Raw genomic sequence first — 72,089 nt, forward strand, 5'->3', positions numbered from 1 at the left:
GCAAATCCATTCAGCCGTTCGAGCTAAAAGTGAGGCCAACCGCCCTATGGAAATTAACATGGGAAAAACGCGTTTTGGGACCCCCCTTTTTTCTCGGCCCCCCCTTGATGAAACCCCCCCAAATTGTCAGGGGCTGCTCAGAAACAAAATGTTCCATTTTCCTGAAAATTTCAGCCAATTCCGTGCACAAACGCCAAAGTTATTAGACATAGAATTTTCAAAAATCCCATAGAGAAAAAATCCTAACTATATATACCTACTGGCGACCGCCAGTAGGTAATATATATATATATATATATATATATATATATATATATATATATATATATATATATATATATATATATATATATATATATCATATATATATATATATATATATATATATATATATATATATATCATATATATATATATATACATTTATATATAAATATATATATATATACACACACACATACATATATGTGTGTGTTTATATATGTGTGTGTATATATATGTATATATGTGCATTTGTGTATATGCAACAAGAGGACGTGGAAACTGGCAACAGAAAAAGAAAAATTGGAATTAATAAGCGTTACTGGAAATACCAACCGCACCATTGTCAATCTTACAAAAATAGACTTGAATGAGGCGGAAAAACAATTACTCACGTTAGCCCTCAGCTATTGCCCTGAAAGCAACTTTGATTTTGTGAAAACTAGAGTGGACATTTATAAATTTATAAGGAAGGTGAAATTGACCAAGTACTTCACTATAAAAAACCCGGAAGGCAAAAACCCACAAAAAATGTCAACACAAAATAATGAAATAGTGGGCATGGCAGTAAAAGAAATTTGTCTGCTAAGAACATTACATAACCTGGGAAATGACACATCCACTGACACCACTCTTAATACTCAGGAACTACTACATGCGGAAAATATTGATGGAAATAGAGGGAGCACAAGTCCATTCAAAGCCCCATCCACTTTCGTCCCAATTATGCCGAGGGATGCGGTGGATGTTTTTCATGATAGAGTGGTGGAAGAACTTGAAACTCTTCATAAAAAAACATGCATGCAAAAGACTAAAAACTCAAATAAAAATAAGCAATACTTTCAATTGATGGCCAAACTAAAGAATAACGATACAGTGGTAATAAACCGAGCAGACGAAGGGGGCAATATTGTCCTATGGGATAAGAATTTATATAGAGAAGAAGCCATGAGACATCTTGATGATACTGATTGCTATGAGTTATCCAATGGTGTAGCGGTCCATAAAACGAATGAACAATACAAGAAAGAACTATACAAATGGACAGGCGAGGGATTGATAACTAAGGAGGAAAATACATTTCTAACCAACAATTTTCCAAAGTTACCAACATTCTACTTAATCCCAAAAGTTCACAAGGGGTTAAGTCCACTCCAAGGAAGACCTATTATCTCAGCGCAAAACAGTAACTTTGAAAACACATCTAAACATGTGGACTTTTACCTACTGGACTTTGTAAGAACACTGCCTTCTTTTATCCAAGACTCTAGAGACTTCCTGGCCAAATTAAATAATGTAGAATGGAATTATCTATTGATAACATTGGATATTAAATCATTGTATACGTGTATCAAGCACGAGGACGGCTTGGCAGCAGTGGAATATTTCCTTAGTTTACAAAATATTCAAAATTATGGTCATAACAAAATGCTACTCAGTATGATACACTGGTGCCTATTTAATAACAGATTCCTTTATGATGGTAAGGTGTATAGACAAAAACAGGGAGTGGCTATGGGGGCATGCTTCTCCCCCAGTTACGCATGTCTTCATGTGGGCTGGTGGGAGGAGCATGTCCTCAAGCGGGAACATCATACCCTATATGACCTGCACGTTGTACGTCTATGGCGATTTATAGACGATATGTTTATAATCTGGAATGGAACAAGAGAAGAAGCTAGTGAATTCATTAAAATTATGAACAACAACTCATTAAATCTACAATTCACTTATCAAATTGAGAAGACAAAGATCAGCTTCTTAGATGTACAGGTCAATATTAATTCAGGAAAAGTGGAAACCAGCTTGTTTGTAAAACCAACAGCTGGGAACACCCTGCTACACGCAAGCAGCTTTCACCCAAGCCACACAATAGCAAGTCTCCCCTATAGGGAATTCCTCAGAGTAAAAAGAACTTGTAGCTCAACACAAGCATGTGAGGAAGCCCTTACCCTTACTAAGTCAAAATTGTTAGAACGAGGTTATAAAGAAAAAAAATTAAAAGCTGCACTTCATAAAGTTTCTCTCATTCAAAGAGAAACTCTATTACAACCAAAAGAAGCTACCACAGATTCTAACTCAGCACCCACAAGAAATACCAATGTTGAATCAGATGAAACCAGGAAGGACTGTAGGTTTATCTCTACTTATAGTAGACAGTCTAAATTAATAAAGAAAATCGTTACTAAAGAATGGCCAATCATATTAACAGATGGGGTCCTAAATGAGATTTACATGCATAAACCTAATTTCACCTTTAGAAAGGCCCATTCAATGAAATCAGACCTTGTAAAAACCAGCCCTGAAACTTTTAATAAAGATAACTGGCTATCCGCCCGTAATGGCTTTTTTAACACCTTGGCTGCTAAGCAGATTTCCCTCCTGTGCTGAAATTTTCAGAATGCCCTTTTGCATGAAGAGCTCAGCTCGTCATGAGCACACGAGAGGTGTACCTCATGACGAGCTGAGCTCGTCATGAGCATCGAAGGGGTTAAATGTGCATCTTGCAGAGCCTGCAAATTTGGTTCCAATACTACCACATACACAACCGCATTCTCAGACCGACCCATTAAAATCAAAGGTCATTACACATGTAAGACTGAGTATGTTGTGTATATTCTAACGTGTTTGTGGTTTAAGATATGTTGAAAGCACTAAGCTTCCAGCGCAGGCTAGGATTCTGCAGCACCTACGGGCCATAGTGAATTCGGACCCTAACTACCCCGTAGCTAGACACATAAAAGCAGAACATGGTAACAATCTTAATGTTCTCACATATTTTGTAATTGATCATGTTCCTAACAGCAAAAGAGGGGGAGATAGGGAGAAAAAACACCGCAGACTGGAAACCAGTTACATTTTAGAGCTGGATAGCAAGAGTCCAAAGGGCCTGAATACATGTGATGATTTGTACCACTTCCTTTAAGTGTCCCGTAAACTTGGAACCCTGATAATAGTTGTAGTGTAGAGTACTTACTTCTTTATGTAAGAACGTAGTAGAGGAGTATGAAGCACTTTATTTCCTAAAATTTTTTTGTAATAGTTAGGAAAACCTTTTATATTTTACATTTTATATAAGGGTTTTAAATGGATCATATATTTATATAGTTTTTATATGGTGTTCCTAAAAATAGGAATTTTTTATGTTTCATATGAAATTAACAACACTATTAATAATATATACTGCTTTGTACAACGACTAGGATACAAAATGAGTGGACATTAATTGAAAGGTACTAAAATCAATCAGAAGGAGAATATTGTTTCAAATGAGACCATTCTGAATTAAAAACATCGTAACATTGTGTAGTATTGCAATAATGTATTTGTACAGATATAAAGGTAAACCCATAGTATTGTATAGAACCGCCTTTCGGTCCCTCACAAATCCCTCTTTTTAAATACAAAGAATGATTTTTATAGTATGGTAATTGAATACTTCCTGTTGGGAGGATAAATGTGTTACCATTACTGATTGTGTTTTTTAATTTGGCACTTTTGAGCACATTTGCACACAATAGGTGAAGTTATTGGTCTGAAAAGCATTAGTGAAAACCGAGACTAGTATAAACAAGAAACCTTTCAATATGCAGCATTTTCAAATGCTTAGGGTCACTCACGAAAGTAAATGGGACAATCTCCTTTATTAGAAACTCGATATGTGCAATTGCTTTGACATTATGGGGCCGATTAGGATGGAGGATTTTCCGCCTCCTCCGGGCCGGCGGAAGCCACCTCCGGCCCGGAGGAGGCGGAAAATCCTCTGCGGACTCACCAAAGACCCACCGCCGCATTACGATGGCTGGTGGGTCTTGATTTCTGTCCGCTGCTTTTCCGCCGCGGTCGGATTACAACCGCGGCGGAAAAGCTCTCATTTGGCTGGCAGTGTCTATCAGACACCGCCAGCCAAATTAGGAAGCATTAGTAAACATGCTTTTCCGCGGCGGTTTTTCCGCCGTGGAAAAGCATGTGTACTTTTGATTTTGGGGGCCCGTTGCGGGCCCCCAGGGTGTTGGCGGGTGGGGGGTGCACATGGGGGGTACCTATGGTACCCCCCAGCATTTACATGCACAATGTGGCAGGCACCGCGCGGTGCCTGCCGCTTTGTGCATGTAAATGTAAAACATGCACTTTTAACATTGCGGCGGGTGCTGCTTGAAGCAGCACCCGCCGTAATGTTAAATATCCAGGATATGACCGCCAGGGTGGCGGTCACATCCTAATCGCACATGAGGGAACGCCGCAGCCCCTGCGGACGTTCCCTCATACTCTGGGGTCGCGGACGGACTCAAGTCCGTCCGCGATCCTAATCGACCCCTATATATTTTACGGTCTGAGAATGACTAGTAATTATTTTTAAGCTTGCACTGTAAAAGAATGCAATGACAATAATAATAGTTTCAAAAGAGATGAAATGAATGCTGCTATATTGATGATGAAAATGGTTTTAATGTTGTAATACATAGTATGTTTACTATTTCCATGCAAATGCAATGACCAATCACAAAGCACTTTATAATTTAAATAATGGAGGGAACCTCACGATCACCACCAGCGAGCAAGGCGTCAGATACGCCGAAACGCGTTTGGTTAGGCACGGTAATGCACTTTATGAAATTGCAAAAATAAAGAACATCAGCGGCTGCTGAATTTGGAAAAGAGTCCGTCTCTCTCGTTTTTTGTGAACGCCTTATGGATGCTGGCGTTGAGAGTGGAATCAGGAGATGTGTATATATATATATATATATATATCTCAATGAGAAACAGCCAGCGTGAGGCATGTGGAGACTTAGAAATCACCAATATATGCATAAGTTAAGTAATAAGCATGCACGGTATGGAAGGCATGGCACACTTCAAACTGCAGACAATGCAGAGAATTTTGAGAACGAGGAAGGCTCTATTTTGGCTGTTATTTGTATGACAGAGCAACGCAAAGAAATCCATCTAATGAAGCAGTACATCGTTAAAATGTGCTCATGGCTCTTTCTTGCCAGCAGACCGCAGTATACAGTTTGAGGTCTCGGTGAAAAAAACCTAGGCTCACGCTTACTATATGTTGAGTAGATACTCGCGATGCAAAGATAGCATTGTAAGTAAATAGACACTATGGCTCATATTTATCAATAAGTCACACAAAGCAACGCAGCAAGCCATCTTGCTGCGCTACGCTGCATGAAAGGGAGAGGGCAGTAATGTGCATTATACAGGGCATTCCTACTGTCTGCCTGCGGTGGTGCACAAACTGCTGCCTAGAGCCAATACGGGCACCCTTGCACCATGGTGCTAGTGTGCCCGCATTGAAGGCAGGATTGACTTTGTGTAGGAAAGGACACCTGCCTGCACAAAAACAATCCTCAGAGGCATTATCCTCTTTCTGAATGTGCTGCAGAATTCAGCACACTTAGAAAGAGGAAACCATGAGGAGAAATAAAGATATTTCTACTTGTTGTAACTCTGCTAAAGAGTTATTTATCACAGTAAAAAGCCTAGCTAACGTGTCTGAGATGGCTAATAACAACTGTAGTCAAGCTTTCTATGATATACTTGTGAGTTTTTTCTGCCTAAGGTGGAGGATATTTTCAACACCTTTGTGCCAATAAATATAATACTCCGGCCTATCAGGTGGAAAGTGATGCATCTTCCAGTCAAGAAGTCCTGGATACTTTTCCCCCACTTAATACTGAGCAGAGTCTAAGCCTTGTTAAATCTACCAAATCAGGCTCCCTTCTAGACACCTGTCCATCGAAAATAGTACATTTTGGCCCAGAAATTGTAAGTACTCATCTTTAACGAGATAATTAAATCAGGACATTTTCCATTAGAATGGAAGAAAGCTTCTATTCTTCCTTTATTACAAAACCCCATTCTTAATCTACTAGAGCCTAGTAGTTATAGGCCCATATCTCGACTATTGTTTCCATCTAAAATTCTAGAAAAGACTCTGCATCTGGATCTTACATCTTTAATAGATCCAAACACGCTTCTAAATTTGGCACAAATTGAATTTAGAGGTGTGCACACCACCGAGATGGCTCTGATCATCAAATCGGAAGAATTAAAGTCCATTCTTGATGGCGGTGGTAAGGCTGCTCTGATTCTATTGAATCTCTCTGCGGCCTTCGATACAGTCAGTTATAACATCTTGATTGACTGGTTCTCCAAGCTCGAAATAAGAGGTTCTTCTCTCATCTGGCTGAAATCCTTCCACTTCGAGAAGGAACAACACATTGCTATGGGAGAATGTACTTCCGACATGTTTCACATGCCATGTAGGGCGCCTCAGGGGTCTTAAGTGAGCCCCACCCTTTTTAATTTGTATGTCACCCCACTGGCAAGGCTTATTACATCTTTCAGATTCTACGTTGTCCCTTATGCCGGCGACACTCAAATACTAGTCTTGGTATCTAGTAAACCAAAGTAAACAGCAACTAGATTTAACACATATAGACAACTGGATGAAGGTCAGTTCTGTAAAATATAATTCCAGGAAAACGGAGGTCCTTCTTTTTTCAATGACACCTCTTTTTGGTCACCAAGTTGGTGGTCGTAGGAACTGGCTCATTTGCCACGCCTGTGAGGAAATTCCAAAATTTGGGGATTGTCTTTGACAATACACTAGCCTTCGAAGATCAGGTCAATGCCCTTCTGTCCTGCGTATTCTTCATTTTGAGAATCATTAGGAAGATATGCCCTTTCATCCCATAAGATCTTCGGAAAACTGTGGTAACTGCACTGGACTTATCCAAGCTGTATTATGAGGAGCTAGGTGTAGAAGGACTACTGCCCACAATCACCTCCAATCAATGTATGAGGAGCTAGGTGAAGGAGGCCTACTGCCCACAATCACCACCAATCATTGTTTGACCAGCTAGGTGAAGAAGGACTACTTCCCGCAATCATCACTAATCATTTTTGACCAGCTAGGTAAAGAAGGCCTACTGCCCACAATCGCCACCAACCATTGTTTGACCAGCTAGGTGACGAAGGACTACTGCCCACAATCACTACCAATCAATGTATGAGAAGCTAGGTGAGGGAGGCCTAATGCACACGATCGCCACCAATCATTGGTTGACCGCCTAGGTGAAGAAGGACTACTGCCCACAATCACCACCAATCATTGTATGACAAGCTAGGTGAAGAAGGACTACTGCCCACAATCACAACCAATCAATGTATGAGGAGCTAGGTGAGGAAGGCCTACGTACACAATCATCACCAATCATTATTTGCTCAGCTAGGTGAAGAAGGACTACTGCCCACAATCACAACCAATCAATGTATGAGGAGCTAGGTGAGGAAGGCCTACGTACACAATCATCACCAATCATTATTTGCTCAGCTAGGTGAAGAAGGACTACTGCCCACAATCATCACCAATCATTGTTTGACCAGCTAGGTGAAGAAGGACTACTACCAACAATCACCACCAACCATTGTATGACAAGCTAGGTGAAGAAGGGCTACTTCCCACAATCATCACCAATCATTCTTTGACCAGCTAGGTGAAGAAGTACTACTGCCAACAATCACCACCAACCATTGTATGACAAGCTAGGTGAAGAAGGGCTACTTCCCATAATCATCACCAATTATTGTATGACCAGCTAGGTGAAGAAGGCCTACTGCCTACAATCACCACCAATCATTGCATGACCAGCTAGGTGAAGAAGGACTACTGCCCACAATCACCACCAAGCATTGTACTAAACATGAAAAATAGCCCAACAGGCTTGCATACCCCTCCATGCAGAATCGTTTATGAAATGACAAATATTCCTTAAGCGGATCTGGCAGAATGCATCCAAAAATAAAATATCAGGAACAAAAGAAAGGTTTTAAAAATCAATAAACTACCTGAGGCTGGAGGATAACATAAGGTGAGTCACTGCCACTTAAGAAGGACTGTAGCGGTTGATCAATAGCGCTTGAAATATTGATAACAGCATTATGGTTTCATGAGGATTTTTCCTCGGATCAAGGAATTATTACAGAAAAGGATGTTTTTGACGAGCTGATGTAACTTTCATTTGTACTAACATTTAGACGCTTTTGACTGATTAACAAGACTTAGTTAATTTAATGTATTTTGCACATTCAGGGGAGTCCCTGTACTCACCTGTGTAAATCAGTGTGCAAGATTGCAGATTTGCCACAAAGGTAGCAAAAGGGAACATTCCAAAAGCAGCCTTAAACCACACACCAACACATAATTGTGTGTCCAAGCAACCTCACTCATATTAAGGCACATATGCTGATCCAAACACATACTGGCCTTGTTCTTAGAGTTTGCCAGGCAGTTTGTGGTAAATCCATCTTTCTAGTAATTGCCTTTCCCCTATCACAAATCTTTACATTACCACAGATTTATCGTGCTATTTATGGGGAATGGGGAAGAATATTCAATCATTGTTTCCGCACTTTTTTTTAGTTTTTTTAGTTGTAAAATTAGCACCACCATTTTGTGGCACTAATGGACATGAAATTCACATTTATAATAGTACTATCACTGCATTTATAGAAAAATGCTTTCACTACAATTATAGAAAAGTGCTATCACTGCATTTATAGAAAGTGCTGTCACTGCAACTATAGAAAAGTGCTGTCACTGCATTTCTTAATACAGTAACACCATGTTAGTTAATTAAAACAAATCTTGTTAAATGTACAGAAATCCCCATTACTCACACATAGTTAGATTTCTTTACTCTCCAGGCGAACTCCAGATATGCGCCATAGTCTACGGCTTTTGATTCAACTTTTTCATCAGCACATGAACTTTTCCTTCCAAATGTCATGAGTGTGTTTTATAATATGTTGCATACAGTTATTACAGTTGAGCCCAGTTGATCACCATCATAACCATCCTCACCCTGATAGGCTATATATATATATATATATATATATATATATATATATATATATATATATATATATATATATATATATATATCCACAAACCCTCCTGTAGGAAGAGGCCCCACAGGGAAATGCCGGAAAAGCCTTTAATTGGACCAACAAGCAGGTAAGGCATAATGCATTTCTACACACTCGCATTCCTCAGATGCCCCTGTTGCTCTGCATAACAGTCCCATCTTTCCGCTATAAGTACTTCTGCAGACCTCCCACAATCAATGGGAAGCGCCTCCCCTGCCGTGTGTACGCTCACCTGCTGTAGTGTTGGTTATCCTACAGCACCCAGAATGCATCATCTCTGGGTAGGTGCTGCGAGGGAAAATGAATGGTGAAAGTCCGTGTGGCTGTGGCGTGCTGCAGAGCGGAGAGTGCTGATGCAGGTGTGAATTCAGTCCTCGGGCTTCGCTGGGTCCCTGCATACATCGTAACCTGCCACAGCACGAGTCCGTAGAGTTTAGGGCCGGCACAGTGTCCAAACCTGACCGTGTAGTCACGGGCTGCCGCTTGGCAGCAAACTCCAATTGACCTGTGCTTGGAAGGTGGGCTGTGATAATCCGATACCTCGGTGCACAAAGAAAACTGCAAAGGCAGACTCCAGTGATATCACAGCCACTTTACAGATGGGGCCTCTTGAAGCGTCTCTGGCTGACGCTGAAAATGTCCACAAACCCTCCAGGCGAACTGTAGGAAGAGGCCACACAGGGAAATGCCGGAAAAGCCTTTAATTGGACCAACAAGCAGGTAAGGCATAATGCATTTCAACACACTCGTCTTCCTCAGATGCGCCTGTTGCTCTGCATAACAGTCCTATCTCTCCGCTATAAGTACTTCTGCAGACCTCCCAAAATCAATGGGAAGCGCCTCCCCTGCCATGTGTACGCTCACCTGCTGTAGTGTTGATTATCCTACAACACCCAAAATGCATCATCTCTGGGTAGGTGCTGCGAGGGAAAATGAATGGTGAAAGTCCATGTGGCTGTGGCGCGCTGCAGAGCGGAGAGTGCTGATGCAGGTGTGAATTCAGTCCTCGGGCTTCCCTGGGTCCCTGCATACATCGTAACCTGCCACAGCACAAGTCCAAACCTGACCGTGTAGTCACGGGCTGCCGCTTGGCAGCAAACTCCAATTGACCTGTGCTTGGAAGGTGGGCTGTGATAAGCCGATACCTCGGTGCACAAAGAAAACTGCAAACGCAGACGCCAGTGATATCACAGCCACTTTACAGATGGGGCCTCTTGAAGCGTCTCTGGCTGATGCTGAAAATGTCCACAAACCCTCCAGACAAACTGTTGGAAGAGGCCACACAGGGAAATGCCGGAAAAGCCTTTAATTGGACCAACAAGCAGGTAAGGCATAATGCATTTCGACACACTTGTCTTCCTCAGATGCCCCTGTTGCTCTGCATAACAGTCCCATCTTTCCGCTATAAGTACTTCTGCAGACCTCCCACAATCAATGGGAAGCGCCTCCCCTGCCATGTGTACGCTCACCTGCTGTAGTGTTGATTATCCTACAGCACCCAGAGTGCATCATCTCTGGGTAGGTGCTGCGAGGGAAAATGAATGGTGAAAGTCCGTGTGGCTGTGGCGCGCTGCAGAGCAGAGAGTGCTGATGCAGGTGTGAATTCAGTCCTCGGGCTTCCCTGGGTCCCTGCATACATCGTAACCTGCCACAGCACGAGTCCGTAGAGTTTAGGGCCGGCACAGTGTCCAAACCTGACCGTGTAGTCACGGGCTGCTGCTTGGCAGCAAACTCCAATTGACCTGTGCTTGGAAGGTGGGCTGTGATAATCCGATACCTCGGTGCACAAAGAAAACTGCAAACGCAGACGCCAGTGATATCACAGCCACTTTACAGATGGGCCCTCTTGAAGCGTCTCTGGCTGACTCTGAAAATGTCCACAAACCCTCCAGACGAACTGTAGGAAGAGGCCACACAGAGAAATGCCGGAAAAGCCTTTAATTGGACCAACAAGCTGGCAAGGCATAATGCATTTCGACACACTCGTCTTCCTCAGATGCCCCTGTTGCTCTGCATAACAGACATTGTTTGTGAAGCACATATGAATCATTTTTAGAAGCATGTTTGTGTGTTCCAATGCTGTAATGCTAAGTTGTTTTAAGAAGTATGGTCAAGCTTCTATTCCTACGTCATGTCTTATTGATGTGTATAACGATACTACATCTATCGTGACTAGTAGATATTCCGCATTCCAGGTTATATGTATCCACGAGGGTCCTCAGAAAATCTTCTTGATGTAGGAGGGCATGCTTTGAGCAATAGGAGCAAGACATGTGTCTCAAAATGATTCATATGTGCTTGACAAACAATGTCTTTCTCTTCAATAAGGAACTTTACAAGCAGGAATGCGGAACTGCCATGGGGATATCTTTTTCCCCAAATTATGCAAATATCACCATGGGCTGGTGGGAAAAGACAATAGCATGGAACATAAATAACCAATCAGATCTGGATCGAATAATTCTATGGGTACGCTGCATAGACGATCTGTTTATAATATGGAATAGGTCAGATCTGCAATTTCAAAAATATTTCTCCAGATTAAACAATAATGATATTGGTTTGCAATTTACATGCTCTACAAGTAAAAAAACAAATTGCCTTTTTGGATACCAAGATTTACATTTCAGAAGGAAAAATTGAATCCACTCTGTTTCGCAAGAAAACATCTACTAACAGTGTGCTGCATGGCACTAGTTTCCACCCTAAAGCCCTGCTCAAAAGCATACCGTATGGAGAATTTATAAGACTCAAAAGAAACTGCTCAAAAGATGAAGATGCGGAAATCTAAATAGGAGAAAGCAAGGCCAGATTCGCTTCACGAGGATACGAAGACCGTGTTCTAAAAAAATGTAAAAATAAGGCAGATAAAAAGACAAGAGCAGAAATTTTGGTGGAAAAACCCAAAACAACCATAGAGAATGACCCGCCGAGATTTGCGACTACATACAGTAAAGAGAGTGGAATCATCTCTAACAAAATGAAAAAATACTGGCATCTCATATCAGGAGACCCTGATATAGGAGAACTTGTAGGCAAGCAACCATCAATAACATACAAAAAGAACATCTCTCTCCAAAATCTCCTAGTGAAAGTCACTTTCAAATGAAATCACAAACAAATTGGCTAACAGACCAACGTAAAGGATTCCAACCATGTTCAACTTGCAAAGCATGCAAGATTGGAACAAGCAAGAGAAGCATTGAAGAACCGGATTGTAAAATAATGCAAATTGAACAACAAATCACTTGCAGTTCTAAAAATGTGGTATACGTTATTGAATGCAGATGCAGTGTCAAATACATAGGCAGCACCACATATATGTTAAAAAAGAGAATCCTGGAACACATCAGGGCAGTGAAAAACAAAAATATGCTGTATGCCACTGCGAAACACATAAGTGCCTGTCAGAATGGAGACTGGAGAGCAATGAGATTCTATGGTTTGAAAATGTTGTCAAAAATGGAAAGAGGAGGTGACACTGTCCGCAAACTAAGACAAATTGAGTCCCGCCTCATCATCCGACTTCGAACAAAAATTCCGAGACGCATGTACTTTGGGGAGGACCTCCATATACATCTAGAGTGACTGTAATAACACCAGCTAAAACTCCAATTGCTAGGGTACTATACCCGACACAACAATCAAAGGAAATATGGAATTAATCCAATACCAAACATGAACTAAAAACTCTGCCCATGTGAATTAACATGTGACATAATGTACTAAGACATTGCAAATGTTTGAATCACACCAGTCTTTTTTTTCTTGTAATGTTAAATGATTTTTTGTTCCAAACTACATATCCCATAATGCCACCTAGGGCTAATATGGGCCAGTATTTAAATGGAAATGGAAGAAGGACTTACTGACTGTGACCAAAGCCTTATGTGGCTGAAACGCGTCTGTGGGGTGAAGCGCTGATTAAAAGGCTTCAGTAAAATATCTGGTTGTGCCGCCTCTTTTGTGATACAAAAGAAAAAAATTATATATATATATATATATATATATATACATATATATATATACTTATACATATATATATATATATATATATATATATATATATATATATTATTTATTTAATGATATTTATAGAGCGCGTACAAATACCCGTAGGCGTCTCGGCGCTGGTATGCAATGCTGTGTATCCCTGATCAGCAGATTGGTATCTGGGTTTACTGGTTAAATAACCACGTCTTCAGTTTCTTTCTGAACTGGAGGAGCGTGGAACTTATTTTAATGTGGTTCGGTAAGGAGTTCCAGATTTTAGGGGCTGCGATAGAAAAGCGGCGATCACCCCATGAGACTGTTCTACTTCGTTGAACCACAAGTTGGTTCAGTGAGGAGGACCGAAGTGTTCTAGACGGGTTATAAGGAATTAGTAGTTTTTTGAGGAAGCGCGGTCCTTGATCTTGCAGGGTCTTATAAACTATGCATAATGCTTTGAATTTAGCCCTATTTTGAATGGTTAGCCAGTGGTAATCTTTCAGGGTGTCCGAGATGGGAGTAAACTTGGGTTTTTTGGATAGCACGCGTGCCGCTGCGTTCTGCACAGTCTGAAGCTTTTTCGTGACTCTGCTTTGTGCATTAAGCAGAAGACCGTTGCAGTAATCCAACGATGTCAGGACCAAGGAGGTGACTAACGTCTTGGCTGCTGAATCTGGTAAGTAAGGAATGATCTTTTTTATTACTTTGAGCTTAAAATGGGCGTTAGCTGCCACCTTGTTTGCATGGGCCATGAAACATAGCTTGTCATCAAATGTCACTCCTAGGTTTCTAACCTTAGCGGTGGGGGTAGGAGGGACACCAAGAACCGATGGCCACCAAGCTGCCGACCAGGCTGGCTGAAGGTTACCAAAGATGACCACTTCCGTTTTATCGGAATTGAGCTTCAGGCAATTTCTTGCCATCCACTCATCGATAGCAATCATCCCCCTTTGGAATCTTTCTGCTACCTCCTGTCCATCGCCCTTTATGGCCAAGACCAGCTGGGTGTCGTCAGCGTATGAGGTGAGGCTCATCCTGTGTGCTTTGATGACACTAGCAAGGTCCGACACATAGATATTAAATAGTGTCGGACTGAGGGATGAGCCTTGAGGGACCCCACACGGCAACGACAGTTCCGCTGATTGGAAAAGGCCCATGGTGACTGCCTGGGTTCTGTTGGCCAGAAAAGAGGCAAGAAGATCCTTGGCAGTTAGCTGAATACCCATCCTTTCGACACGGTCGACCAAGATCTTATGGTCGACCGTGTCGAAGGCAGCTGAAAGATCCAGAAGGACAAGCAATGCTGTACCTCCCTGATCACGGATGGTTCTTATTTCGTCAGCTGCCTTGATGAGAGCGGTTTCCGTTCCGTGGTGTTTGCGGAAACCGAACTGTGTATCATCCAGCAGATTATGACTCTCAATGAATTCCGAGAGTTGCTGGTTCATGGCCTTTTCGGTGACTTTTGCTAGAAAAGGGAGGCTCGCAATAGGGCGATAGTTTTTTAATTCACCTTTATCTAGACCAGGCTTTTTTAGCAGGGGTTTTATCAGCGTGTTTTTTAATGAAGCAGGATAGATTCCAGATGTCAGTATAGTATTACAGACATGTGTGATAATGGGAATGACTGTGTCTGGTACGGTTGCAATTACCGAGGTTGGGCAGGGATCCAGAGCTGACCCAGCTTTGATCGATTTTACTATACCCTTAATTTGGTCGGTGGTGAGGGGTTTAAAATTGGTCATGGTGTTTTTCGGTGTGATCATTGAGGACGTGGCAGGACTGCTGGCGGGGTCTGAATTGAAAGCTTGGTAAATGTCATTGACCTTCGTGAAAAAGAACTTAGATAAGGCATCACATAGTACTTGTGATGGGGGGGGGTTGAGATCCGGGGTATTTCCAGAAAGGGTTTTAGCAATATTATATAGCTGTCTGCTGGAATTTTTCGCGGTCTCAATATTGGTGGTGAAATAGTGTTTTTTTGCAGCTACTATCATAGCTTTATAGGAAGCAAGAGCTTGTTTATATTTTTCCTTATTTTCGCTATCATAAGTTCTTCGCCAATGCCGTTCTCTATTCCTAGTTAATTGTTTTTGAATTTTCAGTTCTTTAGTATACCACTGAGCTTTAGGCAAATTTCTGTTTTTTGACAGAGATTTGGTAGGTGCCAACTGAGTGGTGGCTTCAGCCAACCATGTCTGAAATTGGTTGGTGGCAGTATTGGGATCAGTGGATAGATCCGGGATGGTGTTGTTTAACAGCATCGTAAGGTCATTGGAGTTGATGTCCTTCCATGCTTTAAAAGTGCCACTATTCATGTGAGCAGCCTTTTTTCTCGACGAGGCTTTAATAGTAAGGTGGCTAAGAATGACTGAGTGATCAGTCCATGTCATGGGGAGAACTGAGGCTATGCACAAACCCTCCACGTTAGAAAAAATTCCATCTAGCGTATGGCCTGCTTGATGGGTGGGGGTCGTGACCAATTGGCTGAGGCCCATTATTTCTAGGTCGGATATAAGGGAGATAGTGTCCTTATCGCTGCTTTGCTCCAGATAGAAGTTGAAGTCGCCTAGGATTGTGGTAGACTCTTCTGTCACTATAGACTCAGTGAAATTACTAAGATTATCAAGGAACGCAGTTCTGTTCCCAGGGGGCCTATAGAGGAGCACTCCCTTGAAGTTGTAAGTCGGGGACAGCTTTATATTAAAATGCATGGCTTCGCATGAGGTAGTGGGTATAGGCGCGAAGCGAACTTCCAAATGGTCTCGCGCAATGATGGCTAGCCCACCACCTTTCCCTTTGGGCCTGTCCTGGCGATAGGCACTAAAGCCTGAGGGAACCGCCGTAACATAGTCTGGGGCAGATGCCTCATCTGACCAGGTCTCTGTGATGTAAAGAACATCTAAATTGAGATCATTGATGAGATCGGCTATTTCCTGGCAGTGCTTGCTCAGGGAACGCGCATTAATAAGCGCCATGGTCACTTGAGTGTCTTTATCAGATCCTAGGTTTTGAACTGGGCTGGTTGGATTCGTAAACGCGAGTGTAGTATTACAATGTTGGCATTGTATTTGCATCTCTGGTGACATTATGGAGAGATCGTATTTAGTACAGAGAGGAGCGTAGGAGGGACCAATCTCCAGCAGAGTGCTCCGGTTGTATGAGAGAGGAGGGCCAGGGGTTGTGGCCCTAGGCCCAACCCCGGCGCGGACGGGCGCAGACGGGCTTGCCTCTGGCGCGCCTCCGGCGCGCCGCCGGCGCGCCCGCTGCGCCCGCCCGCTGCGCGGACGGGCAGTACTGTTGTTTTTATACATACTTTGGGCGGGGCGGGAGGAGGGTGGGAGGGGCGCCGAGCTCTCCGGCGAGCCTGCCCAATCAAAGATGGCTGCCAAAGTGGAGTTTGAAGCTTTCCTGCACCTCGCTAGAGTGACGCTGTGGAAAGGGGGTGCCTCAGCGAAGTGAGCTCGCTGTAGGGGGTATCAGGGGTATTTAAAACGCTCCCAATAAAATATAGTACAATTTTAAAAAATTCGTGAACAATTAGCAAGTCGATCGTTTTTTAAAGCGGGGGTGCAAGAGAGCACAATAGACCTCCGGCTTCCGCCTCAGAGGGAATCAACAGTCATTAAACACAGGAAACCGATTTAGATCCAGTTAAATACCCAGGGAGGGCGGGAGGGGCGCCGAGCTCTCCGGCGAGCCTGCCCAATCAAAGATGGCTGCCAAAGTGGACTTCGAAGCTTTCCTGCACCTCGCTAGAGTGACGCTGTGGAAAGGGGGTGCCTCAGCGAAGTGAGCTCGCTGTAGGGGGTATCAGGGGTATTTAAAACGCTCCCAATAAAATATAGTACAATTTTAAAAAATTCGTGAACAATTAGCAAGTCGATCGTTTTTTAAAGCGGGGGTGCAAGAGAGCACAATAGACCTCCGGCTTCCGCCTCAGAGGGAATCAACAGTCATATATATATATATATTCTTCCCAAAAGATGCCATATTGGAAGGTCGCTCACAAGGGGGTTTACACACACTTGCCGCCGGCAGCAGCACAACAGCCTGCAGCACATCCGTCCTTTGCATGCCAAACGCATTTCGGGCGTCATCCCGCCCTTGATCACTGGCTGTAACAACGAGAAGCAGAGGCTGATTATACGCACATGATTTATTGGATGACAAGTCCCACCCACATGGGTGTGGCAAAGTTGCATTCTGGTCTTAGCAGTCCATTACCTAAAGTCAATTGTGCTAAAACCCCAGTGGGCACCTCTGGATTAGCGTTGTTTTTCAATGTCTTACCCCAGTGGGTGGAAGGAAATGTCATGCAGTACCCTCCTGCTGCCAATATATACCAACGGCTCAGGCCCCCCTCGTTCTTTTCACTGTCCAAGATACTGAGCAGCGTAGATCCGCCAGTTTCAGCGGTGGGACCTTCCGCGACCAGACTAGCCGCCTTAAATTCTTCCCAAAAGATGCCATATTGGAAGGTCGCTCACGAGGGGGTTTACACACACTTGCCGCCAGCAGCAGCACAACAGCCTGCAGCACATCTGTCCTTTGCATGCCAAATGCGTTTCGGGCGTCATCCCACCCTTGATCACTGGCTGTAACAACGAGAAGCAGAGGCTGATTATACGCACATGATTTATTGGATAACAAGTCCCACCCACATGGGTGTGGCAAAGTTGCATTCTGGTCTTAGCAGTCCATTGCCTAAACTTGATTGTGCTAAAACCCCAGTGGGCACCTCTGGATTAGCGTTGTTTTTCAATGTCTTACCCCAGTGGGTGGAAGGAAATGTCATGCAGTACCCTTGTGCTGCCAATATATACCAACGGCTCAGGCCCCCCTCGTTCTGTTCACTGTCCAAGATACTGAGCAGCGTAGATCCGCCAGTTTCAGCGGTGGGACCTTCCGCGACCAGACTAGCCGCCTTAAATTCTTCCCAAAAGATGCCTTATTGGAAGGTCGCTCAAGAGGGGGTTTACACACACTTGCCGCCGGCAGCAGCACAACAGCCTGCGGCACATCCGTCCTTTGCATGCCAAATGCGTTTTCAGGTGTCATTCCGCCCTTGATCACTGGCTGTAACAACGAGAAGCAGAGGCTGATTATACGCACAGGATTTATTGGATAACAAGTCCCACCCACATGGGTGTGGCAAAGTTGCATTCTGGTCTTAGCAGTCCATTGCCTAAACTCGATTGTGCTAAAACCCCAGTGGGCACCTCTGTATTAGCGTTGTTTTTCAATGTCTTACCCCCTCGCGGCTCCCGCTCTACCATAGAAAACTGCTTTGGTTTTTGGAAGCGAGAACATGAAACCTGCTCATGATACAGATATTTACATATTTAAACATTACTCGCTAATACATGTATTCACTAAGATACACTTAATAAGTCAGTTATACAATCAATTTTACAAAAAAAATCCATTTAGACAGTTATTTACCCATTTATTCTTTCATCGACCTTTAGATATACATATATAAAAAATATTTATTTTTTAGAAAGACAGACTGGATGATGTCATCAGTGATGTCATCAGTGATGTCATGAGTGATGTCACTGACCATGTCATGAGCGATGTAATATATGTCGTCATCAGCAGTGCATTGCGGGCGCGCGAGTTATAGTTAGCTGAACTAACTATAACGAGGGAATTTTAATGGTTTTGTATGAGTGAAATGTCCAGCTAACTATAACATGTGTGAAACCTATGTTTTTTTCTGTGAATTTCTAAGGTTTTTTAAATGCTAATTCCAAACTATAACGTGTGTGAAACCTATGGTTTTTTCAGTGAATTTCAAAGGTTTTTTAAATGCTAATTCCTAACTATAACATGCCTAAAACCTAGGTTTTTTTTGCGAATATATATATATATATATATATATATATATATATATATATATATATATATATATATATATATATATATATATATATATATTACACATATATATATCTTCTCACAATGGCCTTGACATTGCCTTAGAAAAATAGGTAAGGCCAGCCCCTATTTCAGTCAGTGTTTCAGATTGTGTCTGTATATAGTCACTGAAAAAAACAAAGGTTACAGGGACATTATAGTTAGGCTCCGATTTCACTCATACAAAACCATAGAAATTCAGCAGCTTCAGTTACCTGAGCTAACTATTACTTACGCCTCTCAATCAATCAATCAATCAAACATTTATAGAGCGCGCTACTCACCTGTGAGGGTCTCAAGGAGCTGACGGGGGGGTGCTGCTAGTGCTCGAAAAACCAGGTCTTGAGGTGTTTCCTGAAGGTGAGATGATTTTGGGTCATTCGTAGGTGTGCGGGGAGGGAGTTCCAAGTTTTGGCTGGCAGGTAGGAGAATGATCTTCCTCCGGCGGTGGTTCTGCGAACGGTGGCGAGGGAGAGGCTGGTGAAGCGGAGCTGGCGGGTGGGAGCGTAGAATGAGAGGTGGTTGTTGAGGTATTCAGGGCCCATGTTGTGGAGCGCTTTGTGTGCGTGGGTGAGGAGCCTGAACGTGATCCTCTTGCTGACGGGGAGCCAGTGCAGGTTTCTCAGGTGGGCGGATATGTGGCTGCAGCGGGGGATGTCGAGGATGAGTCATGCGGAGGAGTTCTGTATGCGTTGTAGTCATTTCTGAAGTTTGGCGGTGGTTCCTGCGTATTGGGCGTTTCCGTAGTCCAATCGGCTGGTGACGAGGGCCTGGGTGACGTTTTTTCTTGTTTCGGTGGGGATCCATCTGAAGATTTTTCAGAGCATGTGCAGGGTGTTGAAGCAAGAGGACGAGACGACGTTGAATTGCTTGGTCATCGTAAGGGAGGAGTCCAGGATGAATCCCAGGTTGCATGCGTGGTCCGAGGGTGTCGGCACGGAGCCCAGTGCTGAGGGCCACCAGGAGTCGTCCCAGGCGGATGGGGTTCGTCCGAGGATGAGGACCTCCGTCTTGTCTGAGTTCAGCTTCAGGCGGCTTAGTTTCATCCATTCTGCGATGTCTTTTATTCCTCCCTGGAGGTTGGTTTTGGCGGCGACTGGGTCTTTGGTGAGGGAGAGTATAAGCTGGGTGTCGTTGGCGTAGGGATGATGTTGATGTTGTGTTTGCGTGCGATGGCGGCGAGGGGGCTCATATAGATATTGAAGAGGGTTGGGCTGAGTGAGGAGCCTTGTGGTACGCCGCAGATGATCTCGGTGGCCTCTGAGCGGAAGGGGGGAGGCGGACTCTCTGGGTTCTGTCGGAGAGGAACGAGGGGATCCAGTCCAGGGCCTTTCCTTGGATCCCGGTGTTGAAGAGGCGGGTTATTAGGGTGCGGTGGCATACGGTATCGAAGGCTGCTGAGAGGTCCAAGAGGATGAGAGCGGTTGTATTTCCGTTGTCCATCATGGTCCTGATGTCGTCGGTGGCTGCGATGAGGGCGGTCTCGGTGCTGTGGTTGGCTCGAAATCCAGACTGGGACGGGTCGAGCGAGTTGTTTGTCTCAAGGAATGCAGTCAACTGTTTATTAACGGTCTTCTCGATGACTTTGGCCGGGAAGGGAAGGAGAGAGATGGGGCGGAAGTTCTTGAGGTCTTTGGGGTCTGCTGTGGGTTTCTTCAGTAGGGCGTGATTTCTGCGTGTTTCCAGCTCTCTGGGAAGGTGGCTGATGTGAAGGAGCTGTTTATGATGTTCCGGAGATGGGGTGAGATGATGGTGTCGGCTTTGTTGAAGATATGATGAGGGCATGGGTCCGAGGGGGAGCCGGAGTGGATGGATTTCATGACGTGGGTGGTGTCTTCATTGCTGATGGGGGTCCAGGCGTCGAGGGTGGTGGTGGGGGTTGCTGGTTCGGTGGCTGGAGGCGGAGTCTGGGGTCCAAAGCTGTTGTGTATATCTGCGATCTTTCGGTGGAAGAACTTGGCGAGGGAGTTGCAGAGTTCTTGTGATGGTGTGATGTCGTTGTTGCTTGCGCTGGTGTTGGAGAGCTCTTTGACGATGTTGAAGAGTTCCTTGCTGTTGTGGGTGTTGGTGTCTAGTTGCTCTTTGAATGATGTCCTTTTGGTGGAGCGGATCAGCCGGTGGTGTTCACAGATGGCGTTCTTGAGGGCGGTCATGTTTTCTGTAGTTTGTTCATGGCGCCAGGTTTTTTCGAGGGTTCGGCAGGATTTCTTAGATTCTTTGAGGGCGTCTGTGAACCATTGGGTTTTCCTGATGTTGGTCATGCCTGGAGGGTTCTTCAGTGGTGCGAGGTTGTCGGCGCAGTTGGTGATCCACCTTGCGAGGTTGTGGGCTGTGTCGTTGGTGTCAGCGGTGTTGGCAGGCGGGTTCTGGCTCAGCGATGCGAGGAGGGATGAGCAATGCGGGTGGGGGGATGAAGCAACAAGTAGGGGGTTGGAATCTCAGAGTACGGGGTTGGGGTCGGGGAACCAACATGGAGGAAGCAGAATGGGAAGCAAACAGAGAGAGGGGAACGTGGAGAGGGGACAGAGCAATATGAGCTGGAGGCAAAGGCACATAGGCAAGAAAGCAACGCGGGAGAAGAAGGACATGAGTGTGAGAGACATCATGGAAGGGAGATGGGGAGGAGCACACATGTAAAGAAAGAGTAACAAGAGTTCATCAGAGTTGGAAAGTCAGTGCTTAGTTTGGGCCGGTGGTTTCAGGTGTTTGGCACCAGCACTTAATTGTCAACACAGGTGCTTACAGCACAAATTTGCCCTAAAGGTATTGGAGAGCTTATCATGAGCACCAGTTAAATTTGTATTAATATTTGGTTGGCACGGGGAGATAAAGTGATTTGGCCAGGATGTTGAGCCTACACTGAGACTTGAACCTGGTTCCCAAACTCCAAAGTCTGCAGCTCAGGCCATTACACCACATCCTCTCCCCTGTTGTAGGGTTTCATGGTTAGTAGTTGGTTCTATTATAAGTGGCGCTGATATAAGCAATGAGATGGTGCAAGTTGCATCTTGACGAGAGCCCCAGCACTTATTTTTCCCACAAATTAACCCCAGAGGAAAGTGCACAAGAGAGATAGCAGGAAAACCCATGCACTCTTGTGGAGTGCTTCAACAAAAAGAAAAAATAAGTAGTAGAATGACACAAGTAATGCATCCATGCTCCAGGGGAAGGAGAAATGTATAAAGAGGAAGTAAGGCCTACACAAACTAGCTAATAAGAAGCTAGCAAAACAGAGCCACAATTAATCCAAACAATAGTAAACAATGGCGTGGCTCTAAGCCCACTGCAAGCTAACAATATCTCTTACAACAGACAGCCATGCACTACCGAGTAGGCGAGACGGAAAGAGAAATGTTTTAAAGTAATTTTGCACAACCACTGAGAGGCACCTTAAGGTTGCAGCCTTAGTGTGCCATATGAAAGCACTTGTATTGACCAATGTCCCCGTTTATTTGTACTAAGGGCTTTATGTATAGAAGTTAATAAAGGTATTTCAGGATGTCCATGCATTGCAATTTCTTTTACTTTTTATTGAGTATTGCTACAAGCAGTACCAGGTGAGAGTTATGAGCATGCAAAAGACATATATGAAGAGAGAATACTATACAGTGAAATTAGATTTCAACCCAGATCTCTAGAGATACATTCCATCGCAACCTATTGTATCACCTCTGTTGTACTGATGGCTGTGTGTTGCTAGCCCATGCCTTGCATGCTAAAATGGAAATTGACTCATGCCTATGTTTATCTTAGGTAATTGTGTCTAATTGTCATATTAGATGTCTTTAATGAAAGCAGTGAGTAGAGGGCGCTACACAGGTTAAATATCTGAACACAAATGGGGTGTGCCACTGGGCAGCTGGAATCACCGATACGCTTATGGCATTTACGTCTATTAACTATAAAACACAGAGAAGGTGCAGCATTATTAGCATGTTTGAAACTGAATAATTTGATAATTAATATTGTTAAATATTCTGTTGCTGTAGGCATGTTTGTAATTAGATTTTTATAGCATATTAGAGGATGTGCATAAGATTTGTTGAGCATTCATTTTGTTCATGTTTAATCAATCATATTGTATGCATGTTAGCGTGCAACCTCCACCGAATGTTTTCAGCATTTATACTAATTCCTGTAAAGTGATGAGTGTGTTTGTTTCACTCAAAGTCCATTAGCACCTTTTACAGTAAAGACCACTGACCCAGTTCACAAAGCCTTGTTTGAGACTAATTGTGCCTGGTACCAATCTTAGAAGTGAAGTATCACACACACAAAGGGTGATGAGAGGATTGCTTGCAAATATTCTAATCACTGATAATTACTTCGGTAGCATCCCATCCCATAGTCCTTCGCCCTCTAAGCCACTCTAGACTAAGGTGCTTATGCAATCCTGTACTGATCCTGCTCCTCATAGAATAGTTCATCTCAAAGGGCCAGATTCACAGAACTAACTTAAGACAAAATCCTAAATTTACTACTTTTGATATTCACAGAAGTTAGTATTTTGTCTTAAGTTTGTCTTAAGACAGACTTAAGACAGACTTAAGTTTGGATTTTGTTTTAAGTCTGTCTTAAGACAAACTTAAGACAAAATCCTAACTTCTGTGAATACCAAAAGTAGTAAGTTTAGGATTTTGTCTTAAGTTAGTTCTGTGAATCGGGCCCAAAGTACCTCCAGACAGGACCACAAGCAACGCTAGACCAGTTTCATCCTTATTATGCTTCATCAGTGAGGTATAGCTAGGGTGCTGTGGCACAGTGAGCAAGCCACCCACATCTGGGCATAACCTTGGCCCCCTAAGGATTACATCAAACACACAAATGTAGAAGGGAGAATGTTTGCAAATAGTCTAAACCATTGATAATTGCTCTGGGTTGCATTTGCCCACTGTGCCACTCTAGGAATAAGTGTTATGCAAATACGTACTGATCCCGCTCCTCATGGGAACAGTCCCGCCAGAACTGCTAGTGGAGCTTTCAGAAGGGACCACAAGTAACCGAACACCAACTATTCTGTGCTCTTTCCTGACCCCAATTTATGAAAACGGTTGGGCAGAAGCATTAAAAAATATCTTTTGATAATATCAGGTATTTGGGTTTCAAAGTGTCATAAATATTAAACAAATCCAACCTAAACTAAAAGAAAAATAGCTATGCATTCATATAAATTTGAGTTTAACAAAATATACGAAATGCTAATTGAGCCTAAAAATATCATGCACTTTATCCCCAGACCATCATGGCATATGGTTTTATAACTCTTCACAACTTCTATTCCCAGTAATAAATATGATTTAAAGCAACTATAATCCATTATGATATTATCATGATAGAAGAAACAATGTGAGTGAGAGAAGGAAGATCTTCAGAAATCATCTGAATTCGCCTGCGATTAGAAAAAGGTCATATTGAGTGATTCCTTCTTTTTGAAGTTTACAGAATTACTTAAACAGAAGTTTATAGCGATGGATTGCTGAATCGGTTTAACTCCCTAATTGCTGCATATGGCCTTTATATGTCCTTCACAAAGAATGACCACTGAAGTACATTTCTGACATGTTTGGTGTTAACCTCCTACTTAAGTGTTTCCCAAACTGATGAAGGTGATGTGGATATGTTTATTATGTAGATTTAGGGATATCTATTCCTTCCTCCAAGTACCTAACTCAAGCCCTCGAAATCAGATCCCATCGCTTTCGTCTATTTGGCACACAAATGTAACTTAAATGGAATATTACCATTTATTGTGAATTTATGTAATGACTAAGGGACCTATTGACAAAGATTTTACTTTGTTAGGTGTGTCCTATTCCAGACACTTCATAAGTATGTCAGTGAAGTCAGGAGTAATACACAGTTACTCAAAGAAATAACTTTGTGGAACTGGCCAATAGTGTTTCTGAACTAATACTCTTGTTTCTCCTGTTGCACTTTACGACAGCATCTCTGTCCACCCGATTCTGCAACCGCCCGTGTGCATACTTTACCACCCTCAGCCGATTACACCTCTTCTGCTCATTGGTTATTGCTCACTCATTTAACAAAAACTGGGATAGAGGACATTTGTGAACTCATATATGGACCACCAGTTGAGCATCCTCTTCATTCCAGAGTCCTGGATTCATGACGCAATCAACTCCAGACCTCACCTTGGAAGCCCCTCCAACCTATAAAGCCTTTCACCTCCTCCGCGTTAACAAAGACAGTGGTGGTCAACCAGTAATTTTTAAAGTTTGTTTAGCTGCCACCAGTCTATCTCTTGATCTCTTTCCAGGTGCCAAAATTCTCAGTTTTTTAAATGTACTACTTCCCCTAACTGCGCACATACCACCATATTTGTATGCTGCAACCCCCAGCCCAGCCTCTACCCTTGGCAATCATCTGTGAATTTCTTAGACTCCTTCTCTTTAGTTCTACTTGTTGTATCTTAGGTGATTATTTACTTTTTCAGTTTAAAAATGCTTTATTGAGTAGTATAGTAAAATACATCCTAAATTAATATAGAAATGTATAACAATATGTATTTGAGTACATTAGTGAAAGAGATATGTTAAACATCATAAATATACAAAGTAATAAAACTATACATATTTCAACTATATATAGATGGGTTTGTACATAATTTTTGAAAGGGAATAAAGAGGAAGAGAGTGGGAAGGAAAGATGCTGGGGGATGGGAAAACAAAGTAAATTGCTTTTGAACTTTAGAGAATAAGCAGTAAATGCAAATCAAAAGATTAACCTGTATATATGAATATGAGGGAAATCAAGGAGATTTAAACAATACATTTGCATCAATAGGTTTCGCACAATGGTCAGATGAGAAATTAGAAAATGCCAACCAGAAAATATCTCTTTTAATAAGTTGTTGGGTGGAATGCACATTTTCTCTATCTCAACAATGTGTATGACATATCATATTCCACCATCTAATGAAGGTGATTTTGCTAGTGTCTTTCAACTAGGCGAAAAAAATGTGTAATGCAACAACAATCAATAAATCAACAAATTTTCCAATCATGACATTGTTGTGCCAAATCTCATGCACCTTCTAAAAAAATATGGGGCATATTTACAAGGAGTTAACACCACCAGAACGTCACTTTTTACTATGTTCTGGTGGCGTTATCTCCTTCGCCTAATTTACATAGTGACGTTAAGCCACTCAACGTGGCTTAACGCCGTCTTGTAAATAATGGCACTATTCACACAGCACTTAGAGTGAGAAGGGCATGCAATTGGTGTTGCAGTGGGCGTTCCACCGCAACACCCATTGCTTTTTTACACCGCTCCATATTTACAGGTTATGGGGCAGGGGCAAAAATACCTGGTCTTAAGCAGGCAATACGAGGAGAAATGTTTTATTTCTCCACATATTTTGCTCTTTCCACATGTGCTGCATTATGCAGCACAAATAGAAATAGCAAATCGCTGGTAAAGATTGTTTATGTGCAGCAAGGTACCCCTTCCTGCTCATAAGCAATTGCCCCTGCAGGGTAGGCATCCTTGCAACATGGCGCAAGGGTGCCTGAGCTGGCGCTAGGCAGGTTTTAAGCGCTAACGCTAGGGAAATGCAGGGTGCACCGTATTCTTGTAAATATGGCACATCCATGTGTTTTGAAACTGTTGTTACCAATTTTGGTGTTTTTACAATAAACTGCTCAAACTGTTTCTTGTAAAAATGCCCCTATGTTTCTTATTGAATGGAGATGTGGCAGAACAGATATTCACAATCTTGTCCCAAATCTGTAGCCAAAATAAATTAACTGTAGGACATAGAAAAAACCAAATGAAAGACGTCACTGTTCTCAACATTAGAGGACCAACATTTTGTATCAACTACCACTTTAGATTTAAAAAGTAAAGTTGGGATAAGGAACCATCTATTATAATAAAAGAAATATAAAGTGTGGGTGTTACTTGCAGAAGTGGATGTAGAGTGAGTTTGTGACCATATCTTTTTCCAAATATTTAGTGAAAATGCATGATACAAATCAGTTTCCTACTGCAACTCAACTTTTGTTTTTAATCTATCAACAGGACATGAGTCCTGGAACTTGCATATATAGGAAGGTGCCGCTTCTTTGGAGTAATTAAGCAAAGACGTAGTGTCTTGATGGAGTTGACTAGTAGACTGGAGAGAATATGCAGATTGTGTTATTATGTCACTTGAAATGATCAAGGCGTTCACTTATTTGGGCATCCATTTGGCAAAAGATATTAAGTGAGACCAGCATATAGATATAGCTGCCCTACAACACCGGCAATACGCAGGAGCTTTAAACTTGGAGCACAAAAAAATCATTCACAAAACCAATCTAGTCTGTTCTCAAAGTCTATGAAGCTAAAGCTCTCAGTTCAGCGCTCTATGGCGCAGAATTATGGGGTTTCGAGAAACTGATGCCACTAACTATATCAGAAAACAAGTTTTTTTGTACCATCACTGGTCTTAACCCAGAGTACCCTGTTAAAGCCACTTAGATACGATCTGGGTAGGAAGGCAATCGCAGATGTAGCAAAGCTTTGCCCGATTTTATATTGGCGCAGGCTTTGGACTACGCCGAAGCTCTCCCCTTCTGCTGAAGGGTTCATTGATATTATAAAATCCGATGAATTCCATAAGATAAGTTGGCTAAGGGAACTCAAAAATCATCTGGTTGCATTGGGCATGCAAATGCTGTTGGAAAATCCTGTGACAGCTTCGTTCCCATCTAAAGGTGTTCTAAAGGAGAAGTATTGGGAGCTGGTTGCATATCGCATTTGGAGCGGTACGGACTCTACCACTATGGCGGGGGTATTTTTAGAGGCAAAGCTTACCCCCAGGTTAGAATCATACTGGGATGTTATTACTAAGCCGGGAGATAGGAAGCTCTATTTCCAGCTTAGAGTTGGTTCTTTGCCTCTTAAGTCATTGACTGCTGGATGGTCTAGCGCTAGTAGTAATATTTGCCCTGCTTGTGGGAATCACACACAAGGAAACTATTGCTCATCTTTTGCTTGTTTGTCCTGTATATGTAACACCTAGGCGTGTTTGGCTCACCCCAATGTGTAAATTACTGGGCACAAATAGTAGTGCTGAAGCGCTAAGACTTATAGGCACCAGCACTTTGCCATTCGTCTCAATAGCAGTTGCTAAATATTTGGGATGGGCGTGGGCGCTAATGCAGAACCCAAAGTTGTGATTATTGATTATCTGTTTGTCTCATGTATTATGAACATTGGGATTCACCTAGTCTGTCCATTCAGCAAGTCTGACCAGTATTTGTTTTAATTGTCTTTTCAACTTGTCGAGATGAACTTTTACTTCTTCCATTTGTATAGATTCTGTTTTTAATATAAATTATTGTATGTGTGTACATAGCAAAACGGCATATGTTTGTACACAATGAGTTTTTATTTTTTTGCTTTTATGAGTACATCTCGAATAAAGCTAATTTGACTTGACTTGTTATTATGTCTTTAAGTTGCTTATATTTGACTTTCTTGTGTGGGGCTAAATGAAACATGGAGTGTAGCTTAGAAAAGGAAATGAACCCGTTCTCAGAGAAGAACTGTTCATTTGTAATAATACCCCCGTGAATTCATTCTTTCCAGATAAGTGTTCTATTGCTCAATTTAAGTTTTTTATTGTACCACATTGGGGAGAGTGTAAATGACTGAAGTGGAGTGACTAATTTTGTAAGTAGAGGTTTAGCCAGAGAAACCAAAAAGGAAACAGTATGTGACGAAAAATGTCTAGGTAAACCTGGCAGGAATGATATACATCTAATGGAGAAGGGGGTTACACTGGTTTGCTCTAATTTGTTCCACAAAGTGTGTGAGGATATACAATCAGCAGACAAAGAAGTCCAGACCTGTTTAAGAGTAAAGGCAGAGTTGTATTGATGTATTTTTTGAAAAGTGACTCCTCTTAGGGCATTAGGCTGTTGAAGTCTATCCAGTGATATGCTTGCTCTCTTTTTATTCCTCAAGAACCGTATTAACATACTGTTAATTGATTTCAAACATATTTGAGGAAGTTTCACTGGAAGCATGAAAGATGAAAAATGATAATTGTCTGCACCATCATTTTGATGGTGTCTTACCTACCCCACCAAAACAAAAATAAAGGTGACCATTTTTCAGACAAACCACATATGTTTTGTTTTAATGTTTCTTTGTTTATAGAATTATTTTCTCATATGGAGTAAGAATCTTTTATACCTAAGCATTTTATGTGTTTGGAATTCCATGTAAAGCCAGAAGCATAACACATATTTTTAAGACGGTAGCAATTTTAGGATAAAACCTCAATTTTCTAATATTAGCTTTATACCAAGAAACAGCAGAGTATTCTGACAATAAATGAAAGAATGCAGGATTTGTGTGAACTGGGTCACGCATAAATAACATAATATCATCTGCATATGCTGTAAATTTAACCTCAATATCCTTGAGTTTGTGCCTAAGAAGGGAGAGGATCTGTGTATTTTTTCTAGGAAAGATTGTAAAGATAAAATATACAATAATGTAGAAAAGGACACCCTTGGTTAGTGCCTCTGTGTAGTGAAAAATAGGAAGATGGTCGACCATTCACAAAAAGAGAGTTGGAGGGAGAGGAGTAAAGCAATCTAATAAATTAAAAAATGTGAGGACCAAAACTATTCCACTAAAGAGCTCGAAACATCTGATCTCAAAGAACACGGTCAAAAGCCTTCTCCACATCTAATGTAATTGCTGTGGCAGGATCTTTAGAATGTAATAGTATGTGGATAATATTAAAAAATGTTCTAGAGTTGTCAGTGATGTATCAGTCTTTAACAAATCCTGAGAGTTCTATGCCAATTAAGTTGGGAACAATTGTGTTAAGGTGCAGAGCTAAAATCTTTGCACAAACGTTGCAATCAATGTTGATTACTGAAATAGGGCGGTAGTACCCACACTGAGATAAATCCTTACCTTTCTTAGGAATCAATCATAACATGGCTTCCCAAAAGGTACTTTTTACCCCATTCCCTGAAAGAAAATAATGAAATAGTAAAAAGAATGTCAGTATCAGAAGAGAAGAAAATAGAGAATAAAATTCAATAGAAAAGCCATCTGGGCCAGGAGCTTTGTCACTGGGTAGATTGTGGCGGGCGGCTTTAAGTCCTGTAATCAAGATGTATGTTTCAACTGAAGTTAAATCAACTAAACTGCCTTGGGATCTAGGGAGAGAGTTAAAAAAGTAATCACGGGCCTCTGTTAATGGAAAAGATTCTGATGTATACAGTTGGGTGTATAATTTGTGAAACAATTCAAAATGCCCTAATCTGTAAAATGTATATTACCTAGTTGGTCTTAAATCATAGTGATTTTAGATTTGAGCTTTTTAAGGTAATTTGCCATTAATTTACCTTTCCTACAAGTCCCTTCCATAATAGTTAGCATTTATATGTAGCAAGGTACCACAAGCACTATAAGTAAATTCGTATATTAAATTCAGATTTTGCCTTGGTTAAATGCTCAAAAAACACTTTTATGATTAGATGAAAAATATTTAGGCTGCCGGGGCCCGATTCACAGAACTAACTTAAGACAACATCCTAAACGTACTACCATTTTGGTATTCACAGAAGGCACTTACTCATTTCGGTATTCACAGAAGTTAGGAGTCCTAAGTTTAGGACTCCTAAATGCCTTCTGTGAATACCGAAAGTCTTAAAGTTAGATTTTTTCTCAGTTTTGGAGTCCTAAAGTTAGGAGTCCTAACTTTACTACTCCTAAACTGAGAAAAATTCTAACTTTAAGACTTTCGGTATTCACAGAAGGCATTTAGGAGTCCTGAAGTTAGGACTCCTAACTTCTGTGAATACCGAAATGAGTAAGTACCTTCTGTGAATACCAAAATGAGTAAGTACCTTCTGTGAATACCAAAATGGTAGTAAGTTCAGGATTTTGTCTTAAGTTAGTTCCGTGAATCGGGCCCAATATCTTTGATGTGAAGTAACAAAGTGGAAGATTCTTTCAACGCTATCTTTTTGTTAAATTCATATCTGTGTCTGTAGTTTGGTTAATGGCAAAATATTCTGTGGCAAATTGTTCAAAAATTTTCACAAATATGGGATCCTTTAATGAAGTATTATTAAATCGCCAAAGTTTAGAATGGGTCACATTCGACAAGAGATCAAAATTGATAATCACTGGAGCATGATCAGGAATTAAAATCGAGCCAATCTCTGCTTTGATTAAGGCTTTTAAAATATGCTGAGTCACAAACATGTAGTTGATCCTGGATATAGACTTATGCACTGGTTAATGGAAGGTATATTCTAAAACATTAGAATTAATAATCCTCTATGCATCTACTAAAACCCGTGAAGGAATGGATTTTTTAAAAGTTTTGTGCATTTTGTTTGGTATGTTCTTGGACTAGGAATTTCTATCAATGAATGGGTCCATCTATTAGTTATAGTCCCCCCCTACGATCAAGTTATTAGAACAAGAGTGTAGCTGTTTTGAAAACTTACCCGAAAATCAAATTCTAGTTTTACATTGCGACATATTGTTTACTTTGAGATTCATGCGAAGCTATCTACCCTTGCTGTCTGTAATTGTGGTGTCAATATATAGATTAAGGGATTTATGAAATAAAATGAGAACACCATTTTTATTATAATTAGCAGTTGACCATAGAACTTGACCTACCCATTGCTTCTTTAGGACAGCAATATCTTTTTCCAGAAAATTTGTTTTTTACAAAAGTGCAATTTGGCAGTTTAGTCTAGACTGAAGTGTGAGAACTCTTTGTTTTTTAATAGGTTTGCACAGTCCTATAATGTTCCATTAAACCAGACGGAAAATACTCATAAGATATATCCATGAATAAGGAACATCAAGCAAAATATATATATACACTTGTGCTAACTTGAATATAGAATATAAAAGGTGAAACAATATATAACAATTTACGTAAAAAAACAGATAAAGCTATGGAAAAATCCACTGGAGATGAAAGGGAAGGAAAGATGGAAAAAGAAACAAAGAGAAAGTCACAAAATGAGGGTGAAAATAATGGAACCTAAAGAGGGTGGAGCGAGAACAAAAGACAACCAGCTACAGAATTGTCCTCCATAAAAGGGAAAGATGATAGATGAGTGTTTGAAGGGTGGATTAGCAGGGAAAATATTGATATTTAACCCAATTAATATGCATACACACAGCAAAAGAAAAGAAACAGAACCACTTACCAAACAAAATGAGGTCAATAAAAACAATGATAGGAGGAAAGGTTGGAAGACATGAAGACAGGAACACAGAACAATCCAAACACCTTGAACAAAGACAATATCTGCACAATAAGTCAAAATAGTGAATACCAGAATAAGAAGACATAAGTAGTTGCATAACCTTAAAATACAATGTAGCTATGAGATAACAAGCAATAGTATTTAAAGTCTTTTCAATTTCCATTACTTATCATTTATGTAAAAAATACATTTCTTTAAGTCGTCATGATTTTCAAGGGTCATTTTACCCGTAAAGGTAACTTTGAACAGACACTGATGAATCAAACCAAAAAAAGCATTCATGGATCTTAAATCAGGATGGAGATCCAGAAATTTCATTTGTCTGCTGGCCATTGCTCTAATCACGTCTTGTGTGAAGAAAGGCTTTTGACTAGACCATAGCATTTATTTCCATTGCAGAAAATAAGTAACAATCCCTCTTGATTTAGCTGAAGGAGATTTCGCCAAAGATTGTGGGCCAACACAATGAGCTCATTGAATGATGAAAGATAGATCATCTTTAATACCAACAATCTAGGGAATGTTTATCTGAAGAAAGGTAATCATATCAGAGCCTTCTGAACCTTCAAGAATTCTGTATATTCATGGATTGATGCGTCTGTTACAGTTTTCCAAATCTTCAGTATGCTTTTAAAGTTCTAATATTTCTCTGGGCATTAAAACCACTTAGGCTGCTATATGCTGAGCATGACTTATTCTCTGCTCCACTTCAGAAACCATGGACTCTAAACCAGACAATTTCTCCTCCATTTTCTGAAGAGTGACATTTGTTTCAACCATCAATGGTTTTAGAGTCTTAAGCTCATCCATAATGTCCTCTAATGTTAAGGGAAATGGAGATTTTGTTGGAGAGGTGAGGTCCTACTGTGCCCTTTTGTTAGTATTACCCATTGAGTCATTATGTGGGTTAGACGAGTATGGAGGAAAGGAAAATGATTTAGACATTGATGCTCGTATACATTTTAAGGGACACATTAATAACTCAGTAATATGGAGAAGTATGGCATAGGCAGTACCAGATGCTTATAATAACAAGAAAGAGAATGTATGTCATAAGGTATTTGACAAGAAAAGGGAAAAGTTCTGACAGGGACCTAAGCGAAAAATAAATCAATTAAACATGTAACTAGCAAAGACAGTGTAACCCAAGTGAATACAAGCTGATTGCTGCCTCTCATAGTGTAGTTTCAGTGGCGCTGAAGTCGAAAGCCATTTTAGCCTGATCACTAGTGTTATGGCAGGCTTAACTTAGAATAAAATTAAATTAAATAAAAAGACATTCACTGTTAGGCAGAAGAAGATCCAGGAATGTCCAATAGATAATTTTACTCCTGCATTCTGAATCTTGTGAGGAGATTTGTAGAAAGTAGGTTGGCGGCCATGGCGGACCTGTGAGGGTAGCGGCAGAGCTGATTAGGTTATGTTATTTTATGTTACTTGATTTTATAAAGTGCACATTCACAAGAAGGTTTCTTGGCACTAGGCAACAAGAACGACACACCATTAGCAGAGGCTGAAATATAAGCTTGTTTGAAGGGCCAAGTCATTAGAAGTTTCTGAAATCTCATGTAGTTGGAAGTAGATCTCTGGGGGGAGAGAATTCCAGACACAAGAGTCAAGAATGGAAAATCCGGAGCACCCTAATCTCTTTTTTTAAATGAAGGGGATTGTAAGGAGATTCATGTAAGTGGGCCTTAGAATTCGGTTAGCGGTGTATTTTTTGATTCAGGATGATAAAAAAAGCAGGGCATTTGCCATAAAAAGATTTACAAATGATGCAGCCAACTTGAAAATGGTCCGTTGTTCAACTGGTAGCCAATGGAGCTTTCCAGCAGATTGCAAACACTAACCTAAAGAGATGAAAAAAAATGCATACCTCGCTGCTCCCCCAGGGTTTTGACGCCACTGCGACCCACCCTTTGCCACCAGCAAGCCGTTTAAAAGCTGCTAATCCATGTAGGAAGCTGAGAGGGCGGGAGGACTAATCTCCAGTGGCCGTCTTCTTGCGCTCCTGCGCACTCCTATAGGTGATGATTTGAACATTTGGACAGAGTTCTTCCACCAACCTGAATCTGCAAACTATTTGAATTCATGTGCCTTACGTGGCCTCAAACAATTCATACACAGTCCCACCCATGGCACCCTCACTGCTCTGTGACATAAAAATTAGCTCTGCACTGCAAACTCTACTGCAGCAAGCTGAGAGAACCTAAGAGGCCAATTACTCCTTTGCTAAAAGCAAGCTTTATCAATCCCACCCCCACCTTTATAAAAAAACAAATCGGGCTGGCCCACTCATCTTTCTATGCAGTCTGAATCTCTGATTCCACCAGTTCTTCCAAGAATTATTTAACATTGTGCTGTTGCAGACTGTTTTATAGTCTCTTCTATCTGTCACAACCTTGCCCACCAGCATTCAGTTTCACTTCCCCCTTTCCACCACCTTCAGCCTGTCTCTGATATTTCTTTACTCTTAACCTCTGAAAGATGCTCAAAGCTGATCTCTTCCACTAAATCTGGTCCTTCTCTCAACCCATGTACTGTCCATTTTTTTCACAAAAAGTCCACAGCTATTATTCTGACTTTCACAGATCTCTGTAACCTCTCTCTTACTGCAAAGTGCCCAGCCGGAAATATGCTCTAATAGTCAACTTACCAAAATCAAAATGCTGTGCAATTCATAGCAATTCCCATTCAGTATCCCACTTCCCTCTTCCTATCAAAATCATTGATAAAGAAGTCAATTTCCTACTCTCTACCTTTCTTTAAACCTGCCCTCTTCTTTACAGTTCTCACTCAGGATTTTCTCATATGCATAGTAAGGAAGCTGCTCTTGTACAGTTCTCAATGATTTTCGCTTTATTGTAAATCAGACCAGGTCTGTCGTCCTAGTTCTACTCAACCTCTATCTAGCCATTTACATGATCTGCCATGACACTCTCTTCAACCATTTTGACATGATTGTCAGCGGAGATAAGGCCGTTGCTTGGATTAAATCTGACCAACCACAGTCAAGCAGTTCACTTCCCCCATCTGAACTACTTTCACCCTGTCCTCCTAGGAGTCCACTATTTTAGCCCTGCTCGCCTCAATATGTCCATTGCCCCTCTTGCCCTTTTTGATTTGTTCTTTTGGCTTCTTCCTTGTATCCTATGTGGATGACACACAGATCCTCATCAGGCTGGACTACGCTTTATCCAATCCTTGCAAAAACCTCTTCTCCTTTACAATATCAGTTGTTGAGCAGATGCATCACAACTCAGTACGGATAAAATTAAAATTCTGCTCTTGAACAAGGATTCCACTTGCTGGGACCCTAATTGTTGGCCATGCTATGTCCATTCCAGTGTCCAAGGTTCACAACCTTATTTTTTTACTTAGACAACTGTCTTTTTTATCCACCTATAGCAATACCACCTTCATGCTTTCACCTATTTGGCCTTTTTCAAAACCTCCTCCCTTGTTTTCCCATCTCAGCATGTCAGATCGTAGTTCAGGCCCTTGTCCACTCCTGCCTGGACCACTGCAACTCTCTCATCTATGGTCTCCCATCTTATGCAATCGAACACCTTCTGTGTATTCAAAGTTGCCAGTCAAACTTATTTTCTTTCTGCCTCACAGGTTTCCCCCTTCATCTTACCCGCTGGTTCTCCACTGGCCAAATGCACCATTTTCAAATATTTATGCCTAGCCCCACCGTACCTTCCATCATCTAGATCCATCCTACCAATAAGGCAATCTCCTTCTCACCACACCCCTACTCCTACTGCATTTGCTTGCTGGTCTTTCCCAAAATTCATTGAGTATGTGTTGGTGCCCATTCTTTCCCATTTTTAGCCACCAAATATTGGCGCAATCTTTTCCCCGACATCAAATCAACAAACATCTTTCCTTTCACAAAACCTTTTTATTCAAAGGTTGTGCTTTTTTCTTTTCTATTTCCTGGTAATCATTCAAAGCACCAGGATACCTTTTTTGGCCTATAGCAAACTTTCCAAGAATTTTTAACATAACATTAAATTTTGAAACGGGAGAGTAGTCAGGGTGTAAGGTCTGTAGAGGTGCGTTTTTAAGTCCTCCCAGCAAAGAAGATGGTGGAGATGTGTAAGATGCAGTTTGAAATAGGGTTCCAAAACTTTGGATCTAGGCAGGAAAATTAATGTTTTGCTGTTTTGTTTTTCTGGTTTTGTAAATTTCTAGAAAGAGCTGGTTAGAAACCTTTGATTGCCATTTGATTATCATGTTAATACCCTTCCGCCGAAGTCTAGAAGACGATTGTGTCAAACCTGAGAAATTTGCATTTGCAGGTTCAGCCTTGCCTCCCTTCAAGTACCAAATATTTTTTGGGGTATCTTAATACCTCTATGAGGAAATGATCAATTCTTCTCCCATTGAAAGCACTAGCTTTTAGACCCTTACCATAAACCACATGAGCCAACCATAGACCTAAAAGGACCAGGGTATGAACGAGTCAAATGGAAAGGGGCGACCACTCGGTCCCCCCGAACGTATGGCTGAGTGCCTCGATCCCCCCGGGAAGCCATTTTTGGGCGGGAGGCGTGTCTCGGCTGGTATGCCCGAAGCGGCGTAGCCGGGGCGCGCTTTTTCCCGCCCTAGAGTGGGCTGGCCTAGACACCGACGCAGCCAGCCACGCCCTCGGGGCGGGCAGGGGCGGGTTTTCGCCCGCCCTGAAGACGGATAAAAGAAGGCGCAAGACCAGAAGACGTCCTCTTGTTCTTGTGCTCCGAAGCTGCACCTCCTCGCTACACGTGAGCTCGGGACGGAACGAAGAGCCAATTTTGAGCGTTTTGATCTTTTTCTTTGTCTTTTAGATACTTCCTCGGAGATATGCCTAAGAAAGGCGCAAAGAAGATGACGACCGACCAGATGGTGCGGATCCTCTGCAAAGAGATGTCCGAGATAAAGAAACGGTTGGCGGAGCGAGACGGGGAGGAGGGTTCGGGCCCTGCGCCGGCTGGAGGGAGACCTAAGAGGCCGAGAAGGGTTCCAGCCGGTGGAGACGTCCCGGTTCCCTCTGCCCCGCTCGAGGCGCCGACCCCAGTACCGATAGAGGGGAATCCAATCCCCGTTGTCGTCACCCCGACTTCCAAGGAAGACATGCCCCCCGAGCTGGCAGCACAGCTAGCGGCATGGTTGGGGGATAGTAGTGATGGTGCCACGGCTGCCGAGGCACAGGCACTGATAAAAGGACTTCGTGAGAAGAGAGATGCAGCTAAAGTGACTGCGCCGTTGGCGGGAATAGACAAGCCGCAAGCGGCAGATGCTGCGTCCGGTTCAGGTAAGCGGCCATTGCCGATTGCAAGGGACGAGTCAGCACCCTCTCGTAGAGAGAGATTGGGACAACATGTGCCTTTAGCTATAAAGGAAAAGATCTGGGCGGGGGAGTACGTGAATATTTTCTCCTTGCTTGTTGATCATTATGAGTTGGAGCATGTTAAAAGTCAGAAGGACCTAATGCATCCGAGTGTTTGGCGCGCAAAAATGGCCGCCTTTAAGGTAAATGAGAATATTGGAAACTGGGGCAATGCGTGGGGTATTTTTACATCGATTTTGGGGGAACGTAGGCCCGAGTTGCTTCCAGAGTTTCCCATTTATCAATCACGAATAATGGGTTACTCGACAGCATATCAAGGTAACCATTGGTTTTGTTATGACAATCTGTTCAGGAAAGAAAAGGAGCATAACAAGAGTTTGACTTGGGATTGTTACGATTCTGTAACATGGGATAAAATGAAAGAATCGGGGATGTTAAGAATGCCATTGGTTGGGAGCACTGTTGTTGATTACTCCCGCCAAAATGGGGGGACGCCCTTTCGACCAAGTACGAGCACTGACGATCAGTCGAGGCCCGCAGGCAATACAGGAAGAAAGGGTTTCTGTTTTAACTTCAACAAAGGGAAATGTACCAGGCCTCCGGGATTGTGTAAATTCAAACATGAGTGTAGTACGTGTGGGTCGTCCCATCCTGAGTCATCGTGCAGAGCCAGAACGGGTGAGAATGGGGGTAAGGGAGGCGCCAAACAGGTCTAATCTAGTCCGAGGGGCGCCTTTACCAACCCCGATTGATACCTTGGCAATGATCCCCTGGCTCAGCGAATACCCGGATCGTACTTCTGCCGGGGTGCTGCGGAACGGTTTTACACATGGTTTCCGCATCCCGGTGGGGGACTTTCAGGGTGTAGGGATTTGCAAGAATCAACTTTCCGTTTTACAACATACATCTGTGGTGCAAGAGAAAATTCAGAAAGAGGTTAGCCGGGGACGGGTCGCCGGCCCGTTTAGTGTACCCCCGGTACCGGATTTTGTTTGTTCTCCGTTAGGGGTGGTCCCCAAGAAGGACCCAGGTGAGTTTCGTTTGATCCATAATCTGTCTGCTCCACACGGCCTTTCGGTGAACGACGCAATTGATCCAGAAGTTTGTTCGGTGCGATACGCATCGTTTGATGAGGCAGTAGCCATCTTGAATCGCCTGGGGCCCGGGACGTTGATGGCGAAATCAGATATCGAGTCAGCGTTCCGGTTGCTCCCGGTACACCCAGACGATCAGCGTCTTTTGGGATTCGGGTTCCAGGGGTCATTTTACATGGATAGGTGTATGCCAATGGGATGCTCTATATCATGTGCTTATTTTGAGCAATTCAGTACTTTCCTGCAATGGGTGTTCACTAAGAAAACGGGTTTTCGAAATGTAATGCACTACCTTGACGACTTTTTGTTCCTTGGTCCCGCCGGAAATCCCGAATGTGCTCAGGCCTTAGCTGAATTCTGTGTGTTGATGGGTCATTTTGGCGTGCCGTTGGCACCGGGTAAAACTATGGGTCCCACGACTTGCCTCGAGTTTTTGGGGATCGAGTTGGACTCAAGGGAGGGGTGTTTCCGTTTACCAGCTAGCAAAGTGTTGAAATTCAGGGCAGCCCTCCGAGTATGTTTGAATACACCTAAGGTTACACTGCATCAGTTGCAACAATTAGTGGGAAAGTTGAACTTTGCCTTGAGAGTGATCCCAATGGCTCGCCCCTTTTCCCGCTCCATTGCCCAAGCGATGGTTGGCCTGAAGGAGGGTCATCATCGCACGAGGTTATCGGCTGAGGTCCGCCAGGACATGCGGATATGGTTAGCATTCTTGGCGGACTTCAATGGCCGAGTCGTCTGGAACAAGCCAGCCGTGTCCTCAGAAGAGCTTGGGCTATGGACAGATTCAGCAGGAAGCATAGGTTTTGGCGCCATCTTCGGCACGAACTGGTCTGCTCAAAGATGGCCCCTATGGTGGCACGAGAAGGGGCTAACGAGTAATATTGCTTTCCTTGAATTATTTCCCATTCTCGTGGCCCTGAGAACCTGGCCAGAAGGTTTCAGAGATCATTCTGTCGTTTTTTGGTCCGACAATATGACCGTGGTAGAATGCATCAATAGTCAGTCAGCCCATTGTAAATTGATTTTGAGGCTGCTCAAAGAAATTGTCCTACTATGTATGCAACTGAACGTGGTATTCAGAGCAAAACATGTCCCAGGGGTGATGAATCAGGCTGCTGACGCACTGTCTCGTTTTCACATGCAGGCTTTCTCGGGTTTCCTTCCTTCAGCGGACCCGGAGCCGGCACCCTTCCCCGAAGCTCTCTGGTCTCTCGGTGCCCCGAACTTCGTCACCTCGTGGGAGAGAGTCTAGCACCCAGGACAAGGAAGGCATATGAAGGGGCGTTCCAGGCCTATTTAGCCTTTTTGGGGGCAGAGAGAGGGGGTCTTTGGGGTCAGGAAGAGTGGGTAGTACTTTTTCTGATGTCGTTACATAGGGCTGGGAAATCGGTGGCTACGGCCCAAAGGCATCGTGCCGCCATTTCCTTTGTTGCCAGGGCCCATGGCATCCTGGACCCAACAGCGTCTTTCACAGTACAGAAAGCGCTGCGTGGGTGGCAACGCCTAGAGGGTCGCAGAGTAGACGTAAGACGACCGATAGGTCTAGACAGGTTGTCCCAGTTACTGGCCACACTCCCTAACACATGCTCGTCCCCTTTTGAGACGTGTTTGTTCCGGACTGCATTTACGCTGGCGTTTCACGGGGCTATGAGAGTTAGTGAGCTGGTTGCAAGGAACAAACAGGATGTGACGGGGGGCTTGTGCAGGGAACATGTTCAGATCAGGGGGGATGCGATGATTGTCTCCTTTCTCAGGTCTAAGACTGACCAAGATGGGAGAGGGGACTGCACGATCATTCGCAGGAACCCCGAGTCATCCATGTGTCCGGTACAGTGCTTAGAAGATTACCTAGCACAAAGAGTGGCATCATGGGGGGGGACATTGTTGAGGCATGCAGACGCCACCCCGCTGACGAGGTTTCAGTTTCAACGGGTGCTTGCAATGGCCATTGCCGCAGCGGGCTTGGACCCGGGCGAATTTGGGACCCACTCCTTTCGAATAGGGGCTGCCACTGAAGCTACAGCCAGGGGTCTTAATGTAGAACAAGTGAAACGTGTGGGGCGCTGGTCCTCCAATTGTTATAAGAGGTACGTGCGATTGCACATGTTGTGAAGCTGTAATCATGTACTCACGCCTCTTGTCTTTTGTTTGTTTTCAGTTGTGCAAGCCTACGCGGCAGGGCAGACTGTGCAGTCGACCCAACACCAGGCCAGCGGTCGCACGTCACCGGCTGTGAGGAAGGAGGTGTGGGTCGTGGGCCACTCATACGTGAGACGGGCCGCAGACGTATTCAAAGCAGGTGACATGATTCACGTACCTGGGGAATACGGGTACAGAGTGTCCTTCTACGGAAGGGGCGGTCTCTGTATTGACCAGTTTCAGGAATTTTTTGAGGGCTTGTTAGAGCGGATGAGGTCACCGCCGTCCATAGTCATAGTGCATTTGGGGGGCAATGATTTGGTCACCACCGGTAGACGACTTCTCCTGGAGGCTATGCTTTCCACGGTAAGTTGGTTAGCGAGGAGAGTTCCGGGGTGCCTAATTGCGTGGTCTCATATGATCCCACGAAAAGTGTGGCGGGGGGCTATCTCGATCCCTGCTTTGAATCATTCTGTTAAAAAATTGAATAACAAAGTGAGTAGGTTGTTCCGTTCCAAGACATTGCATTCGATCTCGCATAATTGTATTAATGATGACAGTATGTATCTGGGGGATGGTGTGCATTTGTCGAGGGCGGGGAATGAGTTACTCATAGGAGACTTCTTAGCCTGGTTAAAATCTTTAAAACATGACCTTTAGGTAGGAGTTTTTGTGGGGGGTCCGGATAGCCGGTCAACTATCCGGACCTGTGGCGGTAAGGTCATGATCGGTGAGCACTAATTGGTAGATCCCTATGAGTGGGCGTCACCCAACACGGATGGGAGCGCTCGGGAGAGGTGGCCATTGGCCCCTCAGTGGGGAGGCGGTCCCGTCTAAGGGCGGGTCGCCGGAAGTAAAGGAAAGGCGGTCAAGGCCCCTTCCTTTGTAGGAGGGGTTACAGCCCCCTCCTGGGGAATTTCCCGGGGCCAGTGTCATCTGCGACGGCAGATGCGGTAAGTTGTGTGGGGTGGGGAGAGGTCAACGATACCTTCTAGATACCACACACAAGTGTTCGAACGACCTTTAAATGGCGTCGAGTCTTAAGTGCCCCCGTCAAGTCAAGGGAAATTGTTAGTAGTTGCACTTGAGGTAAGCCTCTGTGCTGTCGCCCCTCCCAAGTGGGAGGGGTAAGTCTGGTTAGGGATCTTGACACCGGTTATGACCTTGCCGTTGGCCCTTAAACGTTAGGATGTACAATTTCAGTGTTCTTAGAGAATGTTTTTTGTAGGATGCTAGTTCGGCTAGGAGAACCTCTGTATTAGAGATTATGTTAAGGTTAGCCAAACATCGTAATGTGATAATGAAATTGTACATAACATGAAAACGTTTAATGTTTTAATTTTTTGTTTAATAAATACGGCCGGGATGGTCACTCCATCCCACATCCAAAAACTTTAAGAACTGTTTCCGGTTTCCCTCCTTTTGGGGATTGTGTTGAAAGGGGGTGGCGGGTATCTCAGCCATATGGAAAGGGGCGACCACTCGGTCCCCCCGAACGTATGGCTGAGTGCCTCGATCCCCCCGGGAAGCCATTTTTGGGCGGGAGGCGTGTCTCGGCTGGTATGCCCGAAGCGGCGTAGCCGGGGCGCGCTTTTTCCCGCCCTAGAGTGGGCTGGCCTAGACACCGACGCAGCCAGCCACGCCCTCGGGGCGGGCAGGGGCGGGTTTTCGCCCGCCCTGAAGACGGATAAAAGAAGGCGCAAGACCAGAAGACGTCCTCTTGTTCTTGTGCTCCGAAGCTGCACCTCCTCGCTACACGTGAGCTCGGGACGGAACGAAGAGCCAATTTTGACCCACCCACCAGCCCCTGAGGACAGCAAGTTGTTGTGCAATAAAGTGAATTTATAAGTTTGTTTTTTCCATTTCGTTTACAGGCTGTGACAGTATCAGTTTGTGGTTAATCATAATAAAGTATGGTGAATATCGTCTAGGTTGTTACGATTAAAATGATTTGATGTAGTGTTGCATTTCTAGCATGTTCTTTCGGTCGTAGCGACCAATGTTTTCATAGGTTTGAGTAAGAATTGTCGTATTTATTTTTGGTAGGCGGTAAGGTCATGATCGGTGAGCACTAATTGGTAGATCCCTATGAGTGGGCGTCACCCAACACGGATGGGAGCGCTCGGGAGAGGTGGCCATTGGCCCCTCAGTGGGGAGGCGGTCCCGTCTAAGGGCGGGTCGCCGGAAGTAAAGGAAAGGCGGTCAAGGCCCCTTCCTTTGTAGGAGGGGTTACAGCCCCCTCCTGGGGAATTTCCCGGGGCCAGTGTCATCTGCGACGGCAGATGCGGTAAGTTGTGTGGGGTGGGGAGAGGTCAACGATACCTTCTAGATACCACACACAAGTGTTCGAACGACCTTTAAATGGCGTCGAGTCTTAAGTGCCCCCGTCAAGTCAAGGGAAATTGTTAGTAGTTGCACTTGAGGTAAGCCTCTGTGCTGTCGCCCCTCCCAAGTGGGAGGGGTAAGTCTGGTTAGGGATCTTGACACCGGTTATGACCTTGCCGTTGGCCCTTAAACGTTAGGATGTACAATTTCAGTGTTCTTAGAGAATGTTTTTTGTAGGATGCTAGTTCGGCTAGGAGAACCTCTGTATTAGAGATTATGTTAAGGTTAGCCAAACATCGTAATGTGATAATGAAATTGTACATAACATGAAAACGTTTAATGTTTTAATTTTTTGTTTAATAAATACGGCCGGGATGGTCACTCCATCCCACATCCAAAAACTTTAAGAACTGTTTCCGGTTTCCCTCCTTTTGGGGATTGTGTTGAAAGGGGGTGGCGGGTATCTCAGCCATATGCAATAATGTCTTATTAGGTACCATTGGAGATCATACATTCATCATTTATTCTACACCAAATTAATATATGGTTTGATGCCGCAAATCAAAAAGTAAAAGGATATGAGCTGAATAAATGAACTTATACAAAGGTATTATCCATTTCACGTGTAATTAGTCATTCAATAAATTATGAATTATGATCTCCAAAGACAACTTAAGGACATTGTTGCATCTTTTAAACAGTGTAGCAATACTTTTTATTGACTTTTTATCGATGTTATCTGCGGTAAAGTACCAGAAAATATTAACCAAAATGCCATCTTGCAAAAATATTGTGTCTTTAATATCATTTACAAAACTATAATTCTATCGGAGTTTATAACAGATAATTTATAATCAGTAGACAATAGTGTTGTAAACAATATTTATGACAAAACAATATTTTTCTAAAGATATTCTGAATTCTGAATTATAAACGTTGCATGCACTCCTTTGTTCAACACTCAAGAAATGTCTCACAGAACCTTTTATATCCCAATTGCCAAATGTGTGTTTATATGTGTGGATCTACTCGTATGTAGATCTACCCCAAAACTGGGAGTAACTCTTTTGGTACTCACCATTTATGAGTAGAGTTTTACAAGTGGATGCAGACCTAAGAATCTCCACCACTCTAATGAGGGTGTGGAGACTCCTACAATGACTGTAAAGTTAACCTTAGCAATTTCCCCACCTTGTTGTAGAGATATCTACCACCAGGGTAGACATTTTCCAACAGAACAGGAAGATATGAAGAAATGTAATATAGATAAAAAATAGATAAATAAAATTAATGAAGCGTAAAATACTAATATAAAATAATTGTAAACAAATAATGACCAAGAAGTGCTCAAAATAGTAGGCGCTCTATCTCCTAATGTAACCTTTATATTAACTTGTAAATTGATTTATACATTAATTAATTGCTAATGGCTGTGTTTTGAAAAATACTTTTAAATTAAAATCACCCACCCTTTGTAACAAAATTGGAAATAAGTTATGTTGTTAACTAACAATAATTATTTACGACTTTTTAAACATATAATTTTATTTATTTTAAAATAAAGTGTATCACTAAATTAAAAACAACAATAATTTTTAGCTGAGCTTACGCATTTGATGATGGGGGCCATAGACATGGCAGAAGCTCAGAAATCTCCTTTAACAGTGGTGCGTGTGGATGCAGCTAAAGCCTTCAATAGGGTACAGTGGGATTATGTTTGGGAAGCCCTTAAGAGCTTTGGAGTTCCTAAAAATATAAAAAGCTCAATACAAAACTTGTATAGGTTCCCCACAGCAAGAGTGTTGGTAAATGGAGAGCTCTCAGATTGTTTCCAAATAACTAGAGGCACAAGGCAGGCTTGCCCCTATCTCCCCTTTTAATCTTTATATCAAACCCTTGGCGCACCAGATCAGAGCAGATCCTACTATAGCCCCATTCAAGTCTGCTTCATTGGAGGTCAAATTAGCCCTATATGCGGATAATATGTACAACAAACTCGCAATCTGCAATACTTAGGGGCCGATTATGATAGCGGTTTTCCCGCATCCTCCGGGCCGGCGGAAGCCACCGCTGGCTTCGGAGGATGCGGAAAAACCACTGCGAAGCCTCGAAAGACCCACCGCCATATTAGGATGACGGTGGGTCTTGAAATCCGTCTGCAGCCTTTCCGCCGCGGTCGCCTTCCGACCGCGGCGAAAAAGCTTTAACATGGCTGGAGGTGTCTATCAGACACCGCCAACCATATTAGGATGGTGTAAAACATATGCTTTTCCGCGGCGGCTTTTCCGCCGTAGAAAAGCATACGGACCTTCACTTCGGGGGCCCGTTGCGGGCCCCCTGGGTGAAGGGGGGTGGGGGGTGCCCTGGGGGGTACCTATGGTACCCCCCTGCATTCGCGTGAACAAAGCAGCAGGCACTGCGCGGTGCCTGCCTCTTTGTGCACATAAATGCGGTGCATGCATTTTTAACATTGCGGCGGGTGCAGCTTGAAGCTGCACCCGCCGCAATGTTAAAGATGGAGGATTTGACCGCCACCCTGGCAGTCACATCCTAATCTGCACGGAGGGAACGCCACAGCCCATGCGGACATTCCCTCCTACTCTGGGGAGTCCGTCTGCGATCCTAATGACCCCCTAAGTTTGATGGTGAGGGCCGTGGAATTCGCAAGATGTCAGGGTACAGGGTTAATGTGGATAAAACTGAAGTTAAGGATTAGAACCAGAGAACGATCAGTCAGGAGGCAAAATTCCAAAAGAGATACTTGGGAATTTTAAGAACTCAGAAATTGGAAGACATCCCGCGGATTAATTGGAAAAAGTGAGCCAAGAGATCGAGGGACTCCTAGCAAGATGGTCTAACCTGTCACTTAACATATATGATAGAGTCAACCTGATCAAGTTCATTATTCTCCCAAAAATCACCTTCCTTTTTAACTCTATACCCCTTTTCCCGAGAGAGGGTATTGCTTAATTGCTTTATCGTGTAATGATACTTTATTTGATTTAAAAAATCATAAAAGGGTGGGCTTACCACCATGCAAACAGCGTATACATCATAAAAAACAACACAAAATCAACTTTAAATGTAGTTAAAAACTGATATCATAAAATATGCAAATTTATCGGGGAAAAAGATATAAAGAAAAGAAAATGAAAGGAATGGGGTGAATTCGATCTGGGTACACAATGTTAATTGCTTTATCAATCTGGGCCGCTAAGGGGTCTAGGATTGTCTGGAAAGAATTGAGGAGAAAGCTGGGGGCTGGGGGTCTGGCTCTCCCTGACCTGCTGATGTATTGTTACGCATTCCATTTTAAGAACCTCTGTATGTTGGCTAATAAAGCGTGCCAATCCTCTATGGGTAGACTATTTGAGACAATGCTTAGTGGATTGGAGCAGATTCATTTTCTGTTTAAATATGGGGACCAGAAATACTTTAAAAAAGTCAGGCTGAAAGTTCTGAAAACAGCATTAAGGACATGGGTATATTTTCGAAAGAGATTTAGTATTCCATATTATACGTCCTGAGCACCAATCTAGGATTCCCCGGGCACTCCAGATTGCTTGGTAGATCATCTAAGCCGGCCCCCTAAAGTCAGCTGGCCACACTCCTTTTTGCATAAATGATTTCCTATTTTACTAACACCCTCCCTTGTTCCTCTCATATTTACATCCAAATCCTATACGTACATGTGCGGAGATCTCTGCTACCTATGCAGCGATCTACATAGAGGTAGACAGGAGAAGCAGAGGTGTAGGTCCCCGGCCATATGTTTGTGAATTGCATTTTGTAGTAATTTAAATAGCATTACCAGAGTACTACATTTACCAAAATGGCATTGTCGAATCGGTGTCTGAGGGCAAGCTAGCTCTCAATACCTTATGTTCCATTGAGTGAATTCGAATTAGCTGTGACTTTCTTGCCAATTGTTCGAATCGCAGAATTTTGTTCGAGTAATCTATTGTTCACCGTTCATATATATTTTTCTGTCATTGAAATTGATACCAATTGTTTTGGAATGTGATAATTAGTTATGAGGCATCCCACTTCCAATTGATTTAATCGAGTATTTTTGCACCTGAAATATAAATGATGATTGAAAAAAATGGATTTACAGATCTAAACAGAAGGAGTTATCAGAGGCATTGGATGAAATATGAAACCGAAGGTGAAATATGATCTTGGATTTTTTTGAGGACAAGGTCTGCAAGCTGTCATATGCAATACTTGCAGTGCAGAGTTTGTCTGCATTTCGAAAAGAGGATGTGTCACCTATTAACCCACAGGAAAGATGGGGGAATGTAAATGCATCTTAAATTATTTGTACTTTGTCTGACTATCCCTTTTTTACTTCATTGCATTCATTAAAGTCACTGTCGAACTTCAAATTGTTTTTTTTTTTTTTTTTTTACCTCTAGCGCCAGGAAGCCGCTTGGTCACAGTGCGCTTTATTAAGAATCTTTTTCATTTCATTTCATTTCAATCAATAAAGAAATACTTCCGCTAATAAAAAAACCATGAAAATTGACTGTGTCAATGCTTCTTTCTTTATAATAAGGTAATCGTAACCTCATGTGCACAGTGCAGCGGTATGAAAAAAAGGCAATGAGGGTTTCTGAGACGTAACCAGGCAAGCCACTACTGCTGGTTTTCGCCATTATTGTGCTCAGTACTTCAGTGAAGATAAAAGTCCTAATGTAGACCCACACAGATGTGGCTATGTTTCTTTTTCTCATTCTCTACTTGCCTGCTTTCTTTTTCTCATCTCTTAAACCTTGATTTCTCCCCCGCCTCCTTTCATGCTGCCTCCAACCCACTTGCCCCTCGCTCCATCTCATTACTTTCTGTTTTTTCCAATCTTGTAATAGGATTTTTAATAGGATCTCAAGTTCCAACATTATTATATGAGAATATGAGTAGCACAAAGCCTTGTTGCGAAGTCATTGCGGTTTCATCGAAGAATCTTTAGCTTCTGCAAATTTCACAGAATTCATTTTAAGCTTTCTTGTTTCCTAATATCTGACACCGATACTAATTATTTCTTTATTGGAAATTTACGTTTTCTCAAACTCAATGTAATATCCTTCCCTTTGACCTTACTCCCGCTTGACATTCTGTAGATTCCTTCAAAAAAACAATCAGAATCCCCACGGCAATGATGCTGCTATCTATTTCCACTCTCCAATTGTGTGGTTCTTTTGTACTCTCATCCCCTGTACAATCTTTCGCATGTTCTGATTATAATGGCTGCCGGCATGAGATCCTGTCCCGCTCATCATTGTAATCCTTGCTCTGTGTCTTTAATTCTTGTATGGCTCATTTTTAGCCACTGTCTTTCTATATAGACATGGATAGCCGTTCTATCCTCTGATACCCCTGTATGGCCCTAACTACAGCAGGTTTGGAGGCCATGATGGCAGTGACAGGGAATAAAGGGGCCGATTATGATTGCGGAAGGCCCGTCACCGCCAGCCATGAGGTGGCGGTCCTTCCGCAATCGGACCGGATATTCCCTCCGCCACATTATGATGGCGGAGGGAATCGCGCTCAGACCGAGGCGGACGCAACGGGCCTGCCAAAAGCAAACTCACAGATTGCCTGGCAGACGGACCACATAGCCTAAAATGGTGGCGGTGCACCAAATTAGGATGGGGGATACAGCCTGCCTTTCCAACGGGTCGATGCCGCCGTGGAAAGGCTGGTGGGGATTTGTGACGGTGACCCGTTGTGGGCCCCCCTTGTGTTGGGAGGAGGTGATGGTGCACTTGGTGGGTACCCATGGTACCCCCCTACATTTCACAGCACTACATGGCAGGCACCATGGGGTGCCTGCCACATAGTGCTGTGAAATGCACAACATGGCCTTTTCATATCGCGGTGGGTGCTGCTGTCAGCAGCACCCGCCGCAATGTTAAAATTCAAGATCCGACCGCTATGGTGATCATCCTGATCATCCTGATCAGGTGTGCGGGACCGCGGAATGAATGGCCGACGGTCCTGGTTCCCACCAGTATGCCATCCTAATGACCACCAAAGTAAGCATGTCACTAAGAACCCTCTTGGGCCATTATTTCTGACATTTGTGGCGCAGCAAGTCACCTTGCTGCGTTGCCCTGAGTCACAAGAATGCACTGTATTAATCAAATATGGCATTCCTGTTCTTTTCCCTTGCGCTGGGGCTGTTTTGGCAGCCTAGCACCAACGCAGGCACCCTTGCACCATGGGGCAAGGGTGTCTGTGTTGTAGGCAGGATTGTTTTTGTGCAGGAAGGGGCACTGGTTATAGGAGAGTCCGCAAGCAGACTAAAGGATAGGATATGATACTGACTCGCCTCTTAAAGGAGAATGATAACAGACCGCCCTGAACAGTAGTGGAGGCTAAAATCTAGATAGATAGAATTGTTGCTGGTGCACTTCACTAGTCTATAAGGAAACTGGGCCAAGTGGAACGGATAATAGCAATCATGAAACATACTTTGAGCATAAATGTTCAGTCGGTGATCATCTTTGAGAGTAAATATTATTGTCTCTATGAAAAAGGTTGAATATTGATGGGTGGTAATGCACTGAAATGGTGTTCTGCCAATGTCTCTTAAGTTGTAAGTTTATTCTTTTACAAGTTAAAAGGGAAAATCATGATGTGAAGTGAGATATACGTGATAGATCATCACTGTATGTTTTTTGCACTTTTTAAAAAAGTTAAGGAATATTGTTTTTAAAAACGCAATGAAGGTCTGCACAGTTTGTAATCATAAACACATGGCACACTATCATGTTATGAGACACAAGGGACAATGCATAGGACAATAGTCATGTCCCGATTGGGTGTGGTATAACAGCTTAAAACCCCCAGCCTGAATTCCCCAAAGACCAGGTTTTAAGCCACATGCAGGGAGTCTGTGTATCCTGCAGAATCCTGTAGTACCCCACTGATTGAGCACCCACAAATGGAACTAGTGAACAAAAGTCCAAGAAAACTCCCCCCTCCCCTTAAGTTTGTCAGCAAGTCCACTCTCCCCTTGCCCCGAGAAGGATCCCGAAAGCTAGTGCCACAAGCTTTTGAGACAATGTCCTCAAAAGTTCTGGGAGTATAATATTCCAGAAAGGGGTTAATAAGCATAGTGATTTGTCCTCCTGTCTTTCTTGTTCTTGTTCTGCTCAGCCTTTCCATACTTGTGCTTGGGTTTAGAACTGGAGGTGTTTTAGGATCTGGGAGGATGTATCCAATTTAGTGATGCCACATGACCCATCCATCACTAACTGGCTCTTCCAAAACTCTTGGCTGCTGAAGGAGTCGGGTTCCAGGTTCTAGGTTTACTCTGGAACCCCGGGCCGATGACCTTTTTGCCTGCTTTGCAAGTGTGGAGGGGAAAAAAAATCATTAGCCAATTTATTTACAATTTCCCATGAGCCCAAAGGACCACAGATTCCTAATCAAATTTATATAAAAAATAATTGGACATATAAAAACCTCAAGACGAGAGTGTAAAAATATATGGCCACTAATTCAAAGCTGAATCTACGAATAATATTCAAATGGTACAAAATGCACAGAATAGCCAACTCCAACATTGAGATGCAAATAATCATAGAAACCACATCCAGGGTCTTCTTCATTAATAGATAATAGACACAACACTAGCTGTACCTACGCTACCTCTATCATGACATCCCTACTTAGCATTTCCCAGGCAAGTCCCAGAAAGTTGTCAGCACGTGAAGACTTCCTAAGAAGCACACTCACTTTAAATGGGTTGAGTAGCTCAAAGCTACAGAGCTTGTTCTAGGATGCTCTCCCTTCTCCAGGTAAGGCAGAGTCCCCCTTCCTGGTCTCTGTCCCTAAACTTAATACAAAAGGCAAAAAACACACCCCAAATACACCACATGACTATTTTGTCCAGTTAAACACCGCCTTGCAGGTAACTTTCCATGAAGCAATAGTACGTCCAGGTTCTTTCTCTGCGGCCTTGTTTCCCAGGCCTTTCCAGGCACGAAGGAAATCCTTCTTCATTACGGCTCGTTCAAAGACATCCTCTCCTCCCTAGTCTGCCTTACTCCTGAAACAAAGATGTTATTCTAACTAACGAGGATGAATTCCTGCACCTGCAAAACAGACATGAAAGAAACTTTTCCATCAACACAGATTTTTAATTAACCCTTTTGTATAGGGCAAACAGGGAGAAACGAAAGTTAGGCCTACTAACATAAGAACAGTGCCCATTTTTATAAATACAAACATATGTCAGGCATTAATATGCACCCATTATATGAGCATTTACGTGAAAATTCATTAGTCATAAATGCACTTCACACGTATATAATTCAACTAAGTACATGCATTTACCACGTTAATACGTTGATTACATGAAGAAAATATCTACTTCACTTACATGTCATTACAATTCACGTCAGGCCCGGCTCTAGGAATTTTTTATTTGGGTGGGCCAAGGGTCCTTTCAAGTGAGCCACTGCAGCAGTCACGGCCGGCATGACTGGGGGATGGGATGGGGGATGGGGAGGTGTCGCGCTGGGACTTAATTTATTAATATTAATTTAAATTGATCAGCATGGAGAAGGACAGAGTGTGCATAACTGGTTTGGGAGACCTCAGAGGCCCGACCAAACAGTCTTTACGCATTCAGGGGTGGGCATACCACTCCTCCCCAGCCCTGCTCGCAGAGCAGACCCGCCCACCCGCAACCAAACATAAAATGGTATAACTGAAAGTTATCACCAGTTTATGTTTCTGCTTCTTGCACTGCGAGAAGCAGTGGGGCGACGCTCCTCCGCCATAGCGTAGGAGCCACCCCTGCACTGCGGGCCCAATTTGTTGCTACTGGAGGTAGCCTGCAAGCCCTAGATTATATCATATCTATTTGCAAACAGTCGCCATGATACAACGGATTGCTTCTGAGTGTAAACAGAGCATGTGGAGAGTTATTTGAAAGTAAGAGTGAGTTCTGGACCTAACTGCAAACCCTTGAATTCCAGAAGGCCAGACTTCAATACATGCACTTAAATACCAAGCATATTATAATAGTTCAAGATTAAGAAAGTCCCTCTTACCACACGAAAGCCCTGACATCATTGTATTAGAAAGGCTGGCTATTTACATGTTGCAATTTGTCCAACACTTATTTTTCTGCACAAATGTAACTTGATACATTTTACTTTCTTGCCATTCTTTTGCGTTGTATTTTCAAAGATACAAATTTTCGAAAAACAGTAATACATTTAAAAAAAGAGAAAGGAGTATTTTTGAGAACTGCCAGCAGTTTTCACACCAACCATTTCAAAACTAGCAGTCCAGTCATAGAGGTAGCCTTCTATTATTCTTTGGAAACTTCTTCATAAACTCATCCATACATAGGTTTCCGTGAGCTCCTTTCTCGTGTGCTAAAACAGTCATATTATGAAAGTTAAACCATTAATGTGTAATGCAATGCAGGAGAATTAGACACCCATCTAGTTGCTGAATTGCAAAATGTGAAACTAGAAATCCGGGGATCAATCCTGGCTTCCATGCTTGATCAAATTGTGAGATCCTAGCCAAACCTTTATTTCGCTGAGCCTCCTTTATTCATCATCAAATAAGAGGGCACCTTCAAATGCATGTCTTCTAGATGTGCACTGTACAAAACACATTTTCCGTGAGAACAAGCCTGAGCACTCATACATCATTTAATGTATGAGTGCTTGGACTTGTTCTCACTTGTAAGGTAGATCCCTAGGGGTCACATATCGGGGGGTGGGTGATTTTCCCCTCCCTTGAGCACCATAGCAACTATTTACAAATTAGGATAATACTACTAAGAGTGATCACCAACACCACATGAGGCCCTATCACCCAAAACGGAGTTTATTTAAAAACATATTTTCTGTTTGATTTAGTCTACTATAATAGTGCTTCATCTGCACTAAGAATCTAAGCCACAAGTAAGGCGCACATAACAACAGCCCTGCCTTTTAGCTTACTAAGGGCCAGATGTACAACCATTTTTTGCAGTCGCGAACGGGCACTTGGCCCGTTTGAGACTGCAAAAAAGGGTGTTGGCATGTAGAAACGCTATTGTGCAAGACTGTATTTGGAAGGGGCATTCCAAGCGCCTCCCTCCCTAATAGTGAGCAGCATTTGTATGTATCATAGTTTTGCAATTGCAGTTGCAAAACACTCGCAGTTTGCCGGTAGACAGTCAAAATATCGAGTTGGAAATATCGACTTACCATAATATCGAGTCTGTAATATCGAAGGAGCATAATATCGAAGGCAAGAATATCGTAGGACAGAATATCGACCCAAGGTAAGTAATATCGAAATACTTAATATCGATGTAAGTAATATCGAAGTTAGTAATATCGATAGCATATATATCGATGTTAATAATTTCGATGACACTAATATCGATATTTGTATTATTTTATAGTTTTTTATTATGTATGTGTTATATGTTTAATTTAAGTATTTAAAATAATTACTATTATATGTGTATACATTTTCTATAATAATATAGAAATTTATAAGGAAATTTGATGTTTTAGTACCGGAGCGGGTTGTGGGTTTATAGGGGAATAGGGTGGGAAGTAATTTAATTATGGTAAGTTGATTAATAATTAGTAGGATTAATTAATTAATTATAATTATTTGCTAATTAATATTGATTAATTGGGAAATAATTAATTGATTAATTGATATATATTTTCTGTAGCGGGATGTGGGTTTATAGGGGAATAGGGTGGGGAGTAATTTAATAATAATTAAATAATTAATATATGTTTTTAAATATTTATAACTAATTAATTGGCAAATAATTAATATTAATTAGTTAATTAATTAATATAATTTGGTACATATTTTAAATTAGTAATTAATTGGTAATTAAATAATATTAGTTAGCTAATTACATTATTAGAGTAATTTATTTATATATATAATTTTTAGTTACTGTTAATTAATTAATTGGGGAAAATGATATTAATTATTAAATTATATTAATTACAGCTTATGTGCTAATATATTTACTTTATTGTTATTGTTAATTAATTATTAATTGCTAATTAAATAATATTATTTACCTTTGGGTTAAGGAGTATTTTTAGTGTTCAGGGTCAGTTTTCAGTTCATGGGTAAAGGGGTATTTTTAGGGTTCAGGGTCAGTTTTCAGTTCATGGGTAAAGGGGTATTTTTAGGGTTCAGGGTCAGTTTTCAGTTTTTGGGTAAAGGGGTATTTTTAGGGTTCAGGGTCAGTTTTCAGTTCTTGGGTAAAGGGGTATTTTTAGGGTTCAGGGTCAGTTTTCAGTTCTTGGGTAAGGGGGTATTTTTAGGGTTCAGGGTCAGTTTTCAGTTTTTGGGTAAAGGGGTATTTTTAGTGTTCAGGGTCAGTTTTCAGTTCATGGGTAAAGGGGTATTTTTAGGGTTCAGGGTCAGTTTTCAGTTCATGGGTAAAGGGGTATTTTTAGGGTTCAGGGTCAGTTTTCAGTTTTTGGGTAAAGGGGTATTTTTAGGGTTCAGGGTCAGTTTTCAGTTCTTGGGTAAAGGGGTATTTTTAGGGTTCAGGGTCAGTTTTCAGTTCATGGGTAAAGGGGTATTTTTAGGGTTCAGGGTCAGTTTTCAGTTCATGGGGAAAGGGGTATTTTTAGGGTTCAGGGTCAGTTTTCAGTTCATGGGTAAAGGGGTATTTTTAGGGTTCAGGGTCAGTTTTCAGTTCATGGGGAAAGGGGTATTTTTAGGGTTCAGGGTCAGTTTTCAGTTCATGGGTAAAGGGGTATTTTTAGGGTTCAGGGTCAGTTTTCAGTTTTTGGGTAAAGGGGTATTTTTAGGGTTCAGGGTCAGTTTTCAGTTCTTGGGTAAAGGGGTATTTTTAGGGTTCAGGGTCAGTTTTCAGTTCTTGGGTAATGGGGTATTTTTAGGGTTCAGGGTCAGTTTTCAGTTTTTGGGTAAAGGGGTATTTTTAGTAAATTAATTATTAATACTTATTGTTCAGTACATATATATTATATCTTTACTGTATATATTTTTATTTATTAATTTTAAACATTATTAGATACTTTTAAATATGTATATTTTATTTATTAGTGTTATATACTTACTTTAACATTTATATATATTAAAAAAAAATCGATATTTTTAACATCGATATTTTTTACAACGATATTATTTTTTCGATATTTTTGTACTTACCATGTTGTAGATAGGATGTCGATATTTTTGCCCTCGATATTGTTGACTCGATATTCTTGTAGGTCGATATTTTTGTAGTCGATATTCTGTCATAGATCCCAGTTTGCCACCTACTTCAAGTAGGCGGTAACCCACTCGGAAAGAGGAAGGAGTCGCCAGGGGATACCTTCCTCTTTGTGAATGGATGCGAAAATATTTTTTAAGAGCAGGCAGTGGTCCCACAGACCATTTCCTGCTCTTAAGAAATTAAACAAACGTTTCATTTTTCTTATTGAAATGTATCCCATGTAAGGTTTGATGAGAAGATTTGGTTTCTGAGGTGGGAGTATAAGTAACACAACTCAGCCTCCTTCATTGCCAGTCTTCAGAAAGAGTCTCTCTTCTTTACTACCTGCAGAGACCCCGTACTCTGCAACACTCTCTCTTCCCGGCCTGATTATCCATTTTCTACCATTTATCTCTCGTGCACCCTAGCTCACAGCTGACCTTGGGCCCCAGCCCCATAACAGCCACCATCCAACTCCATTTTCATTATTCCCGATAAAAACATTAGGGAAATTACCCTCAAACTTAAATCATTGAATATAACAGTAAAACAAATTAGCACACACTTTAAAATATATTCCACAGTGGTCCCAATGACCCGACTGCTAATTAAATAAACAAAAACAGAAAGGCCATGACAGGACCGGTTTTAGCGCTGGTGCAAAAGTCTTTACTTGTGCCCCACCACTGACCTCTTTCTCCATAGATACCTTTACTACCACTCTCTAACAGGGCTCTTAATCTCTCCATAGCCTCTCCCCTCCTGACCTCCTCCTCAGACTTCCTCATTACCACCCTCCACCAGTGCCCCATATCTCTCTGTAGACCCCCTACACCCCATGATCACCTCCTTGGATTCTGTCATTGTCACCCTCTACCCTCCACCAGTGCTCCTTATCGCTCCATAACCCCTCCCCTATTACCCCTCCTCAGATTCCCTCTCTATCACCCTCCACCAGAGCCCCTCATCTCTCCGTATCCTCTCCCCATAATGACCACCTCTTCAGACTCCCTCACTAACCATCGACGCATCTGCCTAGATGCATCACGTTGTAAATAAGTTGCAACGTGGCGCATGGTTTACGCAGCTGCTGCATCACAGAAGTGACGCAACGGCGGCGTAAAAGTGTCGCAAGGGGCTTGTAAACTGCCCCTTGTCCTTTTGTCCATTGTGTTTATGCTGCTCTGCATGGTTTGAGCTCACCATACGGTATAAGACTCTTTATTTAAAACACATTTTTCTATCAATTGTCTTTGTGTGGTCTTCAGATTAGTGTTATGGTCAGGTTAATGTTCAGTGTTGTAGCCTTCCAGTTTGCGGGTCTTGCACAAGGATTCTAGGAGTGCTAGGAAAATGTATATTTGGGGTGCTGCTCTTTGCCTATTGCTTAGGCTTGCGGTGAGGCCATTTGCTACAAGCTGACAGTACACCCTCCTCGTGGTCAACTGTGGTTACACTGTTAGTCAGCCAGCTACAGTGGCCTCAATGTAACACCAGCCCTACCTGTCACCGCCCGATTCCCTCAGAATACCTGTTCTCGTCTGCCTTGCACTCTGTTTTCGTGTACATCTCCCATGAAGTGCCTCGATTAAAAAGGGATAAGGGATTATTTTACATCTGACATGCAAATTCAATCATCACACTTTTTCTCACATTTAATTCATTATCTCATGCATGCGTTCTGTACAAAAATAAATCATTTTTGGTTACTTTTTACCCTGCAGGACGTGTTACTTCTTTTTACATCAATACATTTGAATTGCTATGGATGCCACAGAGAAATTTACTAATGTCCTCATTAGAAGAATGTCTCTGACAGTTTTGTTTGTGCCTGGAAGGGAGGGACTACACCGCTTAAGCCTTAATGTGGCCAGGGAAGGACACAGAGGAGGAAGAATGCCTTCAGTGCTTTATAGCACATTCACCACACCAGCAGGACAGGACTGGGCTAAGACCGGGCCCGCCCAGGCCAGTAAGAGGCTGGGCTGGGCCACACCTCTTGCTTTCACCTTTTCTCATATAAGTGACTGTTTTTTTCTCATCACAACTTAGAAAAAAAGAAAGTCACCTTCCACTACTGTGAAGAACTTAAGTAGCAGGAACGTTTCTGTCTCTTCCTCAATTAATGACCTCATTGCTGAGACCACAAGAATGTATTGTTTCCTCGAAGTTTCATCAAAATGTTTCCACTGAAGCCACCTCCCATGGAGGTACCCAGGAGGTGACACTGTAACCAGTGTCTCTGTTAAATTCTTGTGCGGCTGAAACGTCTTGGTGGTGGAGGCGGAGATCTATAACCGCGCTATGGGTTCAGCAAAGCCGACTCAGGGAAAATCCTCCTCCTTGTCAGCCTGGATCTGCAGCATTCTCTTCTTGCCCTGCTTTAGTACACAATAAGGTGTTCAAGTTTTCTACTTTCCACTTATTGATCAACAGACTTTTGCTGGGTATCTGGTTTTGAACTAGTTTCCAACTTGCATCACTTCTATTTCCTTTAATTATCACCACATTTAGGGGCATATTTCACGCAGCTATCCACGTTAAAGGGGCATGCAACAGGTGTAGCTGTGGGCATTCCCCCGCAACACCCTTTGCTTTTTGATGCTGCCCTGATTTACAAGGATGTTTACATCTGAGGCAGCGCCAAAAAACGAATGCAAAAAAAAGGCATTAAATTGGCGCAACGAGGAGAAATTCTTTTATTTCTCCTCGTTTTTGCTCTTCTTGCAGCACACATAGAAAGAGCAAATTGCCTTTTTAGATTATTTATGTGCAGTAAGGAATCCCTTCCTGCACATAAACAATAATTAACAATAACCACAAGAGAGAAGAATAGGGTCACAGGGATATTTAAAGACCAGCCCTGGTTCCTATCCCCATTTACTATAATAGCAACAACAAGTAGAACCGGGGGTCTAGAATTGACAATATAGCCGACTGACTTCCAATACTCCAAACAGTGAGTAAAAAGAGGAGTCACAGAAAAAAAGGATACAAGGTGATAAACAAACATGGAGCTGGAAACAATTAATCAAAAGTGAGATCCTGGAGCAACTATTTGGATTCCCATCAATATTAAAATTGTGATCAGTCTTATCATTTGGTCATCCACCCGTGCGGATGGTGTGTCTCTTGATCATAGAGACTATCTACCATCCATAGGGAGAGTTTGCTCAGTTGGATCAAACCAAACTAGAGAACAGATGGTACATTCCCAATTTCACAGACCACAAGGGAATCAAGTGCAGTGCAAAAAACAAAAAAGGTGGTGAATTTAAAATAAGGTGGTGAGGGAAGAAACACGAATTTTAATTGTATGGATAACCTCACCCCCTGATCTAAAAACAGTGCTGGGGCAGTTTCAACAAATAACTGCAAAACGTAAGGCCAACATGTTTCAGCCAGTAGGGAAACCGTTACCCTCAGCTTTCTTCAGAGCCTCTGCTCTTAAACTTTGCTACTGCAACACTTAGTGTATAACAGAAAAGTTAAATTACATGAGTGAAAAGGATATCATTATCAAAGGTTGGAACAAATACAACCTATATGAATTGATCCTCCGCTTCAAGGGATGCAGATGGCATCCGTCTTGCCCGGGGACTGGACCTCACCTCACCTGAACCTAGCTCAGGATATAGAGGCCCAGCTGTGTCCGTCTTTGCCTCGGACGTTTGTTGAGTTGAGGAGGAGGCATAAACAATAATTCCCTGCAATATAGGCACCCTTGCGCTATGGCGTATGGGTGCCTGTGTTGAAGCTAAGGAGTTATTTTTTTAGCGCCAGTTCAAGTGAAAACACATGGGTTCAACCTTATTCTTGTGAATACAGTGCATCCCTGCATTTTTTAAATGATGCAGCGAGGCAAAATTTGATGCCGTGCTGCACCATTTTCTTGTGACTATACCCCTTAGTGTCCACTATTCCGGTCCCTCCATTCAGCTATAGCCCAGTAGAGGCATAGAATTACGCAGTAGTAAATATCCTTACGCCTCCTCCGTGTGGGTGGGTAGTTGTGGGTAGTTGTTTGACACAAGTGGGACCATTTCCTCCTTTAAGCATAGGTTTATCAACATAAATACCTTTGAGAATCAGGTCGCTTGTCTTTTGCACAGTTGGAGGTTAATGCTTCTGTAATGAGGAGCGCTGGGTCTTGGTATGTATAATAGGACTACAAATAAGCTCATGATTATGCAAACCTGCATAAGTGAAAGTGCAGAGCCCATATGGGAAACTGCAGTAACTCCAGCTTGAATTTAACATTTTACACTTTCACTGTCTGAACTAACATTTCCACATAAATAACTACATTAGCGAACCCGTTGGTTTACACTGATAACATTGTACACGAATTAGATGTGATTTAATTTAATAAACAAAAAAAAACATAATTTTCTTCCTTTATTCTCGTAATTCTCATTTGTATTTATGTAGCGCTTACCACCCCTTTGTTATTTACAACTTATCTCAGCTTGCCCTACAAAAGTCTATGATTGCTCCTGTGTAGGAATAGAATGTTCTTGTATTTCTTATTATATAATCCAGTATGAAATGTAGTTTCATAAATTGTAGCAATATGCATGTCAGGACTGAAATGCAAAAACAACAGCAGATTTATTTAGAAACTATGTGCGTGCTTCTACGGTGAAGCTGACGTCAATGCGTTGGTTCACGTTAAAGAGCCAGCATGACGTATCTTTTCACACAGCAATCACGTGTATTCTAGGCACTGATAAATGCACCTTTCAGAGTGATGTGCCCATACGGCGCATATGCCTTGATCTGACTGTAATTGCTAGCTTCTCCTGGCTGTTCCCTTTCATTTTCTTTCGACTATGTATAGAGAGGTCTTAAGCTATCGGGAAGTAGAAATTGAAAAATATATTTTAGGTGGGAACAGTAAGTTGCATTTGTTTATTTGGTTATTTGGTTCACAGAACAATTAGTGAAAATGTTCTTGGTTTGCAGATTGCCAAAAGAAATGTGGATTTCCGACACGGGTTAAAGGTCAGAGGAGTGCTAGAGTGGAGGGTTTATTGAAATATTGCATAGATCTTAGATAGAATTTCTGCTGTGATGGGTTAAGCGATATCAGCCAATCAAATTAAAGCATATACTTGGGGCCTCATTTACTACAAAGTGGCGCAGCGCGGCACCGCAAGCCATTTTGCTGCGTCCAACTGTGTCATTTTAAAAGTACAGGTATGGGTCGCATTAACAACAATACGACACATCTGTGTGCTTTCCCCTGCTCTGACGCACAATTGGCTGCAATGCACTAGCACAGGCACCCTTGCGTCACTGTTGCAAGGGTGCCTGCATTTTGGGGATGATTGTTTTTGTGTAGGAAAGGACACCTTCCTGCACAAAAACAATCATTGATAGCAATTTCTTCTTTCTACGTGTGATGCAGAACGCAACACTCATAAATGACAGCAAGCCCAGGTGCAATTTCTGATCATGGAAGCCTTTCTGGGCAAAAATAAAATAAAATCTATAATTAGGAATTATAGACTTGTCCCTTTCGGTTCGTGACGTCTTGATTGATCTGTTCACTAATATAATGTCAGTTTCTGCACCTTGTGACTTTGGGGGTGTGAAAGCTGTAAATCTCTCAGTACCAGCTGCGGTACAAAGGTCGCAGGATACTGGTAACCGGAAATGACTTTAGAATGACCCTTGAGAAAGAACATGTAAGCAAGCATTGCAGCAGCAAAAGGACAGAACAAAGCGCGCCTTTTTTATTTTATTGAATGAACCGAACAAAATGGGCTCACCTCCCACACCTTTTGTTGATTTCCATAACACTAGTCGCCATGGTAACCAAAAGCTTTGCGCTTTTCCGTAACAATTCACGCAGGTGCCCCTGCGCCTTCCGCTTCTCTGAGCCCCTCTGACTGGGGGGGACAAAGGCGGTCGCGTCAGAACGGATGTCTGTGGCACGCGACGCAGCGCGCGCGCCTCCGTGCCAGGGCCGCTCCTGTGTGGACTCGAATCAGCTCACATGTTTGTGGTAAATTAGCCGGCCTGAAAAGGTCAAGTATCGCATTCAAAGAGGCACCTTTTCAACAAAAAAAATTATGAACAAGACATATCAGGTCTTCTTCCGCATTGTTTTGTCGAGGAATGCTCTTTGCACACCCTTTGTCAGCGCAATCAAAGATATCACGCAATACACTAAGCACACCCAAAATAAAACCTTCAGTTAACGATCAGCGTTAAAACGAGCGAACAATCGAAGGGGCAGATTTACGTTTCCTGGCGCATCCTTGCAAATCAGCAGGGATGAGCCAGGCACTTGCGACCCGCGAAACCACCCCAGCGCCACCACTGATGCGCCGCATTTCCAATGCGGCACGCCGTGGCGCATGGATGGGCAGATGCGTGTCGCATCCCCTGGCGGATATGCAGCGCATTGCTGGAGCTTGCGACGCGGCTCCAGCAAGGCTCAGAGGTGCCCTATGCGTACCATGCTGCGTCAATCCTTACGCCTGCTTCAAGTAGGCGCAGGGTTTTGACGCAGCATGGTCGTAAAAGTGACTCAGTGAAATCTTGTAGATTTCACTGCATCACTTTAACGAGGCGTGCCTGCGAGGGACCGCCCACCCTGCGCTGGAACGCCCACATGAAACCTGAGGCAGGTTTCATGTGGCGCAGGGGTTTTCAAGTGACGCTTCTCCCTAGATGTGTCACGTTGTAAATACAGCACAACATGGCGCATGATTTACGCCACTGCTGCGTCATAGAAGTGACGCAACAGCAGCATAAATGTGTCGCAAGGGGCTTGTAAATCTGCCCCGAAATGTCCACAAAAAGGGGACAAGAATAATAATCGCAGGACCAGTATGGTGAGGTAATTGTAATGATGGTTTTCATAGCTAACGATGCTTGAACAGAGGTGGCGTGGGTGGTGCCTCAGGCTTGAATATGTACCTTAGCTTCAGCATGTCTATGTAACGAAAAGAGTTGCTGATACCAAAGTAGTTTAGCAGAACGAAGCCTGCCCAATCGGGGTTCCCTCTTGCCAGCCAAAGTCCAATCGTCAATAGAGAAACGCAGGCAGTAACGAATGGATCGTAGAATCAGAACAAACGGAACGTAGCAACCAGATGCCTCAAAGGCATAACAAAACTCCTTCCCTTATATACAAATGGAAGATATACAATCCATAGGACATAAAGAATAAAAAGACATTAAAGAATAAAGGAAAGAAATAATAAATAAGTAAATAAATGGAAACAAGTGAGCAGTGATCACCCCTGAATATAATCCTGCAAATATAAAGGTGGTCTCTAAGATCTTTATACTCTACTCAATACGCCGCCATCACTACTCCTGCAGCCACGACCATCACCACCATCATTCATGTTCTCACTCTCACCACCTTTACTCCTAATCAATTCTCCATCATCATAAATCCACTAATGCCACTATCATACGGAGGGGCAGATTTACAAGCCCCTTGCGCCACTTTTGCGTCATTTTTAACATGGGAAAAGTGACGTACGAGTGGCGCAAGGGGCTTGTAAACAAACCCCGAAATTTTTTCCCACAAACATTCACCTCCCTTCCGATACAAAGACACTCTACATGTATTCCACTTTTGCCCATTCTCGAGCACAGCATGCCAATCATGAAACACCTTTACCTTAAAAGGTATGGAGCAACGGTTTACTTTTAGAGAAATCTTTAGACAATGTTTAAATGACTTTAGTGCTTCTTCATGTCCACTTTTCTTTGATCTGTATTTTTCTTCAAATGCGGCATTCCAACATGCACACATTTTCTGAGGTAAACATCAACATTGCACAACCATCTTGACTTTCGTTTGATAATGATACTGAGGAACCTTTTGATGATGATTTAGATGACGATTGACTTGGTTTGGTGTCGATTTGCCTCAGCTGGTGTTGTTGATTGGCTTTGGGATCACCGACATAATATAGGGAACATAAATATCGTGATACAAAAATATTGTGTTAAAAATATTGGATAAAAAAATATTGTTTTTATATACCTATAGTGGTAAGTACAAAAATATTGAAAAAAGAATTTTATTTAACACTAACATCGTAAAATAATTTAAAAAAATCAAATTGTTGTATGTATATATACTATAACATAGTAAATATAAGTTTTTTTAATATATAACAAATATATTGCAAAGGAAATACATTTAAGTAACAATTAATAATGTATATATATTTACCTAAAAATCCATACAAATATATGTATATTTATATGTTTATATATAACATAACACTATTAACATATATATTTTTAAATGTACTACTATTAAAATTATATATATATATGTATATGTATATATATCATTTTAATAGTAGTAATAGTTGTATATATATATATATGTATATATATATATATATATATTGACTTTTTTCTGCAGGACCACATGAAAGGCTTGCCCACATTTATCCAAGACACTGGCCATTTTCTAAGGAAGTTGGAACTGATTCAGTGGAGGGAGGACTATTTGCTGATGACGCTAGACGTCACCTCCCTGTATACCAGCATCAATCATCATGATGGCTTGAAAGCAGTGAAACATTTTTTGAACAACAGACCCCTACACTGCTATGCCCACAATAACATGCTTGTGGCGATGATTGAGATGTGCCTTTATAACAACTATTTTATGTTTGATAAATTGTGTTTTCAGCAGACTAGGGGGGTGGCGATGGGTTCCTGCTTCTCCCCCAGCTACGCATGTTTACACATGGGGCTGTGGGAGAAGCAGGTGCTCGGACAGCAGTTTGCTGAGAACCTCAATAACAACATCATATGTATATATCGGTACATTGACGATCTATTTCTGGTTTGGAGGGGAGAGGTAACATCAGCAAATACATTTGTTGAGGAAATCAGTATAAATTGATTAAACTTGAAATTTACCTCTCAAATCAGTAAAACTTCAGTTAACTTCCTGGATGTAGAAGTATTTACTCATGAACAGACACTCCACACTAGATTGCACAGGAAGGCTACAGCAGGCAATACCCTGCTGCATGCCACTAGCAATCATCCACGACATTTAATTCGGAGCATCCCCTATGGGGAGATGCTTCGAATTAAACAGATTTGTAGCAGGCAGGAAGATGTGATAAAAGCTCAATCCGCCTGCCGGGAACGCTTCTTAGCTAGAGGATACTCGGATAAAAATATTATGGCAGCTATTAGACGCACACAGCTACTGCCTAGAGAAGAGGCCCTAGTTACTAAAGCGATGAAACAGAACAATGTGGAGGTCCCAGTTGAGGATACTACAAGGCTTATCATTACATATAGTAAACAACATCATGATATCAGGAAAATTATGACTAAACACTGGGATCTCATTAAGAACGACCCAGTGCTAAAAATGGGAATGATCACGGCTCCAACCATTACGTTTAAGAAAGCAGGCTCCATGCAGACTAGCTTGACTAGTAGCAGCCCTGAAATCCTCCCAGTGAAGACAGATTGGTTAAGTAGCAGGAAAGGGTTTGTCAAATGTTCCAATTGCAAAGCTTGTCAAAATGGGGTCAATAAGAAAACCTATACCTCTCCATTTTTCAAGAAAGAGATTTGCATTTCAAAATATTTAACCTGTAAAACTGAGTTCGCGATATATGTTCTTGAATGTCCCTGTGGACTCAGATATATTGGTAGCACGAGACTCCCAGTCCATAAGAGAGTACTTCAACATTTAAGAGCTATCATACATTGTGATGAGAGTTACCCTGCTGCCAGACATTTTAAGGAGTATCATAAACAAAACTCCAGTCTATTGAAATATTACGCAATAGACGCTGTTATGCCCCTAAGGAGAGGAGGCGACAGGGATGGGGCTCTCCGAAAACTTGAAACTTATTACATCTTGAACTTAGATAGTAAGCATCCTAATGGATTGAATGCAGGGGAAGACCTTTATACATGTTTGTAATGGGAAACATTCATGGGCATTCAACTCTTTGAAAATCTAAGGTTCTGTGTATGGTATTGATTACAGGTTTATGGATATTTCTTTAAGCCAAATTGCAAAAACTCTTAATGATTATGAACTTATAGTAGCTATTGGATATAACATTTTAAACGTTTTACAAATATACTTTTGAATTTGATTTTAGCATTTATTGTTTTAAATGTTATCAATTCATGTTTTGCACTTTTGCACACACACACGGGTTGTATTCTATATTGTTTACTTTGCACTGCTTTGCACATTGGAATATATTCCGACAATTATACATTATGCAATACTCTTTAATCAGCGTTCTATGTTGGGATTATATTCTATACTGAAACACAATTGGGTCTTTGGTTAGAAAACCTGTATTTCACAGTTAGTATCCCTACAAGGTTTTCCCCAGTGTGACATCAACTTGTAGATAAATTGTCGAAAGTTGTCATATGCTATTATAGCAGTAATATTTTGCACATTTACATGATGTTTTTATATATGATATTTTAATATATTTATCGTATATATTTATTTGGGGAAATGTTTTTAACTTTATTTTAAAACTATATTTATTGCTGCTTTTTCAAAAATAAGTATAATAACTTATGGCGCTTGTATAGTATTTTGTCTATCTCGATGATGACGTGTATTTTCCTTTGTGCACTGCCACTTTAAATTTTGAATCATCACTCCAAAGCGCTGTCATGTGTTCAAGGGTCGAGGAAGACCCGAAACGTGTCATGGCTATGGTGCGGGGGCGTTCTTTGCACTAAATAAAATTTGCACCTGAAATTTCCTGGGTCCGCTGTCGTCCTTCTTCACGCTGTAAGGCTGACTTCCTGAGTAATAGAGTAATATATATATATATATATATATATATATATATATATATATATATATATATATATATATATATATATATATATATATATATATATATATATATATATATATATATATATATATATATATATATATATATATATATAATTGACTATTTACTGTTCACAGTGCAGTCTGGCAACAGTAGGAAAAGTGTTTGACTCCAGAGGGGGAACATTTACTACTCCCAATCCAGTCTGTGCAACGGTACGGAAAGCGTTGGACTGCGAAGGGGTAAATGTACTATACCAACTCCAGTCTGCACAACAGTAGGGAAAGCGCTGGACTCCGGAGGGGGAATTACTATTCCCACTCCAGTCTGTGCAACCATAGGGGAAGCGTTGGATGCCAAGGGGGTAAAATGTACTATTTCCACTCTAGTCTGAGCAACAGTAGGGAAAGTGCTGGACACCGAAGGGGGACAATCTGCTATTCCCACTCCAGTCCGTACTTCTGTAAAGAAAATAGTTCACTTCAAACACATAACATATTTTAATAACTACATTAATTCACCAGAAATATAAATTATTAATATAAAAATATCTAAATTAAAAAAATAATTAGAGTTTACATAATTATTAACAATGTTAATTATTGTAAAACAAAAATGAATTATTGATTGATTATTTAATTAAATTGCCACACTATACTTAAACAAACCAAGCAGTACAGAATTAAAATATAATTAAAATAAAAACAGTATAAAACAATTAACATATTAACTAATACATTTAAGAATTATCAATGACTGAATAATTAATTGTTAATTAATTATTGCTTAAATAAAGTTCCACCATATTCCACTAAAAATACAAAACACCTGCAACTAACATTTAACATAAGAGTCCTAACTTTTCTACAACCTAAACTGAGAAAAATCCTATCTTTAAGACTTTCGGTATTCACAGAAGGCATTTAGGAGTCCTAAAGTTAGGAGTCCTAACTTTACTACTCCTAAACTGAGAAAAATCCTAACTTTAAGACTTTCCGTATTCACAGAAGGATTTTAGGAGTCCTAAAGTTAGGACTCCTAACTTCGGTGAATACCGAAATGAGTAAGTGCCTTCTGTGAATACCAAAATGGTAGTAAGTTTAGGATTTTGTCTTAAATTAGTTCTGTGAATCAGGCCCATAGTACGGTATTTAAAACTCGATATTTGTGGGCCTCGATATTTTGGATCCGATATTTGGTCCAAAAACCTGGCCTTTTGGGTGTGCATTGAATGTGGCTTCTGGAACATTTGGCATTGCACCATAACGCACTCACTGTTTCATTCAGCTTGCAAAATGGTTCCCTTCCTTCAGTTTTTGCAAATCTGTCAAATGGGGGGACATTTACCTTTGTGTGGAAACGAAAAGCCATAACTGAAGCACAACTTTTTTTCCTGTGTGTCCTTCAGCTTTTTGCTTTCGCTTACTCTTCATGGCTGGCTCAGTCTGGGCACCTCTGACCTCCATGTCAGCAGCTTGTTGATCAGCACTCTCTTCAGCTCTGGCAGCCATTAGAACTTACTCCAAACTAAGAGTTTCTCTCAGCATGCATTCATCATCTGTTTGAATCTCACAGGCATCGGTCAATAAATCTGAGACATATAGCTTTCTCATCCTTAAATTCATTTAACTTACAGTGTTTGATGAGCGTATCCAATCGCTCAACAAATTCATCAACGGTTTTGTCAACTTTTTGTCATTTTTGACCGAAAACGTACCTTTCTTAATCTACATTTAGCATTGGATTATACTTGAGTTTCAAGGCTTCTTTGATTTGACAGTATGTCATTTCATCAGCTTGCCGCATTTTCTTGATGACTTCATTTACACGTTCACCAGCAACATTCTTAAGGTATTTGATAATCTTCTTATCTGTTTCTTCTAGCACATCAACAAAATAATCAAATGTCTCTATCCAAGCAGTCTATCTGTCACCAATATTCTGCTTTTAGGCGGTATCAAATCAGTGGTGGTGGTTTCAGGAAGGTGGAGGCATTATAACCATTTGTGGAAATACTGATGTGAATAGTAGTGTTCTTTCTGACGCTGCTTGGTGATCTTGTTTATGCAAACCATTTGTGAAGCTGGGTGATGTGCTGGCCTTTGGATCATCTTTTAATAACTTCAGAAAATGTGGCCTCTTTCTTGGTCGCCACTCGAAAAACAGCCTTTCTCTGTTAGGATCGCTGCTCTCAGCTTTTAATGTTCAAAGACTTAGGGCGTTGTTCTGAGCTCTACTCGATAGCTTTGGTGGCGTGCCACTTCATGTATGGACAGGTTCACAAACACACCCCGGCACTTCATCCTATGCCACCTCAAGCTGTTGCATGATGACTCTCTTTAACCAGTTCTGGTGAGCTGATGGCCATTTCTTGTATCAGGTTTGCTTTGCTTATAGGTGTCACTTTGTACTGTCTGACACCTAGTTGATTTCTGCTTCGCAGCACTTGTGATCACAGCATTATCCTGTACTTTGCTGTCGGTATTTGATGCTCTTTCAAAACCTGATTGTATCCGCCTTTAACTTTATCACTCCGTATGATGCATAGCTTTAGATTCCATAGATGGTTGTACCTCCCTTTATGGCCTTACCAGCAGGTTTTTGGCCAACAGTGTGTAGACTTCTCAGTGAAGCTTTTGTTATCTTAAAATGCTTCACACTGGCTGGATTTGCGCTTTGACTCCACACAGCGGTGGCTGGTGATGTTTGAAAGTGGGGGGGAGTAAAAGTCCCCTTTGACTTTCACTGAGTGTGCAAAGCAAACACTGGGGGAGTTAAGCTACTTGTGACAAAAAAACAGAACCTAGGACAGCATTAAACTTCTTGTCAACTTGAAACATCTGAAGATGTTAATTTTAAAGGCATTTCTTACGCTGTCTCTTTTGCATGCTCTTTTTCGACTTGAGGACCCATCCCAGCTATAGCTCTTTAAAAAATCCCTACTACAGCTGCAGGTAACTTACTTTATTGCAGTGTTAGGGATGCACAAGACATAGCTCAGCTGTCATCACAGACATTTTCAGTCTGTATATTTGCGCTCACAATGGGAGCCACAGCAGAGAATAATTGAAAAAAAACAAGGGCAATCGTTTTGTGCTTTAAAATAAAGCTGCACTATAATTGGCCATCCTGAGAGTCTTCCTGCCACCACGTTGATTGACGCAACATTAGGGCCCTGTATGGCACAAGGCCAATGCTGACCTACCTCTTATGCTTATTTATGATATTAAATGGCATAAGGCCAATGCTGACCTACCTCTTATGCTTATTTATGATATTGAATGGCATAAGAGCTGCGCTGGGATTTGATGAGCAAGGCAACACAGTAGTCCAGTGAAGACATGGAGGGCTGAGTTAACTGGCCAGCCCCAACCCTGAAAGAATAGTGAAATTGCACACACAAGAATGAAGTACGCATGTCAGTCTGGCCGAATCCAGAGACGGCCAGTGTATCATACACATTTTAATTATTTAGCATCATAGCTATCCATGACACCAGCCACGCCCCTCCCTTTCTGTTGGCATATGACACCACTGAAGAAAATGCAGCCAAGCACAAGTGCGGGGCAAAACCTCGCTAAACACAAGTTTAAATATGTAGGAGAAATAAAATCAATAATTAAAACTGCTTTATTTTCCAGGGAAATGGAGGGTCAAAGTAGTGAGGCAATGCTCTTCCACTCCTTTAGAGCAGCTGCAGCTGACTCCAAATATGCCGGATGTTGATTCTGCGCTTCAACTGAGGCACATATGGCATGCAGGCGCAGTTTGCGGGACCACAGCAAACTCTCTGGGAGAGCACTGCCAATCTTCGGGTTACATAACCCCTATCTCGTCACCAGTTGTAGCATTCCTCCCAGCCTGGGCACCCAGCAGTGACTACGCCACACATGGAGTATGGGATTACATGTCTTTATTCGTCTGAGTGTAACCGCAAACTGAACATCCTAAACCTGTATTTACTTCACTATGCTCTAACACTTACAACACAGCTCTATGGAGCACATCAGGAGCCAAATGGGATCTGTCATTGCTCACTCACATGACACTATGCTTGCAACCTCCCCATTTACACCAGGCCACCAAAAGCTTTCCTTTGTTCTTCTCTTAGTTAAAGTTTGCCCTAGTTGTCCCTCATGAGCAAGCCAAATAATTTTCTTTCTCAACCCTTTGAGGAGGAACAAACATGTCCTCTCTCATCACAGAATCCCATCCAGACAAAGACATTGCCTCCAAAACATTTACAAAAGAGCTGACATTAGGAGAGACAGTTATTTCTCTCCTCCCTCCCTTCATGATCATACCAACTACTTCTCTTAACACCATGTCTCCATTTCTCTCTTCCATTCTTTAGCAGTAAACGCACCACAGCTGCACTCCTCGATATCTACTATCCACACTACAGCTCCTTCTTGTTCTTTTGCCATCGCTGCATCTTTATCCATTTCATTCCATTTTAAGGACAGGCAGGAAAGGCAAACAGCTTGGGCATTCTTCCATCCCAAAATACATTCCACACAATAGTGATATTCTTGTAATCTAGAAGCTAGTCTTGCTAGCCTACTGATCCCTTCTCCGCTCCCCCTGGTGTCAAAACCTTAACCAAAGGTTTGTAATCAGTGTGCAATACAAACTTCAAACCCCACAAATATGTTCTAAAATATTCAACTCTCCAAGCTGCAGGAAATGCCTCCCGCTCAATGACATAGTAATTCCATTCTCTATCAGTTAAGGACCGGGACATAAAAGCTACAGTCTTCTCCACATTGTTATATAACTGTGACAAAATTGCACCAATACCAGAGTCACTGGCGCCACAGTTAGTACAGTTTTCAAAACAGTATCAAAGGGTACTAGAATGCTAGCATTACAAATCTCTTTCATCATTCTGCCAAAAGCATCTTGTTGTTCTTTACTCCACATAAATGTGCATCCCTTTCTCAACACACCCCTCAATCTGCCTTCTTCTCAGCAAACCTTTTTAAAAACTGTGAATAATACTCTATAAGGCCCATGATGGAACATAATTGGCCCTTGTCCTGTGGAGTGGGAGCCAACCTGATAGGCTTAAGAAGGTTCTCCTTTGGTCTCACCCCTTCACTGGTATTGGTGTGACCAAGATATTCAATTTCCTGAACCAAAATTTGTACATTTGTCATGTCTCAAATTAAGACCTGCCTCTAATACCCTTCTTAAAGTTTGATTCAAAGCACAAGTATGTTCCTCTACTGTCTGTCCACCAACAAGAATATCACCTTGAAAGTATGTGACATTCTTTACTCCCTAAAGACTTCTGACATCATACACTTAAAAACGTTAGCATATGAGGAGAGGCCATAGGGCATCCCAGTAAATTGAAAAGTTCCTTTCATGGTGATGAATGCTATGAGAGCCTTACATTTTCATGCAAACAGATCTGATGCCACACATTCTTCAGAGTTAGTTTATAGAAAAATGATCCTCCATTCAACAAAATAATAATTGTATTTAGGTTGGGTAATATGAAACTGTCTGTAACAATGTTATGATTCACTCTCCTCAAATCTACACAGAACCGTAATCGACCATCAGCCTTTTCTGTTATAAACACAGGTGAAACCCAACTAGTAGCTTACACTGGTTCAATAATTCCTTCCCTCAACATATTTTGCAACAATTTTTTAACGTCACTTCTAAGGATCACAAGTACTCTCCTCACTTTATGTTTCACAGGTACATCTCCTTGCCTAAGTAGAATCTCATGCACGCAAT

This window comes from Lissotriton vulgaris, chromosome 10 (genome assembly GCF_964263255.1).
Source record: "Lissotriton vulgaris chromosome 10, aLisVul1.2, whole genome shotgun sequence".
Lineage (NCBI taxonomy): Eukaryota > Metazoa > Chordata > Amphibia > Caudata > Salamandridae > Lissotriton > Lissotriton vulgaris.